We start from the raw sequence: 60,948 nt of genomic DNA, 5'->3' as shown, positions 1-60,948 counted from the left end.
TGGTGAGGCCACACCTGGAATACTGCATACAGTTTTGGTTTCCATATTTAAGAAAAGATATACTTGCTCTCGAGGCAGTTCAGAGAAGGTTCACTCGGTTGATTCCGGAGATGAGGGGGTTGACTTATGAGGAAAGGTTGAGTAGGTTGGGCCTCTACTCATTGGAATTCAGAAGAATGAGAGGCGATCTTATCGAAACATATAAGATTGTGAGGGGGCTTGATCGGGTGGATGCGGGGAAGATGTTTCCACTGATGGGTGAGACTAGAACTAGGGGGCATAATCTTAGAATAATGGGCTGCCGTTTCAAAACTGAGATGAGGAGAAACTTCTTCACTCAGAGGGCAGTAAATCTATGGAATTTGCTACCTCAGAGAGCTGTGGAAGCTGCGACATTAAATAAATTTAAAACGGAGATAGACAGTTTCCTAGCTGATAAGGGAATTAGGGGTTACGGGGAGTGGGCAGGGAAGTGGACATGAGTCTAGGTTCGGATCAGCCATGATCCTATTGAATGGCGGAGCAGGCCCGAGGGGCCGTATGGCCTACTCCTGCTCCTACTGCTTATATTCTTATGTTCTTATGAACAGGACAAAATCCAACTCAAGTTCCAGAAAGTGACAGTAAAGGGAAAAAATTTAATTCACATATCAGAAAATGACAGGTACAGGAAAAAAACACAACGAACATACCAGAAAATGTCAGGTACAGGACAAAGCCCCACTCACATACCTGGAACTGATAGGTACAGGAAACATCCCCACTCACGTAACAGTAACTGACAGGTACAGGACAAAACCCCACTCACATACCAGAAACTGACAGGTATAGGACAAAACCCCACTCACATCCCAGAAGCTGACAGGCAAATGGATATCCACACTCACATACCAGAAACTGACAGGTTCAGGAAAAAAAACCATTCACATACCAGAAACTGACAGGTACTGGAAAAAACACCACTAAAATAGCAGAAAATGACAGGTACAGAACAAAGCCCCACTCACATACCTGGAACTGATAGGTACAGGAAACAACCCCACTCACATACCAGAAATTGACAGGTACATGATATATCCACTCTCACATACCAGAAACTGACAGTTACAGGACAAAAGCCCACTAACATACCAGAAACAGACAGGTACAGGACAAAATCCAAATCACAAATCAGAAACTGACAAGTAAAGGACAAAATCCCACTCACGTATCAGAATCTGACAGCTACAGGAAAAATGAACACCAACATAAACAAACTGCCAGGTACAGGATAAAGCCCCATTCACTTACCAGGTACTGATAGGTACAGAACAAAACCCCATTCAGGTACCAGAATCTGACAGCTACAGGAAAAAAAGAACACAAACATTAAGAAACAGACAGTTACTGGACAAAAACCCGCTCACGTACCAGAAACTGACAGGTACAGGACAGAACCCCACTCATGTAATGTATATACCTTTAAGGGGGGAACTACTTTTTACAGCTCATGTATACTGTAGTACCGGCAGTGACCACACCTGTATATAGCACTGAGTAGAAATCTGTATAGTCAGTTCCAGAGTGAGCCACGTTGAGTAAACACCAGTTGTACCGTTCTCCTGCAGTCTGTGTCTTAGTACTGAGGGACACAACATTGGTGATGAGGCAAATTCGATCCTACCTGCAACTCTGCATCACCTCCCAGGGATTCGTTCCTGGAGACCAGTAGATTGGAGGTCAAGGCCAGAGACGCGGGCGTCGACCACGGGCAACCGCCCAGTCATCCAGCAGAGACACAAGAATTGCGGGGGAGGCTGTTGAGAGCCAGGCTTGGCTTTCCAGTCGCGGTGTTCCAGTGAAACGGCAACAGGTAGTGCGCAGACCCTTCCCAGACAGTGGCGGGCTAGAGCCCAACCGAGCGGCACAGCAAAGGGCCGAGCAGCGTCGACGGGAGAGGGAGCGAGATGCGCAGAAACCCGCGAGGCACTGCCATTGCCACGAGGACCGCCGAGAGCGGCGTTGGCAGCAACGCAGGAGAAGCGCGTGAAACCTACAGGGTGCCGCCATTGCCATGAGGACCGCCGAGAGCGGCGTTGGCAGCAGCGGGGGAGGAAGGAAAGTGCGGGAGATGCCATTTTAAGCCATTGTAAACCACACCCAAAATTCCGAAGAGTGGCAGTATCACCGCATTTGTCAATGAAGTCGAAGATTGGACTACATATGTCGAACGAATAGAGGTATACTGCAAGGCAAATGAGGTGTCAGATGAGAAGAAAGCGCCGGTGTTGTTAAATTTAATGGGTGCAAAGACGTATGGCTTATTACGAAATCTAGTAACCCCAGCGAAGCCAGTGGAAAAGAGTTTTGGAGACATAGTGACGATACTACAGGAACATTTAAACCCCACACCGCTGCTGATAGCAGAAAGATTCAAGTTTCACAAACGGAACCAGCATAAGGATGAAAGCAATGCTGAATATTTAACAGAACTGCGCAAACTATCGAAACACTGCCAGTTTGGAACGGGACTGGCAGATACCTTAAGGGACAAGTTTGTGTGTGGGCTTCAAAGTGAAGGAACCCAGAAACGGCTTTTATCTGAAAAGGACCTTACGGTGGACAAGGCTTTCTGCATTGCAGTATCATATGAAGCAGCAGCACGGGGCGCTGCAGAGATACAACAGAGACCGCAAGAATATGGCACAAACGAAATGTCATACAGAACAGAGAAGTGCTATCGCTGCGGCAGAACAACACACGACCACGATGATTGCTGGTTCAAAGACAAAATGCGCAGACAGTGTGGAAAAGTAGGTCACATAGCACGAGTCTGCAGTTCGGGAAAGAAAACCAGCAATAAGAAATCTCCAATAGAAAAGTACAAGAAGGTACATAAGGTGACGGAGAAAAGTTCAGATGAACAAAAGAGTGATACTGACTCCGAAAACAGGGAGCTGACTTGTCTGAAACTACATAATGTGATCAAAACGGATGATCACTGAACCATTTGAGTCACTCTCAAGATAGCAGGAGTCCAGGTATAAATGGAATTGGACACAGGATCAGCACTAACAGTCATAAACTGACGGGACTATGAGCGGCAATTCTCACACATACCCTTGAGAGACACAAAAATTATTTTGAAGACGCACATGGGGCAAAAAGTCTACCCCAAAGGAAAAATAAGGGTGACCATTATATATAACGGTAAGGAAACAGCAAAACTAGACCTGTATGTATTGCAAGATGGAGGACCACCATTACTGGGACATGAATGGATCCGGAAAATACAGCTGGATTGGCATTCCATAAAAGCACTGACTGTGGCTGCCAAAAAGGATGACGACATCACACCTGGGCGACTGTCAAAGATCCTAACCGATGCACAAGAAGTGTTCCAGCAAGGACTCGGAACACTAAAAGGCATGACAGCAACAATTAAAGTCGAAGAAAACGCAAGCCCAAATTTTTTTAAGGCCAGACCGGTAACTTATGCGATCCGCCCAGCCGTCAAAGCAGAGCTGGAGAGTTTGGAACGTTCAGGAGTACTGTCCAAGGTAGACTGGAGCGAGTGGGCTACACCCATCGTCCCTGTGATGGAAAAGTCGTTGAGCAGCACGCCTGGGGAACCAAGGAAGGTTCGCATCTGTGGGGACTTTAAGGTAACAGTGAACCCAGTCCTTCACACCGTGCAATATCCACTTCCGCAGATTGAAGATATTTTCGCCTCGCTATCTGGAGGGAAACGCTTCACTAAGATTGATCTGGCCCAGGCGTATCTGCAAATGGAGGTAGAAGAAGCATCAAAAAAATACCTCACAATCAACACCCGTAAAGGTCTCTACCAACACAACCGGCTGGTATTCGGGGTAGCATCAGCTCCGGCTATTTGGCAAAAGGCAATGGAACAAGTCCTGCAAGGGATCCCAGGGACCCAGTGTTATTTGGACGACATCCTGATCACGGGCGAAAATGACAGTGATCACCTCGCCAACCTGGAGCAGGTGCTCACTAGATTGAAGGAATATGGGCTCCGAGCTAACCGCCCCAAATGCGAGTTTTTAAAAAAACAGACCTCGTATTGTGGCCACGTTACCGATAAAGAGGGGTTACATAAGTCCCCAGAAAAGATTGAGGCAGTAGTCAAGGCTCCAGCACCAGAAAACGTGTCACAACTGAGGTCATTCCTCGGGCTGGTAAACTACTACCATAAGTTCTTGCCAATTTTGTCTACAATACTACACCCACTGAACACCCTACTGCAAACTGGAGTGCCATGGAAGTGGAGTGACGAATGTAAACGAGCTTTCCAGAAGAGCAAAACACTAATCACATCGAAAGAGGTATTGGCCCATTTCAACCCAGCACTACCAATTCAGTTGGCGTGTGATGCATCACCCTACGGCATTGGAGCGGTGCTGTTGCACAAATTCTCGGATGACTCAGAGAGGCCAATAGCCTTTGCGTCACGATCACTAACCTCAGCCGAGCGTAACTATGCCCAGATTGACAGGGAGGTTCTCAGCCTAGTGTGGGGAGTGAAAAAGTTCAATCACTATCTGCACGGGGAGAAATTCACCTTGCTGACTGACCACCAGCCACTTGTCTCCATTTTTAATCTGAAGAACGGCGTTCCGGTGATGACTGCGCAACAACTACAAAGATGGTCACTCTTTCTAGGGGCGCACCACTATGAGATTGAATATAAGGGCACGAAACAGCATAGAAATGCTGATGGGCTATCACGCCTGCCACTGCCTACTGCGGAGGAAGCACCAGCAGTGGATCCTGTCAAAATATTTCATTCGACTATAGTTGAATACCTACCGATAACTAACGCTCGTATAGAAAAGGAGACCCGAAATGATCCGACACTGTCTCGGTTATATGATTTGACGGTGAAGGGATGGCCAACACATGGCGACTCACTGTTGCCAGCATTCTCATTCAGAAGAGAACAGCTGTCAGTGTGCCGGGGGGAACTTGATGTGTGGATCCCGAGTGGTAATTCCACCCAAGTTAAGGGAGAGAGTGCTCAATGAGCTTCACGAAGGCCATCTGGGAGGGGTGAAAATGAAAAGCCTTGCTAGGGCTTATGTGTGGTGGCTGGGGATCGATCAACAAATCGAGGACCTAACAAAGAGCTGCTCAGGATGCCAGAAGGTCCAAAATGCACCACCACATGCCCCTCTACACCCATGGGAGTGGCCCTCCTCTCCATTGCAATGGGTGCATATTGATTTTGCTTTTCCATTCATGGACTCAATGTTTTTAATAGCCGTGGATGCGCACTCGAAATGGACTGAGGTCATCTAAATGTCCTCCACCACCACGGAGAAAACTATTGCAGTCCTACGGACCATTTTTGCCAGGAACGGCTTGCCAGAACAGATTTGCTCTGATAACGGACCACAGTTTGTGTCCGAAGAATTCCGGAGGTTTATGAAGAAGAATGGGGTAAGGCATTACACATCCGCCCCGTATCATCCAGCCACAAATGGATTGGCTGAGAGGTTCGTACAAACCTTTAAGAAGGCAATAAAGGCTATGTACAATGACAACATTCCGCTGCAGCATAAGGTGGACAATTTCCTGTTCGCCTACCAGAATGCGACACATGCAGTCACCAACCAGGCCCTGGCCATGATGTTCTTTAACCGAAGGTTAAGATCTCGCCTGGAATTGCTCAGACCAAACGTACGAAGAGATGTTGAGAGTAAGCAATTCCAGCACATCCATGAGAAGCCAACAAGGAGCTTCAATGTAGGGCAACCAGTCTTGGCCCGCGACTACCGAACAGAAAAATGGCTGCCAGGAACGATATGCACACGGCAGGGCCCACTAATGTACACAGTGGATGTTGGGGAGAACATCGTGACACGCCATGCTGATCAGATCCTAGAGTCACAGGAACAATCAACCCCATGCCTCGCCCATACATACCTGGTGAGGAACCCGACGTACAGGTCGCATCTACCCCAGAAAGAGTAGCATCGGAAGCTGATGACCCAACTGACGACAGGGTGCCAGAATCTCCTCCGCACCAAGAGCGAGACACTCGGGAAAGGCACTATCCAGAAAGGATCAGGAAGCCTCCCCAAAGACTGAATATATAAATGGACTATTTTCAGCTAACGTTGTATGTTAAAAGTGTTAAATTCACAGAATCACAGAAACCTCACGGTGCAGATAGAGGCCATTTCGGCCCATCGAGCCTGCACCGACACATATCCCACCCGATCCCCGTAACCCCTACACCAACACATATCCCACCCTATCCCCGTAACCCCACGTATTTAATCCCCTTAACACTAAGGGTCAATTTATCATAGCCAATCAACCTAACCCGCACATCTTTGTAATTAGTTTGATATTTAATTGTTAAATGAGTGTTATGGTACTGTTAATCTAAAAGGGGAGGAATTGTAATGTATATACCTTTAAGGGGGGAACTATCTTTTACAGCTCATGTATAGTGTAGTGCCGGCAGTGACCACACCTGTATATAGCACTGAGTAGTAATCTGTACAGTCAGTTCCAGAGTGAGCCATGTTGAGTAAACACCGGTTTTACCATTCCTCTGCAGTCTGTGTCTTACTACTGATGGACACAACAACTCACATACCAGAAACTGACAGGTACAGGGCTAATCCGACTCACATATCAGATATGAGACAGTTACAGGACAAAATTCCATGCACATTTCAGAAACTGAGAGGTACAGGAAAGAAACCGAAACACATATCTGAAACTGAGAGATGCAGCACAAAACCCACTCACAAACCAAAAACTGATTGGTACAGCACAAAACCCCACTCACAAATCAGAAAATGACAGCTATAGTACAAAACCCCACTCACATACCAGAAGCTGACAGGTACAGGATAAAATTCCTCTCACATACCAGAAGCTGACAGCTAAGGGACAAAACACCACTCACATACCAGAAACTGACAGGTACAGGAAAAAAACACACTTACATACCAGAAACTAACAGGAACAGGACAAAATCCAACTGACATTCTATAAAGTGACAGGTACAGAACAAAACACCACTTACAGACAAGGTAGTGACACCAATTATAGACAAGAAAGTCTATACAGGGCAAAATCACACTCACATCCCAGAAGCTGACAGGTACAGGAGAAAACCTCACTCACATAACAGAAACTGACAGGCAAATGCACTTCCACACTCACATAACAGAAACTGACAGGTACAGGACAAAACCCCACTGATATACCAGAAACTGACAGGTCCAGGAAGAAAACCCAATCATATATCAGAAACTGACAGGTGCAGGAAAAAAACACCACCAACATACCAGAGAATGACAGGTAGAGGACAAAGCCCCACTCGCATACTCGCGGGTGCTGAAGGTTTTCCTGGAGAATGTGATCAGGGATGCGGTCACCTACACTGAGCACGCCAAGCGCAAGACGGTCACTGCCATGGATGTGGTGTACGCTCTGAAAGGGCAGGGCTGCACTCTCTATGGATTCGGCGTCTGAACAACTCGACCCTTTCCACCAAACACAACACAAAGGCTCTTTTAAGATCCACCCACCACCTCACAGAGAGAGCAGTGACCTGGGAGCGAGGGTAGACAGTTGATTTACATTGTGATCGGTGTAATTCTATATTTTACTCCAAGTTCTATATCTTGGTGTGTGGATGTTTTAAATCAACATAGGCACGATGGGCTGAATGATCTTTATTCACAGAATCGTAGACATTTACGGTACAGAAGGATTCAGCACAATAAATATCTATGCTGCCGAATCCCACTTTCCAGATCTTGGTCCCTAGCTTTTCAGGTTATGACACTTCAAGTGCGTAACATATAGTTTTTAAATATGATGAGGGTTTCTGCCTCTACCACACTTTCAGGCAAAACGTTCTAGACCCCCAATAACCTATGGGTGAAAAAAGTTCTGCTCAACTCTCCTCTACTTCTACCAATTATTTTAAATCTTTACCCCCTGGTGATTGATCTTTCTGCTAAGGGAAATAGGTCTTTCCTGTCCACTCTATGTAGGCCCTTCATATACACATCAATCAAGTCTCCTCTCGGCCTGCTAATGTGCAGAATCGTTCTGTGATTCTATAAAAGGACGATATCCAGAATGAATAATTCGACTATATTAATGCTGCGACTTCCTCTGAAAAGAGCCGTTGCTTTGTTTTGTGCTTTTAGAGTGCGTTGTGAAATTTATTTGCTATTGTCCCTTCCGACACCCCGTGCTTGGCCAGCTCCCGGGCAGCACCAGGCTCCCGGCGTTCTGGATGTGTGGACACAATCCGCACTCTCCAAAGTATTGGAGTTTGGTGCCATCTCCTGGCCGCCATCCAGTGGTGCAAAAGGAAAACCATTCATCAGTAACTATTTTAAACTGCAGAGAAATAACCTGAACATCTTGTTTCCGTTCAGTCTAAAATGATTGCAAAGTGTTTTACACGTCCTGACTAAAGCTCCAAAGGCCTATGGCGAATGATCTGTAAATACAGCGTCTAACATTTTAAAATTAGGGCGATGATGGGGTTTACTCCGGGTGCTCCAGTTTCCTCCCACAGTCCAAAGATGTGTGGGTTAGGTTGATTGGCTATGATAAATTGACCCTTAGTGTTAGGGGGATTAAATACGTGGGGTTACAGGGATAGGGTGGGATATGTGTTGGTGTAGGGGTTACGGGGATCGGGTGGGATATGTGTCGGTGCAGGCTCGATGGGCCAAATTGGCCTCTATCTGCACTGTGGGGTTTCTGTGATTCTGTGTGTGATTGTATCGTGGTGTGGCTCGCTGCCCTCCCTCGTAAGTTCATTGAAGTACGAATCGAGGCATCGCAACCAGGCTCCATTTAACACAGTTTAGGTCACCCTATCGCAGCTTATAGTAGATGCATTGCTGGTTATCTTCCAAAATTCTATAGGCTCTGGAACAGTTCCCATGGATTGGAGGGTAGCTAATGTAACCCCACTATTTAAAAAATGTGGTAGAGAGAAAACGGGGAATTACAGACCGGTAAGCCTGACATCGGTAGTGGGGAAATGCTAGAATCCATTATAAAAGATGTAATAGCAGAGCACATGGAAAACAGTGACAGGATCGGACAAAGTCAACATGGATTTACAAAAGGTAAATCATGCTTGACTAATCTACTGGAATTTCTTGAGGATGTAACTGCTAGAATAGATAAATGAGAACCAGTGGATGTGGTGTATTTGGACTTTCAGAAGGCTTTCGATAAGTTCCCGCATAAGAGATTAGCGTGCATAGTTAAAGCACATGGGATTGGGGGTAAGGTACTGTCTTGGATAGAGAACTGGTGGGCAGACAGGAAGCAAAGTGTTGGAATAAACGGGTCCTTTTCCGAGTGGCAGGCAGTGACTAGTGGGGTACTGCAGGGATCGGTGCTAGGACCCCAGCTATTCACAATATATATAAATGATCTAGACGAGGGAACTAGATGTAATATCTCCAAGTTTGCAGATGACACAAAGGTGTGAGGAGGATGCAGTGAAACTCCAGTATGATTTGGACAGGTTGGGTGATTGGGCAGATGCATGGCAAATGCAGTATAATGTGGATAAATGCGAGGTTATCCATTTTGGTATCAAAAACAGGAAGGCAGATTATTATCTGAATGGCAATAGATTGGGAGAAGGGGAAGTGCAACGAGACCTGGGGGTCATTGTGCACCAGTCGCTGAAGGTAAGCATTCAGGTGCAGCAGGTGTTTAAGAAGACAAATGGTATGCTGGCTTTCATAGCGAGAGGATTCGAGTACATGAGCAAGGATGTCTTGCTGCAGTTGTACAGGGCCTTGGTGAGACCAAACCTTGAGTATTGTGTGCAGTTTTGGTCGCCTTATCTGAGGATGTTCTTGCCATGGAGAGAGTGCAGTGGAGATTCACCAGATTGATACCTGGGATGGCAGGAATGACTTATAAAGAGAGATTGGGTCGAGTAGGTTTATACTCGCTAGAATTTAAAAGAATGAGAGGGATTCTCATTGGAACTTATAAAATTCTAACAGGACTAGACAGACTAGATGCAGGAAGGATGTTCCCGATGGTGGGGGAGTCCAGAACCAGGGGTCACAATCTAAGGATAAGGGGTAAGCCATTTAGGACTGAGATGAGGAGGAATTTCTTCTCCCAGAGAGTGGTGAACCTGTGGAATTCTCTACCACAGAAGGCAGTTGAGGCCAATTCATTAAATATAATCAAGAAGGAGTTAGATATATTTCTTAAGGTTAAAGGGATCAAGGGGTATGGGGAGAAAGCAGGGACAGGGTACTGAATTTGGATGATCAGCCATGATCTCATTAAATGGCGGAACAGGCTCGAGGGGCCGAATGGCCTACCCCTGCTCCTATCTTCTATGTTTCTATGTTTCCCTTTGTTCTCAGACCCGTTCATTTACAGCGCTTGCCGACGAATTAAGAGCTTGTTCTACGGGTAAGACTCAGATTCCAGTCACATCATTCTCTCTCAAGCATTTTCAAATTTTAAAAATAACTGTTGGGGGTTTATTAACCCGAGACTTCTTGCAGTGTAACAGCCCAGAATGGGAGTTCTAACAGAGATCGGAACGGGGGCAGTTTGAACACTGTCCCTCTTCTCTTTTCACAGGGCTCCCGCTTCTGTTTTCACTCCCGCCTGTGCAAAGGATCCATCGATAATTATTGAAACATCACTTTTACAAAGATTGAGCTGGAATGTGTCCGCTTACAGAATCAATGGGGGTTGATTCCCGCCCGTTACATTCTGAAATTAAACAGGCTGATTATCACAGCCCGGACTGTGCAAGGGAAATATGGAATAAGACAAACGGGAATAAAACGTGCTTGGAAATCTTTGGCTAATGGTGAATTTATTAATATAATCCTCAGTTTAAAAATTATTGGCAGGGATTTTGAGATTTAAAAAATCGTTGGAGGTCTGACTGCTGAGGCAGTTATTTCCACCCTCTTTGCATTGGTGGGAAAACCAGACTGTGATTGGTCACCGGAAAACACCAATGAAATTCTCCACAGGCCGACCAATCACAAGTTAGGTCCCTGCATTCCTCCCGGAGGTATAAGGGCGGCAGATGTGGGAGGAGATTTTCATTCTTTCTCTGACCGTATTGATTGTGGAAATGTCTGGAAGAGGAAAAACCAGCGGTAAAGCTCGGGCCAAAGCCAAGTCTCGCTCATCCCGGGCCGGACTGCAGTTTCCTGTGGGCCGTGTTCACAGGCACCTGCGAAAGGGCAACTACGCTCAGCGTGTGGGTGCCGGAGCCCCGGTCTACATGGCTGCTGTGCTCGAGTATCTGACCGCTGAAATTCTGGAGCTGGCCGGCAACGCGGCCCGGGACAACAACAAGACCCGCATCATCCCCAGACACCTGCAGCTGGCCATCCGCAATGACGAGGAGCTCAACAAGTTGCTGGGAAAGGTGACCATCGCTCAGGGCGGGGTGCTGCCTAATATCCAGGCGGTGCTGCTGCCCAAGAAAACCAGCACCGCCGCTCCAAGAGCAAGTAAAGCGCACAAGATTCAATCTAATAACCCAAAGGCTCTTTTCAGAGCCACCCACATTACCTTTGAAAGGGTTGGTTACTGTTCTGTTCCATGGGCCACAATTATACCAGATCTGAATTAACATGTTAAATATTAAAATCTACTTTGAAATTCATTTGCCACAGTTTTGCCCATTAAATTACTATCCACCACTCACCTGACAATCAAACGCTGCCACATAGTAACAGAGTGACAGATACAATTGCTATCCTGTATGAACGAATACTCCCTCACTCACATGCAGTACCAGTGAGTGGTAGTGCTTTTCCTATACTCACCTATCAATCCCACACTGACACAGTACCAGAGAGTGACAGATACAGTATCCCATATTCAGCAGTGAATCCCACATTGGCACATAGTACCAGAATGACAGAGGAAGTGTCTATCCCACACTCAATGATCAACCACACTGTTCACACTAGAATCGGGTGAGCGCGTCCATCTGCATTTAATGGTTCGATAGCAAAATACTGCGGATGGCAGCTGTCTCCCATTCTGCCAGCGCATTTCACACCTAATCTAGAGCTGTCTTTTGTCTCCACTAGTCCTATCACCATCTCGTCTCGTTTTGAATACATCGTAACGTCTCTTCTCTTGTTGTCTCCCAGCCCGGCATCTTAATCTATTTTATTCCCTGTACCTCTTTAGTCTTGATAAAGGGTTTTGACCTGAAACGTTGACTCTAATTTCTCTCCACGGATGTTGCCTGGCCTGCTGAGTTTTTCCAGCATTTAATGGTTGTTTGGAGTTTTCAGCTGGACCAATAAACTACTTGGCAATGGTTTTAAGCGGAACATAAACAGGGTACTGAAGTATCTGCCGAAATCAAAATGGTTTCTGCTGAATCATTGTCTCTTGTTGCAGCACTCGCTGTCGGCCAGGAGATGGCACCAACCTCTAATAGTTTGGAGAGTGCGGATTGTGTCCACACATCCAGACCGCCGTGAGTCTGGTGCTGTCCGGGGAACTGGCCAAGCTCGGAGTGGCCAAGAACGCCAGCTCCAAGGAAAACTCCACAATTTACTGACAAAAAAATCACAACGGCTCGTTTAAGAGCCACCCACATCCTCTCTGAAGGAGCCGCCTGTTTAATGCACTGATTTCGTCAGTTTATTCATTCCGGCCAACGTCCTATCAATCTGGTGATGACATTATCAGACAAATAGGGAAACTGCCGCATTTTAAAATCTGTCTCTGTCGAATTTATTAATTATAAAAAAAGTATTTATTTTTTTAAATTTAGCGGATTGTTTCAAGATTAATTTATAAATTCTTCAATTGAGGCCAATCGTTATTTTTGTTAAGGTAATGAGATGTCAATCAAGCGACCAATCCGAAGTAGCCTCAGGTTACAGCGGGCTCCGAGAGTTAGAACTGGAGACATTACAGTCCATCCAATGACTTTTCTTAAATCCTTGAATTCCACAATCCCCGACAGTATCTATGCCGGAAGCAAACTTCAGAAGGAGAATAATCTCACAAGTTGGCCTCTTGTCATAGAAGCTCGGTTTAACCTATTGTGAGGTGGAAAGCTCCGGTTCCCCGTCACACCATCTGTCTGATATATAAAAGCTGAATGGAAACAGAACACTGAGCGTATTGCAGGCAGCAGGAGAAAGATCACATTTCAAAAATCGGTTATTTACTTTCGATGCTTTGAGTTCTCCAGAACAGTGCTGCTGGTGATCGAGAGATACATTGCAGCTCTCTCAGATACATCAGGATCCGGGCACTGAGATATTGTGTTAACTGCACAGGCCCTCAACTCGGTTTCAATAGATTGAAAACAATTCTTTGTACAGCCCAGGTACCTCTGGTTATGTTCCAGAAAGCCATTCTGAATTTTATAGGTAGCCCCATTGGAATGGGAAATGAAACCCTGGACTGTGCAATGGGGTGGTCCAATTCCTGGTCCAGTGCTGGGTTTGGGTTGTGTCTGGATGCTGATAACTTACTGTAGAACCGTCCTACACACCTGGTGTGGAGAATCTGAGTGCCGCTGTGCTGCAGTGAGGTCAGACAATGGCACTGTTTGTATCGCGGTTTCCCCTCGCCAGATAATTTACCTGATTGCAAACAAACACATTAATTATAACTCTATTTTTATATTCTCCTGGAACCTGTCGTTATCTTATAACTAATATTAATCTCGTATTATTATTCTCATAGCAAAATACTTCAATGCGCCCGCATGAATAGGATCTTTCCTCCACCCGGAATGCAAGGAACAGTGCAGGCAGCTCCTTCTCACACAGAGTAAGTACATTATCACTCACAGAGCGCAGAAACACAGAACTGGCCTCAGTCCTATTATCACAGGCAGCAGGAACTGTTACCGCCGAATTGGAGCCTGAACGGACCCAGTGATATACAGGGTCGACCTATACCCAACTTCGACTTATAGAGCAATAAACTCAGACTACTGCGGACCTTGCTGGAATGTGCGAGTACACTTTTATTTACAGAGCACTCTGGGAGAAGTGCTATACACCCCCTTGGTGCAATCGCCAGCTTCTCCGCTTTACAATAGCAGCCGCGCTCCTTTTATACAATTTAAAAACAGGAAAGATACCATATTACATTAATTCCTTGGCCAGTCTGGTACTTTAGCATCCTTTAACTTTGGCCAATCCGATACCTTAGCAACCCTTAATCACACTCTGTCAAAAACAAGTTGATTATATTATTATACCGTTAGCAAACAACTTAATTATATTACTGTTCTGCACAAGTGACATCACACGTTTGGTGTAAGCAGATCAAGTCAGCTGTCTGTTATGCCAGTGTCTGCAAAATGTCAATGAATGTCAAGTATTTCAGCAGGCACTACGGTGCCATTTTAAAATTTCCTCCAACAGGAACAGTCCCACTTTGATCCGAATTTCCAGAGTTACATTATGAATCTCACAGTCGTTATCTGAGGAATGTTGTCCTTATCTGAGGAAGGATGGCCTTATCTGAGGAAGGATGTTCTTGCCATGGAGGGAGTGCAGTGAAGATTCACCAGACTGATACCTGGGATGGCAGGAATGACGTATGAGGAGAGATTGGGTCGATTAGGCTTATATTCTGTAGAATTTAGATGAATGAGAGGGGATCTCATTGAAACTTATAAAATTCTAACAGGACTAGACAGAATAGATGCAGGAAGGATGTTCACGATGGCAGGGGAGTCCAGACCCAGCGGTCACAGTCTAACGATAAGGGGTAAGCCATTTAGGACTGAGATGAGGAGGAATTTCTTCACCCAGAGAGTGGTGAACCTGTGGAATTCACTACCACAGAAGACAGGTGAGGCCAATTCATTAAATATATCCAAGAAGGAGTTAGATATATTTCTTAAGGCTAAGGGGATCAAGGGATATGGGGAGAAAGCAGGGACAGGGTACTGAATTTGGATGATCAGCCATGATCGCATTGAATGGCGGAGCAGGCTCGAGGGGCTGAATGGCCTAATCCTGCTCCTATCTTCTATGTTTCTATGTCACTTGCAGCAGCAGAATAAGATGTTATTTCAAAGCCCAAACACATTGCAATGATTGGCAGATCCATTTTCACTCCCTTACTCACACACACGAACAGATAGACACTGATATGGAGTCAATGCTCGCTGCTGGCAGTACACGGACTATCAAACCCAACAACTGCCATACAAGACCAGAGAATCAGAGATAATGGACTGAACCAAATCCTGAGACAGTCACTTATGATCACAAACTAGCATTAGCTTACACAGGTGGAGATGGAATGCAATCCAATATTCACACAGAGCAAGAATAGTACAGTACAATAGACTGTCAATTATATAATAATTCTCAAACTCACAAATATTACCAGTCTAACAGATACAGAATCAATCCCACACTCTCAAACAGTAGCAAAAACTGACAGCAACAGAATAAAACCCACATTCACAAAGCAGAGACTGACAGGTACATAGTAAATTACAGAATCAGACCAGAAACAGACAGACAAAACATTACACCTATATACTGGAAAATGAGTTAGAGGATAATCCACACACACATCCCAGAGACGGATATTGCTAGGCGAAATCCCACATTCATATACCAGGTTGACAGCTATAGACAAAATCAATACACATTTAAAAGAGACTGACAGATACAGAGTGAAACTCACACTCGCATCCCAGAGAGTGACAGGTACAGGGGGAAACTTGCACTCACATCCCAGAGACTGTTACCCACAACCACAAGCAAAGACTAGCAGAAACTCCACACTTCCATAACAGAAACAGGCAGTAACTGATTAAAACCCTTACTCATATAACAAAAACTGACAGGTACAGCATAAAACCCCACTCAGGTACTAGAAACTGACATTTACAGAGATAATACCACAATCACATACAAGAGACAGAAAGTAACAGAGTGATATCCACACCCGCACAACAGAAGGTGACAGATGCAGAATAACATCCCGGAGATTGACAGGTACAGAGTAAAGCCCACACTCACACTCCAGACTCTGAATGATAAAGAGGAAAATAAAACTTAGGCACCGGAGTTTAACAGATACAGATTAATGCCACTACTCACAAACAAGTGACTTACAGATACAGAGTGAAACTCACACTCACATACCAGAGACTGTCAGGAACAGAGTGAAACTCACACTCACATACCAGAGACTGTCAGATACAGAGTGAAACTCACACTCACATACCAGAGACTGTCAGATACAGAGTGAAACTCACACTCACATACCAGAGACTGTCAGATACAGAGTGAAACTCACACTCACATACCAGAGACTGTCAGATACAGAGTGAAACTCACACTCACATACCAGAGACTGTCAGCTATAAGAAGATAAGAAATAGTAGCAGGAATAGATTATAAAGCCCCTCAAGCCTGCTCTGACATTCAATAAGATCATTGCTGAACTTCGACCACAACTCCAATATCCCACCCTATCCCTATATCCCTTGATTCCCTTAGTGCCCAAAAATCTATGATCTCAGTCTTGAATACACTCATCGACTGAGCATCCACAGCCCCATGCAGTAGAGAATTCCAAAGATTCACGATACTCTGAGTGGATACATTTATCATCCACCAGTCCTAATTTTCCGACACCTTATTGTGAGACTATGAACCCTAGTTCAAGACTCTCCTACCAGGGGAAACAGCCTCGCAGCATCTACCCCTGTCAAGCCCGCTAAGAATTTGAAATTTTTCGATGAAATCACCTCTCATTCTTCTAAACTCCAGAGAATATCAGCCCATTATACTCAATCTCTCCTCATAGGACAGCCCTCTCATCCCAGGAATCAATCTCTTGAACATTTGATGCACCCCCTCTGAAGCATATATATCCTGACTCAGATAAGGAGTCCAAAATGTGCAAAGTACTCCAGTATAATGATATAACCAAAGGCCTATATAATTGCAGCAACACATACTTACACTTTACTGCAACCCCTTTGCAATAAATGCTAACATACGTTACCTTCAAATTGATAATTTTACCTGCATGACCACATTCTGCGATTGGTGTAAAAGGACACTCAAATCCCTTTGAATATTGAGAGAGGTAAACCCACACTCACATCCCAGAGACATTGAGGTAAAGAATAAAACACACACACATGTGGCAGAAACTGAACATTACAGTCAAAAACCCACACTCACATCCCAGAGATATAAGAATTAGAAGCAACAGTAGTTCATACAGCTCCTCGAGCCTCACAGATACAGAATAAAGCCACTCTCACACACCAGAGACTGTCAGGCACAGAATGAACACCCACTTTTCCATGCCAGAAACTGACAGGTAAAGATTAAAACCTGGCACTCTGAAAGCAGAAAGTGACAGGTAGATTAAAACTCACACACACACACCAAAGACTAACATATACAGAGTAAAAACTGCACACACATCCCAGATTATGGCATATACAGAGTAAAACCCCCACACACATCCCAGAGTATAACATTTACAGAGTAAAACCCACACTCACATCCCAGAGACAGACAGATACAGAATAAAGTGCTCACTCATACACCAAAGACTGAGATACAAAGTAAGTCCCACATTCACATACCAGAGACTAACAGATACAGAGTAAAACTCACACTCACATCCCAGAAACTAACAGGTACTGATTGAAATCCACACATACAACAAAAACTAAAAAGTACATAAGACAACCCACTGGCACATACAAGAAGCCATAATGTACAGAATAAATCTGATCCTCACGAACCAGACACTGACAGGTACAAAGAAAATCACACACAGATACCAGAAACTGACAGAGACAGAATAATCTCACACTCACTCACCTGTGACTGACTGATACAGAAGAAACCCACACTCACATACCAGAATCTGACAGGTACATAAAAAACACACATTTGCATAAAAGAAAAAGAAGATAGTGAAAAAGACACTCACATAGCAGAGACTGACAGATAAAGACAAAAACCCACACTCTCAATCCAGAAACTTTCAGATTCAGAGTGAATATACTTGGCCTGCTACCTTCAGGGATCTGTAGACATGCATTCCAAGGTCCCTTTGTTTCTCTACACTGCTCAGTGTCCTACCATTTAATGTGTATTCCCTTTCCTTTTTACCCCTCCCCAAATGCATTACCTCACACTTCTCCGGATTGAATTGCATTTGCCACTGTTCTGCCCACCTGACCAATTTATTGGTGCCTTCCTGCAGTCCACAGCTTCCTTCTTCAGTATCAACCACACAGCCGACTTTAGTATCAACTGCAAACTTCGTAATCATACCCCCAAGACAAGATCGTTGATATATACCACAAAAAGCAAGGGACCTAGTGCTGAGCCCAGCAGTATGACTCCCACACTCACACACAGTACCAGAGACTGACAGATACTGAATTAATCTAACTCTCACATACAGAATCATAGACTGACAAAGAGAAAATGAATCACACACTAACTCAGAGAATCAGAGACAGACAGGCACATAATTAATCCCACACTCATATACAGTACCAGAAAATGATAGGGACAAAATGAATCTCAATCTGATACAGAGTATTAAAGACTGACTGATACAGAATGAATCTCACTCTCAATCTAATACCAGAGAATGACAGACACAGAATGTATCTCACTGTGATATCGAGTATTTGACACTGACTAATTCAGAATCAATCCACACTGATACAGATTATCAGAGACTGACAGGTGCAGATAAATCTCACGCTCACATACTGTATCAGAGATGGTCAGATACACATAATTAATCTCACACTCACTTACATTACTAGATAGTGAGAGACAGAATTAAACTGACATTCACATGCAGTATCAGAGATGACAGATACACAGAATGAATCTCACACTCTGAAACAGTACCAAATAGTGACAGAGACAACATTAATCGAACTCACACATACAGTATCAGAGACTGAAAGGTACAGAATAAATCCTAAACTCACATGCCATAGCAGGAACTAACAGATATAGAATAAATCTCAGTCTCACATACATTATTAGAGATTGTCAGAGAAAGAAAATTAATCTCACACTGACACAACATATCAGACGGTGACAGACACAGGATTAATACACACTCGTACACAGTACCAGCAAATGAAAGAGACAAAGTTAAGCCCAAATTAAATAATGATTGGTGCAGAATGAATCTCACTCTCACATACAGTACCAGAGATTGACAGATATATAACTACACTAACATTGACATATAGAACAGAGACTGACAGACAGAGATGGAGTCTCACAGTAACACAGAGCATCAGAGGGCCTGGCAGATACAGAATGAGTACACAATCACAGGCAGTACAATTAATTTGCAGAGAGGTTCATTCCCACACTCACATACAGTACCAGATACTAGCAGAGATGGAAATAATCTCAAACTAACATCAAGTACCAGAGACTGATAGATGCAGTACGAATCCTACTTTCATAAACCGAGTGAGTAGCATATTCATGCAGAAACCTTTGCTGAAATACAGTACGAGAGACAGACTGATTCAGAGCTAATTCAACACTAATGTACAGTACCAGAGACTGACAGATACAGAATAACTCCGACACTCACAATCAGTACCAGAGACTGACAGATGCAGAATGAATTTCATACTCGCACACCGCCCCAGTGATATATAATTACTCTAACACGCACATACAGAACAGAGACTCATAGACAGAGAATGAATCTTATAGTAACAGAGAATCAGAGGGCTTGGTGATGCGCTATCAATTACTCATAAAAGACTGAGAGTTAAGAGAGTAACTAAAGGCTTTTATTAGCAAAGAACAGAGCATGCCTCTCGTGGTTGACTGGGTTCCAAGAAGGCAGGGGGCTGCAGGTCAATCACCTTTATACCTGGGCCTGTGTGGGTGGAGCCAGCCGAGACATGTTGAGGCATACATAGGCACAACAGTGTGTATCAACAACAACAACAGTGGTTTACCACATTCACCCCTTGTTTAAAATTGAGTCCGGCGGGGTGAAGTGTACTAAAGGTTCGTGTAAGTAAGTCTATCAGGTGGCCTTGTATGCCGCCCTGATCGTCGTGGTGGCGGCAGTGATGGTGCAGCATCCAACGTTGAGTCTGGCGTCTCATTGAGTGGTTGGGTGATCAATGATGGGTCCTGGGGCTGCGGCATGCCGTCTAGCGCGGTTGGGTTGTGGGTAGTGGTGGATGGCAATGGTAGTGTTTCAGGGGCACCCAAAGGTGCGAGATCTCGTGTAGGGGCTGTGTCCTCCCGCCCATCCGGGTCCGCTACGTAAGCGTACTGGGGGTCGGCGTGGGTAGTGGTGGATGGCGAGGGGGGTGTTTCGGGAGCACCCGAAGGTGCGAGGTCTCGTATGGCGACTGTGTCCTCCCGCCCGTCCAGGTACACCACGTAAGCATACTGAGGGTTGGCATGGAGGAGGCTCACCCTCTCGACCAGGGTGTCCGTCTTATGGGACCTCACGTGCTTCCGCAGTAGGACGGGTCCTGGAGAAGTCAGCCATGTCGGTAACGAGGTCCCCGATGTGGACTTCCTGGGGAAGGAGAACATTCTCTCGTGAGGGGTAGCATTGGTGGCTGTACAGAGCAGTGACCGAATGGAATGGAGCGCCGCAGGGAGGACTTCCTGCCAGCGAGAGGTCGGGAGGCCCTTAGATTTCAAGTTTAAAAGGACTGCCTTCCAGACCGTCGCATTCTCCCTTTCCACCTGGCCATTCCCCCGGGGGTTGTAGCTGGTGGTCCTGCTTGTAGCGATACCTCTCGAGAGCAGGTACTGCTGGAGTTCGTCGCTCATAAAGGATGAGCCCCTGTCGCTATGAATATAGCTAGGGAAACCGAACAAGGCGAAGAGGTCATTCAGACATTTAATGACAATGGTACTGGTCATGTCTGAGCAAGGGGTGGCAAACGGGAAATGGGAGTACTCATCAATTATGTTGAGGAAGTACACATTGCGGTCGGAGGAGGGGAGGGGCCCTTTAAAATCGACGCTCAGCCGTTCAAAGGGGCGCGTGGCTTTGATCAGGCTTGCTCTGTCTGGCCTATAAAAATGCGGTTTGCACTCGGCACAGATTTGGCAGTTCATGGTCATGGTCCTGACCTCCTCGATGGAGTAGGGCAGGTTACGGGATTTGATGAAGTGAAAAAACCTTTTGACCCCCGGGTGGCAGAGGTCATTGTGGAGGGTCTTCAGTCTATCGACCTGCGCATTGGCGCATGTACCACGTGATAGGGCATCTGGGGGCTCATTGAGTTTCCCGGGCCGGTACAAGATATCGTAATTGTAGGTGGAGAGTTCGATTCTCCACCTCAAGATCTTGTCGTTCTTGATTTTGTCCCTCTGCTTATTATTCAACATAAAAGCTACTGAACGCTGGTCAGTGAGCAGGGTAAATCGTTTTCCGGCCAGGTAATGCCTCCAATGTCGCACAGCTTCCACAATGGCCTGGGCTTCCTTTTCGACAGAGGAGTGTTGAATCTCGGGGCCCTGGAGGGTCCTTGAGAAAAAGGCCACGGGTCTCCCCGCCTGGTTAAGGGTTGCAGCTAGGGCAAAGTCGGAAGCGTCACTCTCCACTTGGAAAGGGATGGGCTCATCCGCTGCGTGCATTGTGGCCTTCGCAATATCTCCTTTTATGAGAGTGAAGGCTGCACAGGCCTCTGCTGTCAGGGGGAAGGAGGTGGACTTGATGAGGGGTCTGGCTTTGTCCGCATAGTTCGGCACCCACTGAGCACAGTACGAGAAAAACCCTAGGCATCTCTTGAGTGCTTTTTGGCAGTGGGGGAGGGGGAGCTCCATAAGGGGGCGCATCCTGTCGGGGTCGGGGCCGATGACTCCGTTCTCCACTACACAGCCAAGAATGGCAAGGCGCTTGGTACGAAACATACATTTGTCCTTGTTGTATGTTAGGTTCAGCCGCTGGGCTGTACGGAGGAATTTCTCTAGATTAACATCATGGTCCTGCTGGTCGTGGCCGCAGATGGTGACGTTGCCTAGATAGGGGAAAGTGGCCTGGAGCGCGTTCTGGTCGACCATCCGGTCCATCTCCCGTTGGAAGACTGAAACCCCGTTGGTGACGCCAAAGGGAACTCTGAGGAAGTGGTAGAGACGACCGTCAGCTTCAAAAGCTGTGTACTGGCAGTCCTCAGCCCTGATGGGGAGCTGGTAGTATGCCGACTTCAGATCAATCGTCGAGAACACCCGGTATTGTGCTATCTGATTGACCATGTCAGATATGCGGGGGAGTGGGTATGCATCTAGCTGGGTGTAGCGATTGATCGTCTGGCTGTAGTCAATAACTAGGCGCTGTTTTTCGCCAGTCTTCACTACCACCACTTGTGCTCGCCATGGGCTGGTGCTACTTTCAATCATCCCTTCCTTCAGGAGTCTTGCTACCTCGGATTTAATGAAGCTCCTATCCCCGGCACTGTAACGCCTGCTTTTGGTAGCGATGGGCTTACAGTCGCGGGTGAGGTTAGCGAACAAGGAGGGGGGGGACTTTAAGGGTGGAGAGGCTGCAAATGGTGCGCGGCGGGCGATTTAAAAGCTGCTGGCTGCAGACTGTGAGTTGGGGGAGGGGTCCGTCGTACGCTAATGTGACACTCTTAAGGTTGCACTGAAAATCCAACCCCAGTAGAACGGCAGCGCAAAGATGGGGCAGGACCAGGAGTTTAAAATTTTTGTTTTCTGTGCCCCTTACTGAAAGGGTCACTACACAGTAGCCACCGACGTCCGCTGACTGGGCTTTGGAAGCCAAAGAGATCCGATGTCGCGTCGGCAGGACCGGGAGAGAGTAACTCCGCACCGTGTCGGGGTGGATAAAGCTTTCCGTGCTCCCGCTGTCAAAAAGGCAGGTAGTGGCGCGGCCGTTTACCTTAATGTCCATCATGGACCTGGAGAGTTGATGAGGGAGAGATTGGTCCAGCGTCACGGAGGCCAGCGTATGGTCGAGCGAGTCGATGTAGTCGTCAGATGAGGCGGTGGTTGAGTCCGGGTCCCCCGTGGTTGAAGTTGGAGACGTCCGAGATGGCGGACAAAATGGCGGCGCCCATGGTCCCGATCCCCACGCGGCTGGGGGAGCCCAAGATGGCGGACAAGATGGCCGCCCCCACGGTTCGCACGCGGCGCTGCTGGCGTTAGCGGTTTTACCTTTGCAGGCGCTGACATAGTGTCCTTTCTTCCTGCAGCTGGAGCAGGTAGCGTTTCTCGCCGGGCAGCGTGCTCTGGGGTGTTTTGCCTGGCCACAAAAATAACATTTCTGTGCCTTGGACATCGCAGCAGCAGTTGAAGGTGGCGGTCCCATTCCCCCGGGGGGTCCCATGACCCAAGGTTGTGGCGTCCACGTTGCGGAGCGGTTCGGGGAGAAGGCGTCCATATTCCTGTGGGCAGCATCGAGCGAGAGCGCGAGGGACACTGCCGTTCTCAGGTCCATTTCTCCCTTTTCCAACAGTCTCTGCCGGGAGTAGTCAGACCTTAGACCCGCAACGAAAGCATCTCGGATCAGTCCCTCCGTGTGTGCTGCGGCTGATGCTTCTTTGCAGTCGCAGTCTCGGCCGAGTATCCGTAGTGCCCGTAGGAAGGCCTCCACCAATTCCCCGGGCTGCTGTCTGCGGGATCTTAAGAGGTGCCGGGCATAGACCGTATTTACCAGGCGTGCGTATTGCCCTTTTAGCAGACCGATAGCCGCCGCGTAGGTCGTCGCGTCCTGGATTATTGTATAAACTTGGTGGCTCACCTTTGAGGCCAGGATTTCCAACTTGTTTTTGTCCAGGGTCACAGTTGAGGCTTGCAGGTAGGCCTCAAAGCAACACAGCCAATGCGCGAATTTGGTAGCCGAACCCACCTCTTGGGGGTCTAGGTCCAGGCATGTTGGTCTGAGGGCTCGCAGCAGCTCCTGCTGTTCAGCGTTTGGTGCAGCAGCCTGCTGTTCAGTGTTTGGTGCAGCAGCCTGCTTTTCAGCAAATGTCGACATTTTGTTTTTGCTAATGAAATTGATGCGCTATCAATTACTCATAAAAGACTGAGAGTTAAGAGAGTAACTAAAGGCTTTTATTAGCAAAGAACAGAGCATGCCTCTCGTGGTTGACTGGGTTCCAAGAAGGCAGGGGGCTGCAGGTCAATCACCTTTATACCTGGGCCTGTGTGGGTGGAGCCAGCCGAGACATGTTGAGGCATGCATAGGTATAACAGTGTGTATCAACAACAACAACAACAACAACAACAGTGGTTTACCACATTTGGCAGATACAGAATGAGTACACAGTCACAGGCAGTATAATTGATTTACAGAGAGTTTCAGTCCCACACTCACATACAGTACCAGATACTAGCAGAGATGGAAAGAATCTCAAACTAACATCAAGTACCAGAGACTGATTGGTGCAGTACGAATTCCACTTTCATAAACCGAATGTATAGCATATTCATGCAGAATCCTTTGCTGAAATATAGTGCGAGAGGCGGACTGATTCAGAACTAATCTGACACTAACATACAGTACCAGAGACTAACAGTTACAGAATGAATCTCAGACTCACACATCCCAGTGACAGACAGATACTGAATTAATATCACACACACATACACAACCAGAGAATGAAAGATTCAGAATGAATCCCAACACTGACACACGGTACCAGAGTCTGACGGATACAGATGGAATCCCACACTGACACATGTAACAGATGTAAGAAGTCACACAACACCAGGTTATAGTCCCACAGTTTTATTTGAAATCACAAGCTTTCGGAGCGCTGCTCCTTCATCACGTGAAGTGGAGAGATGCATAAAGACACAGCTTATATAGTCAGAGAATAATGCCAGATGATTATAGGTAATCTTTCTAACTGCCATTTATCACACCTCGGCAGAGAGATAATCACAGCAAACAAAGGTGTGAATGGTGTCCAAACAGGTCAGTCAGGGCAACATTACATCAAAGAACAATGAGGTGGGATCACAAGAGGTCAAATGTTGCAGATGCTGGGGTCTGTATGAAAAACAAAAAACATAGAAAGAAACATTTTTTTTTGCTGGAAATCACAGCAGGTCCAGCCGCATCTGTGTAGAGAGAATAAGCCAATGACGACTCGAGTCTGGATGACCCTACATCAGGTGGGGTGACATGTAGTGTGACATGAACCCAAGAACCCGGTTGAGGCCATCCTCATGAGTGCGGAACTTGGCTATCAGTTTCTGCTCTACGATTTTGCGTTGTCGTGTGTCTCGAAGGCCACCTTGGAGAATGCTTACCCGAAGATCGGAGGCTGAATGTCCTTGACTGCTGAAGTGTTCCCCGACTGGGAGGGAACACTCCTGCATGGCGATTGTTGCGCGGTGTCCGTTCATCCGTTGTCGCAGTGTCTGCATGGTCTCGCCGATGTACCATGCTCCGGGGCATCCTTTCCTGCAACGTATGAGGTAGACAACGTTGGCCGAGTCACATGAGTATGTACCATGTACCTGGTGGGTGGTGTCCTCACGTGTGATGATGGTATCTGTGTTGATGATCTGGCATGTCTTGCAGAGGTTGCCGTGGCAGGGTTGTGTGGTGTCGTGGTCGCTGTTCTCCTGAAAGCTGGATAATTTGCTGCAAACGATGGTCTGTTTGAGGTTAGGCAGCTGTTTGAAGGCGAGTAGTGGAGGCGTGGGGATGGCCTTAGTGAGGTGTTCGTTGTCATCGATGACATGTTGAAGGCTGCGAAGAACATGGCGTAGTTTCTCCGCTCCGGGGAAGTACTGGACGACGAAGGGTACTCTGTTGTTTGTGTCCCGTGTTTGTCTTCTGAGGAGGTCTATACGATTTTTTGCTGTGGCCCATCAGAACTGTCGATCGACGACTCGAGCGTCATATCCCGTTCTTACGAGGGCATCTTTCAGCGTCTGTAGGTGTCCATCGCGTTCCTCCTCGTCTGAGCAGATCCTGTGTATTCGCAGGGCTTGTCCATAGGGGATGGCTTCTTTAACGTGGTTAGGGTGGAAGCTGGAGAAGTGGAGCATCCTGAGGTTGTCCGTGGGCTTGCGGTAGAGTGAAGTGCTGAGGTGTCGGTCTTTGATGGAGATTCGTGTGTCCAAGAATGAGACCGATTTTGAGCAGTAGACCATGGTGAGTTTGAATAACCAGAGACTGATACAGAACTATTCACACACACAGTACTAGGGACAGGCATTACTGAACTAAAGTGGCGCAGACCACCCCGCAAGGCTTGAATATAGAGCAGAGGTTGGACATTTAAATTGCAGACCCGTGCAGCAGAAGTGCTTGGGGCTTCTTTAATGGTCTGGGAAATGGAGAATGGGAAGATGATGATTCCTCTGCACTTGCAATGACCTTTCTGACTGCAGGGGGCGTGCTTGTGACAGAGATTCAATCTGATTGGCTGCTTTATATATCCAATCAGAGAAATGCAGAACAATGGAAAATGACATTACTCTTCAGCAGCCAATCACAACCATTTCCTTCACCCATCCCTCATTAGCATGGGGCGGTGGAGGCAGCCTATTTAAGCCGGCCCGGAGTGGGATTGCGTTATTTTGTGTCTGAAATCGAGTTTGAGAATGGTTGATGAAAAGAAAACAGTGGCCAAGAAGGGCGCCAAGAAAACCGTCACTAAACCGGCAGCGAAGGGCGGCAAGAAGCACAGAAAGTCGAGGAAGGAGAGTTACTCCATCTACATCTACAAAGTGATGAAGCAGGTTCACCCCGACGCCGGCATCTCCTACAAGGCTATGGGCATCATGAACTCGTTTGTGAATGATATTTTCGAGCGCATCGCAGGTGAGGCTTCTCGCCTGGCCCATTAGAACAAGCGGCGCACCATCAGTTCCCGGGAGAGCCAGACCGCCGTGCGCCTGCTGCTGCCCGGGAAGCTGGCCAAGCACGCCGTGTCGGAAGGGACAAAGGCGGTGACCAAATACACCAGCTCCAAGTAAAACTCCACGCTGTCCTGAAAGAACAAATCCAAAACACAGCGGCTCTTTTAAGAGCCACCCACAACCTCTCTGAAAGAGCTACACAATCGCATCTCCCTTTAGAATCAATTTACTGCAATTATTTCCTGAACAAGTATCATTGAGAACGTTTAAAGTTCCACCTGTGGATTTAGTTTTGAATTCTCAAATAAGCAGTTTTAATGTCTTGTTCGACATTAGCGTCACTGTAGAATTTCTCGCCCTCAGTAAATTGCAAACACGATCCCTGGTCGCTCTTTCCCTTTGTTCTCAGACCCGTTCATTTACAGCGCCTGCCGACGATTAACAGCTTGTTCTAGGGGTAAGACTCAGATTCCAGTCACGTCGTTCTCTTTCAAGGCGTTTTCAAGTTTTAAAAAAAATGTTGGGGGTTTATTAACCCGAGACTTCTTACAGTGTAACAGCCCAGAATGGGAGTTCTAACAGAGACCGGAATGGGGGCAGTTTGAACACTGTCCCTCTTTTCTTTTCACAGGGCTCCCGGTTCTGTTATCACTCCCGCCTGTGCAAAGGATCGATCGATAATTATTGAAACCTCACTGTTAGAAAGATTGAGCTGGAATGTGTCCGCTTACAGAATCAATGGGCATTGATTCCCGCCCGTTACATTCTGAAATTGAACACGCAAATAATCCTGATTGTCACAGCCTGGAATGTGCAAGGGAAATATGGAATAAGACAAACGGGAATAGAACGTGCCTGGAAATCTTTGGCTAATGGTGAATTTATTAACATATTCTTCAATTTAAAAAATATTGGCGGGGATTTTGAAATTTAAAAAATCATTGGAGATCTGACTATTGAGGCAGTTATTTCCACCCTCTTTTCATTGGTGGGAAAAGCAGACTGTGATTGGTCACCGGAGAACACAAATGAAATTCACCACAGAGCGACCAATCACAAGTTCGGTCCCTGCATTCCTCCAGAAGGTATAAGAAGGGCAGATGTGGGAGGAGATTTTCATTTTTTCTCTGACCGTATTGATTGTGGAAATGTCTGGAAGAGGAAAAACCAGCGGTAAAGCTCGGGCCAAAGCCAAGTCTCGCTCATCCCGGGCAGGACAGCAGTTCCCTGTGGGCCGTGTTCACAGGCACCTGCGAAAGGGCAACTATGCTAAGCATGTGGGTGCCGGAGCCCCGGTCTACATGGCGGCTGTGCTCGAGTATCTGACCGCTGAAATCCTGGAGCTGGCCGGCAACGCGGCCCGCGACAACAAGAAGACCTGCATCATCCCCAGACACCTGCAGCTGGCCATCCGCAACGACGAGGAGCTCAACAAGTTGCTAGGAAAGGTGACCATTGCTCAGGGCGGGGTGCTGCCTAATATCCAGGCAGTGCTGCTGCCCAAGAAAACCAGCACTGCCAGCTCCAAGAGCAAGTAACCCGGACAAGATTCAATCTAATAACCCAAAGGCTCTTTTCAGAGCCACCCACATTATCTTTGAAAGGGTTGTTTACTGTTCGGTTCTATGGGTCACAATTATACCAGATGTGATTTAACATGTTACATCTTAAAATCTACTTTGAAATTCACAGATTTGTCGATTGTTATCTATCCACCACTCACTTGACAATCAAACGCTGCCAAACCATAACAGAGAAACAGATACAATTGGTATCCTGTATGAACAAATATTCCCTCACTCACAAGCAGTACTAGTGAGTGAGTGGCAGTGCATTTCCTATACTCACCTGTCAATCCCGCACTAACACTGCAAGCGAGTGACAGATACAGTATCTATCTTCCCATATACAGCAGTGAATTTCACCTTGCCACATAGTTCCAGAGTGATAGAGGAAGTGTCTATCCCACACTCAATGATCAACCACACTGTTCAACCTAGAATCGGGTGAGCGCATCCATCTGCTTTTAATGGTTTTTTGGAGTTTTCAGCTTGACCAATAAACTACTTGGCAATGGTTTTAAGCGGAACATAAACACGGTGCTGAGTTATCTGTCGAAAACAAAATGGTTTCTGCTGAATCATTGTTTCTTGTTAGAGCACTCGCTTTCAGCCAGTAGATGGCAAAGACGTCTTACAGTTTGGAGAGTGAGGATTGTGTCCACACATCCAGACCGCCATGAGTCTGGTGCTGCCCGGGGAGCTGGCCAAGCACGGGGTGGCCAAGAATGCCAGCTCCAAGTAAAACTCCACAATTTACTGACAGAAATATAGAAATCACAACGGGTCCTTTAAGAGCCACCCACAGCCTCTCTGCAGGAGCCGCCTGTTTAATGCACTGATTTCGTCAGTTTATTCATTCCGGCTAAAGTCCTGTCAATCTGGTGAGGAAATTATCAGAAAATTAGTGAAACTGCCCCAATTTAATGTCTGTCTCGGTTGAATTGAATAATTATAAGTAAAATCTTTCTTTTTTGAATTTGGTGGAATGTTTCAAACTTAATTTTAAGACTGATTAATTGAGGCCAATAGTTTATTTTGTTAAGGAAATGGGATTCCAATCAAGCGACCAATCCGAAGTAGCCTCAGGTTACAGCGGGCTCCGACAGTTGGAACTGGAGTCATTACAGTCCATCCAAGTACTTTACTTAAACCCTTGAATTTCACAATCCCCGACAGTATCTGTGCAGGAAGCAAACGTCAGAAGGAGAATAATCTCACAAGTTGGCCTCTTGTCACAGCAGCTCGGTTTAACCTAGTGTGAGGTGGAAAGCTCCGGTTCCCCGTCACACCATCTGTCTGATATATAAAAGCTGAATGGAAACAGAACACTGAGCGCATGGACACCCAGGAAGACTAAAAGAGCTTTTCACTATGAGGGGAGAATACAGGGTCCGGCCCAAAGAGTCTCTTGTAACCCCATAATCCTTATAATTCTGAAGCTATTCCTCACCCCAATATATCCCCGCTCCCGGTCCTGGGGCGCTGCTCTCTCTCTGAGGAGGTGTGGGGTTCTAAGAAGAGCCTTTGTTTTGTGCCCTGGATGTTGTCACTAAGCACTTTACGGTGGCGCTTGGCTCCGCCTTTTCCCAGTCCTTTCCCTCCTTTACCTCTTCCAGTTATGACGATTCCTCACAGGAATATAAACTGAATGATAAATATATCTGGACGGCGAGAGTTTATGAAGCCAGCCCGGATCTGGTTGAGTAAAGCAAAGTGGGAGAGAGGCTGGGAGGAGACAGAATCAGAGTGACAGACAGAGCAGAGACAGCGTCCTCTGAGCTTCAGCTCCGCCTCCAGCTTTCAGGCTTCAGCATTGAAATATTTGCCTGCTCCTCCCCCTCTCCCCGCACAGTGTTTAAACCGACAGGAAGGGCCCATGCGAGCTGCCCTCCCCCAGCTCTGCCGATGATCGCTGAATACATCAGGGAGCGGAGATATCACGGGCCCGAGTAAGGGAGCAAACAGCAGCCTCCTCACAGCAGCACATCGCATTGGGACTGTGTCCACAGATGGGCTTTGAGTTGGGGCAAGTTCATCGGAAATAACAACAGAAAATGCTGGAAAAACTCAGCAGGTCAGGCAACATCCGTGGATAGAAATTTGAGTTGACGTTTCGGGTCGAATCCCTTTTTCAAAACTGGAAAGAAAAGAAAATAGATCGAAGGCAGGGCTGCGATCGATAAAAGAAGTAAAAGAGACAATAAAATGTATTCGAAACCAGACGAGATGGTAATAGGCCGGTGGAGACAAAAGGCAGCTGAGATTAGATGTGAATTGTACAGGCAGGTAAGAGACAGCTGCCAGGTGGGAGAGAGAAACAAAAGGAAAGGGGGGGGTGGGAAAGAAAGGCTCAAAAGAAAGGGGTGGAAAAAATTATGAGTAAAAAAGTAATAGGGGCCGAGGTTATGATCTGAAATTGTTGAATTCGATATTGAGCCCAGAAGGCGGCAAAGTGCCTAATCGGAAGATGAGGTGCTGTTCCTCGAGTTTACATTGAGCTTCTGTGGAACAATACAGGAGGCCAAGGACGGTGTGGTCCGAGTGGGAATGGAGCGGTGAATTAAAGTGACAGGCGACTGGAAGCTCGGGGTCACCCTTACGGACTGAATGGAGGTGTTCTGCAAAGCGGTCACCCAATCTGCGTTTGGTCTCCCCAGTGTAGAGGAGACCGCATCGTGAGCAGAGAATACAGTATACTAGATTGCAAGAAGTACAAGTAAATCACTGTTTCACCTGGAAGGGGTGTTTGGGGCCCTGGATAGTGGGAAGGGGGGAGGTATAGGGGCAGGTGTTACACCTCCTGTGCTTGCACGGTAAGGTGCCAGGCGAAGGAGAAGGGCTGTTTGGGGTGATAGAGGAGTGGACTAGGGTGTCTCGGAGGGAGCAGCCCTACGGAATGCTGAAAGGGGAGGAGAGGGGAAGATATGTTTGGTGGTGGGATCACTTTGGAGGTAGCGGAAATGGCGGAGGATGATCCGTTGAATGTGGAGGCTGGTGGGGTGAAAGGTGAGGACAAGGGGAACCCTATCGTGGTTCTGGGAGGGAGGGGCAGGGTTGAGGGCAGAAGTGCGGGAGATAGAACGGACATGGTCGAGGGCCGTGTCAACCACGGTAGAGGGGAATCCTCGGTTGCGGAAAAAGGAAGACATGTCGGAAGCACTGGTGTGGAAGGTGGCATCATCGGTGCAGATACGGCGTAGATGGAGAAACTGGGAGAATGGAATAGAGTCCTTACAGGAGGCGGGGTGGGAGGAAGTGCAGTCCAGGTAGCTGTGGGAGTCAGTGGGCTTGTAGTGAATATTGGTCGATAACCTATTCCCAGAGATGGAGACGGAGAAGTCGAGGAAGGGAATGGACGTGTCAGAGATGGACCATGTGAAGGTGAGGGAAGGGTGGAAATTGGAGGCAAAGTGAATGAAATTGTCTAGTTCGGGGCGAGAGCAGGAAACAGCACCGATACAGTCATCAATGTATCGGAAAAAGAGGTGAGGGAGGGGACCTGAGTAGGACTGAAACAAAAATTATTCGACATATCCCACGAAAAGGCAGGCATAGCTAGGACCCATGCGGGTACCCATAGCAACACCTTTGATTTGGAGGAAATGAGTGGAGTTAAAGGAGAAGTTGTTCAATGTGAGAACAAGTTCAGCCAGGCTGAGGAGGGTGGTGTTGGATGGGGACTGGACGGGCCTCTGTTCAAGGAAGAAGCGGGGTGCCCTCAGGCCATCCTGGTGGGGGATGGAGGTGTAGAGGGATTGTACGTCCATTGTGAAAAGGAAGCAGCTGGGGCCAGGAAACTGGAAACTGTTAAAGTGGTGGAGGGCGTCCGAGGAGTCGCGGATGTAGGTGGGAAGAGACTGGTCAAGGGGAAAAAAGATAGAGTCGAGACAGGGAGATATAAGTTCCGTGGTGCAAGAACAGGCTGAAACGATGGGTCTACCAGGGCAGTCCTGTTTGTGGATCTTGGGAAGGAGGTAGAAGCGGGCTGTGCGGGGTTGGGGAACTATGAGGTTGGTGGCAGCGGGGGGAAGATCTCCAGAGGAGATGAGGTCAGTGACAGTGGTTTGATGTTCAGCAGTGGGGTCATGGTCCAGGTGGAGGTAGGAGGAGGTGTCGGCGAGTTGGAAGCTGGGGATTGTCTGTAAGAGATAGATTGGAACAGGAACTAGTTCCTTAACATGGAGTGAGTGGGGGCAGGGAGAAGCCATTCTTGGGCTGTGTGTGTACAGTGTAAGGTAACATAGAAAGTATATCACCTCGCACTTTCAAATCATTGCTGTTTTCTCCAAATCAGCAGTGAATGTTCCTGATTCAGATTGAATCTCACCGTGCCTGTTGTTATTGAACAGTGGATCGGAGCCTGAGAGTGAGGATGTGAGGAGTTTCAGAAAGTGCATCTATTGCAGGCACCAGGTGAGAAGTGTGAAATAACACATTTCAAAAATCGGTGATTCTGTTTCGGTGCGTTGAGTTCTCCAGAACCGTGTTGCTGGTGATTGGGAGATACATAGTCGCTACATCAGGTACATCAGGATCCGTGCTCTGAGACATTCTGTTAATTACACAGGCCCTCAACTCGGTTTCAATGGAATGATAGAGCCATAATCATAGATTCATAACGGCACAGAAGGAAGCCATTCGGCCCATCGAGCCTGTGCCATCTCTCTGCAGAGCAATCCAGTCAGTCCCATTCCCCCGCTCTATCCCTGTAGCCCTGCAAGTTTATTTCCCTCAAGTGCCTATCCAGTTTCCCCTTGAAAACATTGAGTGTGTCCGCTTCCACCACTTCCGTCGGCAGCAAGTTCCAGGTCCTCAACACTCGCTGCGTAAAAGTGTTTTTCCTCACACCACCGCCCCCGCCCCATCTCTTGCCCAAAACCTCAAATCTGTGTCCCCAAGTCCTGGTACCATCAACCAGTGGGAACAGCCTTTCCCCATCTAGCCAATCCAAACCCGCTATAATCTTGTACACCTCTATCAAATCACCCCTCAACCTCCTTTGCTCTAATGAAAAAAATCCAGCATCTCCAACCTTTGCTTGTTGCTAAGATCCCCATTCCGCAGAACTTTTTGATAAATCTCCTCTGCACCCTCTCAAGGGCCTTCACATTCTTCCTAAAGTGTGGTGACCAGAACTGGACGCAATTCTCCAGTTGTGGCCTAACCAGCGCTTTATAATGATTCAGCATAACTTCTCTACATTTGTACTCAATACCTCTATTTATGAAACCCAAGATCCCATATCCTTTGCTAACCACTATCTCAATATGTCCTGCCACCTTCAGGGACCTATGCCCATTAACTCCCAGGTCCCTCTGTCCCTGCACATTCTTTACAATTGTGCCAATACGTGTATATTGCCTCTCCCTGTTTCCTCTGCCAAAATGCATCACCTCACACTTCTCTGTTTAAATTCCATCTGCCACTTGTCTGTCCATTCTGCCAATCTTTCTATGTCCTCTTGCAGTCGATTGGTATCATCCTCACTCTGTGGCATACCCCCACATGAGGTGTGAATTGGAAATTTAGAAATTCTACTTTGTATTCCAATTTCCAGGTCATTTATTATAAATATAAAGAATGCAGTGGCCCCAGCACTGACAGTTGGTGAACACTACTGTCTACCATCCTACTGTCTGAATAACAGCCATTTACCACAACTCGCTGTTTTCTGTCCATAGACTGAAAACAATTGCTTGTACAGACCAGGTACCTGTGGTTATATTGCGGAATTTGATAGGTCGTACAATGGGACTGGGAGATATAAACCTGGACTGTGTTAATATGTTTGTCCCATTCATGGTCCAATGCTGGGGTTGGCTTGTGTCTGGATGCTGATAACTTACTATAGAACCGTCCTATACACCTGCTGTGGAGAATCGGAGTCCAGCTGTATTGCAGTGAGATCAGACCATGACACAATTTGTATTGCAGTTTCCTCTCCCCAGATACTTTACTTTGTTATCATAAACAAACACATTAATTATTAATTTATTTTTATTTTCTACCCACAACTGTCCATATCGTACAACTAATTCTGTTCTCGTATGCGTGGGTTTCCTCCGGGTGCTCCGGTTTCCTCCCACAGTCCAAAGATGTGCGCGTTAGGTTGATTGGCTATGATAAAAATTGGCCCTTAGTGTTAGGGGGGATTAAATACGTGGGGTTACGGGGATAGGGTTTGTGTGTGATGGTTGTCGGTGTAGGGACTGGGTGCTAGGGTTTGGATGATCAGCCATGATCTCGTTGAATAGCGGAGCAGGCTCGAGGGGCCGAATGGCCTACTCCTGCTCCTATCTTCTATGTTTCTATGTTTCTATATTATAATTCTCGGAGCAAAATACTTCACTGAGCCAGAATAAATGTGATCTTTCCTCTACACGGAACAGGAGGATCAGTGCAGGCAGCTCCTTCTCACACACAGTGAGTACATTATCACACACAGAAAGACAGATTGAGATTGAATCACAATCACTTACTGTAACTGAGATTGACTGACAGATACAGATGAAGACCCACACTCAAATACCAGAGATAGACAGTTACTGATTAAAATCCATACTAGACACAGACAGATAGACAGAAACTGAAGCTCACATAGCAGATACAGACAGGTAGAGAATGAAATCCACAGTCGCTCACCAGAAACTGACAGGTACAGATAACATCCAATGAGAAGCTGATGGGTACAGGACAAAATTGCACTTACATACCAGAAACTGACAGACACAGGACAAAACCTCACTCACATACCAGAAACTGACTGGTATAGGACAAAATCCCGCTCACATAACAAAAACTGACAGGTACAGGTCAAAATCCCCCTCACATTACCAAAACTGACAGGTACAGTGGAAAATTCACTCACATACCAGAAACTGACAGGTACTGGACAAACAACCATGCACATACCAGAAACTGACTGGTACAGGAAAAAACCCCACTCCCATATCAGAAATGGACAGGTGCAGTACAAAATCCCACTCACATAAAAGATAATGGCAGCTACATTACTAAATCTCACCCACATATCAGAAACTGTCAGATACAGAACAAAACCCCAATCATATATCAGAAACTGATATTTACAAGACAAATCCTCCCTCACATTTCAAAATCTGGCAGTTACAGGTGTTCTGGACATTATGTGACATTCTGGACATTTTTACATGCAGTACCACCCTCTGGTGGTGGTTATTGTGTTAGCAGTGTGTTTGTATGAAACAGAGGTCATTTGACCTTTGTTCCTTTCTTCCTGTGAGAGGTCATTTCAACTTCGTACCTTTCTTCCTGGAATTCTACTTCCTGGATTACACAGGAAGAACCTGGCAGTAATGGAGGATTCCATAAGGGATTCACAATCCAATGTAATCTGATTTCATATGTTAGGCCAAGCGCAATATCTGTGAGTATCTTTGTTTGTTAGCATAATAGCAACGTTGTCAGAGTAGTATTTTGATAAAACTATGTTTATAAAAGGTTAATATTTGATAGTTATAGAAGTTAGTCCAAATGTTAGTTAGTTATACAATTAGTCTATTCTACTGTTGTAAATATGTTTATATCTTATGTAATATCGAATGTATAGTAATCAGTTTATGTCCAAAACATACTTTATCTTTGTTTACAGTTTCACAAATTTGTTCAAGTAAAGCTTCAAAACAGCAAACGGCTTCACGAAGAATTATTTTTGAATAAGTGTTTAACTTGCTGGATAACTAGATAGGAGCACTTCTAGCACGGCCAGTACAGTGAAAAGATAGCAATACAGCTAGCTGTGAAGAGCGGAGCAGGAGGAACCCAGAGTAAGCCTTAACCTCGTAGAGCATATCTACCTCACATCAACATGTCAGAAGATAATAACGAAAATGCTTTGCAGCAAGTAGAAGACCTTAAACAGGCAGACAAAACTGTAGAACGTGACAATCGGTCTATAAGCTCCGGTTACTACAGATCGCAAGTTGGTTCACTGTCATCGGGTGGTTCTAGAGTAAGCATAGCCATCGCCAAAGCAAGGGCTAAGCTAGTAGCAGCTCAAGCCAGAGCTGCGCATGCGGACAGTGAAATAGAAATAAAAGTAAGACAGGCCCGTCTCCAAGCTGAATCACAAGCCGAACAGGCCCAACACCAAGCTGACCTGGCCCGTTACCAGGTTGAACGACAAGCTGAACACGCTCGACTCCAAGCCACATTAGACGCTCTGCAGCAACAAAAAGAGATAGATGTGGCATTAGCCGAGACACAAGTATTCGAGGCAATTTTGGAGGGAGCTGTTCCTGAGACAGCTTACAAACCTTTAATTCTCGTTCCGTGGCAGAGTCCACGACAGTGCACCATAGATTACGTGAGCGACCATGCCGACATACAGTTTACAGAAGAAAGGGATGGAGGCCCGCACATCTCTACAGACACATGCACTTCGTATAACATGCCACAAGTTGCCAACCAAGGTCAAAGCAGATGGCGTGCCTCAAGCCGCAGAGTCTCCCCCAGCAGAACAGAAGACACCGGTGCAGAGGAATAGGACGCCGAATAGAGAAAGTCAGAGGCAAATCCCCTCTCGGTTCCTTGAGACCCCCAACAGAGCCCCTAGCCAAGGCAACCCTGGCATAGGTCCCAGCACCTGCGACCTTGCCAAATACCTTGCACGAACCCAGCTGGTGACTTCGGGGTTAATCAAGTTTGATGACAGGCCGGAGAATTATCGGGTTTGGAAGTCCTGCTTCCACGATGCCATATCGGGCTTAGACATGTCAGCAGGAGAAGAGCTCGACATCCTTATCAAATGTCTCGGCAAAGAGTCCGCCGGACAGGCCTGCAGGATAAAAGCGGCCAATGTGGGACAGCTGTCAGAGGGGTTGGAGAAGGCTTGGGCGAGGCTGGAAGAAAGCTACGGCTCGCCCGAAGCCATTGAAAGGGCTCTCTTTGACAGGTTGGAGAACTTTCCGAGGTTGACGAGTAAGGAACCCCAGAAGCTCCGCGACCTTGGAGATCTGCTGTCGGAACTCAAAGCCGCAAAGCAGGACGGCTACCTACCCGGTCTATCGTACTTAGACACTTGCAGAGGGGTAAGTCCCATCATTGGGAAGCTTCCATTTAACCTGCAGGAGAAGTGGATAACGTTTGGATCAAAGTTCAAGCTAAAGCACAATGTGGCATTCCCACCATTCTCTGCATTCGTTAAATTCATCTGTAAAGAAGCCAAAGCCAGGAACTGTAAGATTCGAAATTTTTCATTATATAATCACACGAGACAACAGGATTAATAACACAGCTTTATTGACCAAATGAAGCTTGTACAGATAAAACCTTTGATAAAAGGGCACACAAAATGGCCGCCGGACCTCGTGATCAGTTTCTTGGACCATTTGATTTCTGTTACTGCAAGCCAGACAGGCTTGTGGATTGAGAACAGTAAGCCTGCAAAAGCCAGTATCGGGAAACCGAAACTCAGGGAAATGGGCATACATATTCAGTTGGATTCTAAGTACAAGACAGTTTCAGGCAACAGGATGGGGCCCATCAAGTTATGGGCGGACAATGCATGAACACGTAAACCCATTTAATGTACAAAGGAAAAACCGTTTAACAGCCATAAAGGGAAATCTCCAGACCGATCAATATGCGAACCGAGTTACGGTGACAAAGTAAAAGACATTATCAGCCAGGAAGGCCAGTTAAAGCTATCACCGGCTCCCGTTACAAGACAAAGCGCCCCTGCAGAGATTTCTGCCCGCCAAAATATTACAAAGACTGGACTATGATCTGGCGGGAGATAAGGCTGGCCCAAAAGGGTATAACTATGGATTTTGAAAAGTCCATCAGCGCCTCTTCTACCTCGGTAGCTTCGGAATTCAATCAGGATGTTTCGGACGGACATTTCGGAAAAGGACAACGTGGTCGGTGTTCAGCCAGACAAGGCTCGGCCATGACGAGAAGACGACGAGGGTGGCCCGGGTACCGTTGTTGGGAGATCATCGACGACCCAGTCCGAAGAAGAAGACACCCTCAGGAAAACCGACTATCCAGGCCGGAGGGAATGAACATTCCGGGCCTAGCACTCCCATGCCTCAACATCCCATTCTCGGGGTGTTTTCCTCACTGGACTCTCCCATGAGCATCCAGTTATTCAATATCACATCGGTGGCAGAAACTGCTCCATGAATCCAAATCCACAACAGACTTAGTGGATTTCAGCCATGACGAGCGCTCACCAAGGCTGTGTCCACTGCCTCATCGCCTGAGAAAGAGAGAAAAACAAGCTGCGCCAAAAGTTTCCAAATCCACATGACGACGGAAAGCTGTGCCAAAAGGCTGCGAACCCCTCCTTTTTGCGAATTTGAAAGTGGTGAGCATGATCCCGAGTTCCTCAAGTCGAAACTTAGTTTAGGTATAAGGGGAGGGAGAGGGTAAGGGTAATCGTAATGTGTTTCCCCTTTTTCGATGTGCCGTGTGTTTCCCATTTCCATGGAATCAAGTTTATAGATATGTGCATGCTTGTAGTCGCTTTGATTTGTGCTTATGATATGTATTTTGTAATGCTGCAATCTGTTTAATAATAAAAGCATCCATTTTGTGCTATTCAAACTGGTCTATTGAGTCTTTCTCTGCACTACAGTTCCCTGCACCTAAGTCCAAGGTCTAGAACCGTAGGGAAGAGTGGGTCGAACCACTCAAGGGTAATTATTGCACGAAGCCTGGTAGGAGACCAGAACGAGCAAGAGAAACCCCCTACAGAAATGGCGACCGCGGCGGGACCTTGGCAGCAGGAATGTAGCGTGTTAGATCAAGGTTTAAATAAACGAAATGTGATGGATGAGAGGATAGCGGATTATGTTTTTGGGAAGGTAAACCTTACAAAACAATGGATATCTGACCTATTAAGGGATAGGCGCCCGCTAGACGCAGCCATCAAGTGGACAGAAAGCAAAGAGCACAAAAGATCTGTAGAAAAGGTGGTCTGGCTGATGTGTTGCAAGAAACAAGTCCAGCTTTTGGACCAGGTCGTTGTAGCACAGACAGCCCAGATCAAAGGGCTGCTTACAGAAGTAGAGGAAAAGGTTGCGGGAGGTCAGAAACGGATTCAATTGCTCAACGCGCTGAATCAGGAACGCCAATCCGCAGCCCACCGCCATGAGACCCGGATAGAGTATTTGGAATGTCAGGTCATTGAGGCCAAGGCCAGTGAAAGTAGAATGAGAGAGAGATGTTTCCGCCTAGCCAAGCAGGTGGCGACACAGGAGGAAAGTATCTTGGGGGCCAGGGCCCATGAGATGGCCATGCAGGATAGGTCAGAGAACACCGACCATAGCGCTTGCCATCGGGAGCTAGAGGACCTGAGAATGGCCCTAGCCAAGGCAAACGGATTGGTGTGTCTCATAAACCCACCAGCGAGCCAGCTACTGTTAGCCAAGGAATCCAAAAGAGCGATTCCACAAGAGACAGTTAGGGTACCAAACCCCGAGCCCTCAGCACCTCCTGCCTATGATGAGTCTTGGACTCCGGGGAAGGAAACGGAGGAGTCGGACACAGGGGTTCTTGAGGTAGAGCAGCACCAGGTAGTAGGGTCGGGACCGGCGCCGATGTGTCCCACGCAACACCAGAGGCTCGGTCCAAACGAAGATGATGGCACGGAGGGACCCCCTGTGAATCAGATCATAATGCCCCATAGCGCACGACAGCTAAGGGAAATGATCAGTGACATCCCAAAACTCTCCGAGTCAGGAGATCCCTCAGTGCATTTTCGGGACGTGGAGCAAACCGCAGCAGTTAATGACTGCGACGGGGCCGAAATGTCCAAAATGCTGCTGTTCTCCCTGGACAGCTCACTCCTCCAATGTCTCCCTGACGAGAGCAAGAGAGGGTGAAAAATGTACGAGGAGATACGGAATGAGATCCTGGAGATTATAGGGGAGGGTGATGGAAGTCCGGTCCTCCAATTGGAAAGGACGATACAGCTAGCGGGAGAACCCCCACGGGTTTTCGCCGGAAGGTTGTGGCCAGTGTACCGGCGCAGCTGCCCGGGAGGACCGGACCGGGACACGCTAAATGATGACCAAAGGGCTCATTGGCTCCGGTGTCTGGTCGCCAATTGCTTGCCGTCGGTGAGGGAGCAGGCCAAGGCATGGTTTGACCCCACTAACCCCCGCTCCACGGAGGAAGTAGTACTTGATCAGCTCACGATAGGTTACAGGAACAACAAGAGTAGGAGTGTGCTTTCCTCAAAGGGAAAGGTGCATGAGGCGAGGCCTGCAGCTCCTGCTAAAAAGGAATGGCATCAGGAGGGGAATCGCGCCCCCCAAGCCAAGAGCAGTTGTTACGGGTGTGGAAAGGAGGGTCATTGGCGCTGGGACTGTAGAAATCCGTGGAAGGATAATAGAGGGAAATTTCCTGCAGTCCAAGCCCAAGCCCAGACCCCTGCCCCAGCACCAGCCCAAAACCAAACCGTAGCTCCTGCCCTAGCACCAACACAAAGCCAAACCGTAGCCCCTGCCCCAGCACCAGGAGCTGGTGCAGTTGTGGATCCCGCCGCGATTGAGTCGATTTTACAGACAATGCGGTCTCTAATGACCTCGCAGGGGAAGGTGGCAGTTGTCAACAACCCTGTTGCTCCCCCAGCCCCAACCGCAGTGCCCCAATGACTGAAGGCCGCGCAGCCCGTCTACCTGTGTCCGCTCCGTTATGACGCGTGGAGAAGACCCGTTGTGGAGATGGAGGTGGAGAAGGAAAAGGGTAGTTACCTGTTGGATACGGGAGCATCATGCACCGTGATCCACACAGCTAAGCCTTTTGCCTCACCTCTATCTACCCAGGCTCCATTCTCAATAGCGGGTTTCACAGGCAGAGAACAGGCTGGTGTGTATTCCATCCCGCTCTCCATTCATTTGGGAGCACTCCACACCACATGGACGTGCATCCTATTGAAGTGGAATGAGGGGGGTGGGAAAGGCATCCTCGGGGCTGATTTCTTGGTGGAACACGGGATCCTCGTGGACCTTAGAAATCACTGTCTCTGGGGAACCGAGAATGGATTAGGTAAGGTAGTTGTGATCCCAGGGAAGGGAGAAAAAGGGACCCTGTGCACCATGAAGCTGTCAGGGGGTTACGACTTCGAGCTTCTGGTCATGGACGTCCCAATGGACTTGCAAGCATTTGTGTCGGACAATCTGACCGTGTTTGCCACCCACAAGCACGACTGTGGGAGGGTCACCGGGTTTGAGGTCAGCATAGACGGGGACCCCATGATCCGGCCCCAAAAGCAGTATAACTTCCCCAAGGAGGCGGAACCCGACATGGAGACAGCAATATCTTCCTTGGTGCAGCAGGGCGTATTGAGACAAATAGCCACTCACGTGAACTCCCCATTATGGCCGGTAAAGAAGCCGGACAATTCATGGAGGGCCACGGTGGACTATAGAGTCCTCAACAGTAACATCCCAGCCTGCGCGCCCACGGTAGCAGCAGTTGCCGACCTAATAGGGAGTATTCCAGCCTCCGCGACCACGTTCACAGTGTTGGATATCTCAAACGGTTTTTGGTCCATTCCGTTGCGGCGGGAGGATCAGTACAAGTTTGCCTTTACTTTTAAAGGGCAACAGTACACTTGGAACTGCTTGCCGCAGGGTTTTCACAACAGCCCCAGCATTTTCCATCAATGCATGGCGGGAAGTTTAAAAGAATTTAGCCAGCCCAATCAGATACTGCACTATGTGGACGACATACTCCTGTTCATGGACTCAAGGGAGGAGCACGGCCCACTATTAGCCGAATTATTGGAACTGCTGGAAAGGAAGGGTTTCAAGGTAAACCCAAAGAAAGCACAGATCGGCCAGCAAGAGGTGAAATTCCTGGGTCTGGCCATCCGCGCTGGAGAAAGGGCCATAGATAAGGCTAGACGGGAATCGGTGCAAGATCTACCGATCCCTAACACAGTAACGGGTGTAAGGTCCTTTTTGGGGTTGACCGGGTACTGCAGGGATTTCATCGAGGACTATGCAGCCACAGCAGCCCCGCTACTCCGACTCTTACACAAGGGAGTCGAGTGGTCTTGGGATGAGGGGTGTCAGGCAGCATTCGAGAAGTTGAAAAGGGATCTGCAGACCGCGCCAGCTTTAGGGGCCATAGATGGGGGAGAGGAGTTCTTCCTGGAAGTAGCCGCTAGTGGGGACAGCCTGAGCACCGTGCTGCTCCAGGAGCGACACGGCAAGCTGAGACCAGTGGTCTATTCCTCCAGGGTACTCACGGATGTGGAGAGGAGTTTTTCCAATTGAGAACGGCATCTCCAGGCCACGCATTGGGCTGTGAACAGATCAGTGATCTTCACAGGAACCTCTCCCATCACCCTCCTCACCCATCACACCCCCACAATGATGCTTCTGGATGGAAGGATTAAGGATGGGACTGTAAACAGCGCCCGGATTGCGCGCTGGACCCTCCTCCTTTCCCAGATGGATCTCAAAGTTAAAGGTCTCTGCGAGCCGAAGCTCGCAGCCAACATGGTATATCCCGGAACAGCCCATCAGTGTTCCGTCGAAGGGGTATGGGAGGTTAACATAGGTTTACGGGCCGGGATACACCCCACAGGCCGCGAGATCTATGTAGACGGTTCCAGCACGGTATCTGCTGGCGAACGACTCACAGGGTGTGGAGTTTATGACCCTGCGGCAAACATTGCCTTGGCAATTAAGCTCCCCAGCACTATGAGCGCACAGCAAGCTGAACTTTCTGCGGTGGCATACTTGGTCACCCACCCCGAAATCTTCCCGACCCTTACACTATTTGCTCGGACAGCATGTTCACGTGCAATTCGTGTATGGAATACCTCGCCATCTGGTCCCACCGCAGATATACCTCCGCGGACGGACGGCCTTTAACAGTTAAGCCCTTGCTGGAAAAGATCCTGGCAGCTGTGGGGGAGGAAGGGGAGGTGTTCATCCATAAGGTGAAGGCTCATTCCACCACAGAACCCCGCAGTCAGGGCAACCAGCAGGCGGATGCGCTAGCCAGGGAGGGTGCCCGCAACGGCATTCTCTGGGACCCTTATGGACCCGGACCCGTGGCGGCGATTCAAGGCGGGGAGGGGACTCCAGGGAACACAGGGGTGACACCGCCCCTAGACCTAAAAACCGTCCAAACCCTGGATCCCGCCCTCAAAACGGTCCTAAAAGCCATTGTTGAGGGCAAGCAGGTAGAGAGTCCGTACAGTATGGCAGCCCTCTCAGTCAAGGAAGGCATGCTGTTCCGAGAGGAGCAGTGGGTTGTGCCGCAGCAGCACTGGAGGGAATTCCTTCAACTGGCCCATGAGGGTCCAGGGGCAGGACACCCCGGGCCTGAGGTTACTTGGCAATGGGTAGAGCAGGCGGGATGGTGGCCGGGACTTAGAGACGATGTCCGCGAGTTCTGTGCGAGCTGTCTTGTGTGCGCTGCAAACAACCCAGACCCCCAGAAAAGGAAGGTGCCCATGGGACACATCAGGAGGGTAGACGGACCGTGGCAGTCGATTCAGGTCGACTACATAGGGCCCCTGCCCGCCGCCCAGGGCGGGTATAAGTATTGCCTTGTTCTGGTGGACGTGTTCACCAAATGGGTAGAAGCTTTCCCGTGCAGAACAGCTACGGCACTGGGTACTGCCAAGATCTTGATCCGGGAAGTGTTCTCACGGTGGGGACTCCCCCATTTTGTTGAGTCTGATCAAGGGAGTCAGTTCACCGGTCAAGTGATGCAGAACACCCTCATGCTCTTGGGCATTGAAGGGAAGTGGCACGTAGCTGAAAATACCCAGTCATCCGGGATTGTTGAGCGCATGAACCGGACCCTCAAGGAAAAGCTGAGGAAAGAGACAATGGGCTCGCCCCAGAAATGGGCAGAGGTCCTGCCTTTAGTCCTCATGGGGATCCGAGCCAGCCAGTCCAAAAGTACGGGATACTCCCCGCACGAATTAATGACTGGGAGGATCATGTGAACACCCACCCATGTACTAGCCCCGGTGCTCACTGAGGGCCAACTCCAAGAGGTGAAACGAGACAAGTTCATCCAGACCCTTTTGGAGCGCCTGAAACAGATTTATGGGCAGGCGGCTGGGAACATAGGGAGACAGCATCGGGGCAATCGACTGTTGCTGGAACCTCGTAAGCAACAAGAGTGGGAAGTCGGAGACCAGGTCATGGTTAGGAACTATGCCCGGGTGGGGAGTTTTGAACCACTGTACATGGGGCCTTACAGCATTGTTGACAAGGCCAGCCCCATGGTTTATGCAGTGAAGGTGCCCCGACGTACAAAATGGTTTCACATTAACCAGTGCAAACTGTTTAAGGCGGGTGCACAAGGGCCAACAACAGTGGCCAGGTCTGAGGACGAAAATCCCCAGCCTGCGACAGAGTCACAGACCACACAGGCTGGAACAGTGGCCTGCATGAAGGGAGGAGTCACCCCATTGGAGTGGGAGGTCTCCCCCCTGATTTGGGATTCGGACGGGGAGGAGGCCGAACAGCTCGACCCCACCCTTGACCCGATCATGGAGGAGGATGAGTCAGAGGACGAAGATTCCGCCCTCGACTCAAGCTCAGGGGAGGTAGGGATTGGGGGAGGAGACTCACTACCTGTAGGGACAGGTGAGGTAGAGTCGGATACCACAAATCCCGGCCCCGGGGGGGCGGAGCCAGAGGGAAGGGAGCCGGAGCCGGCAGCTGTGGTGGGACCACAGGCTGTGACGGTGAAAGTCCCAACCCCCGGTCCGTCAGCCCTGGGAGCCTCACCCAAGGCAGCCCCTCGTAAGTCGACTCGAAAGCCCCAGCCAAGAAAGCAATGGTTCAACTCTCCCTATCTTCCCCAACCTCGATACAGAGCAGCCTGAGAGAGGCACGATTCCCATTCAGCAGAGACAGGCTGCGGGGGATCAAAGCCAAAGGTCAGTGCAGCCCCGCCACAGGAAGCGGCGTGCTGCAGCCCTCACAGGAATTAGGTAGGCCGCCCGAAGGAGGGTGGCGCTGTATATAGGTTTAGGTGATGATGTCAAGTATAAGTCATTTTAATGTCAGTTTAAGATGGGAAAAGTTTGAAATGACGGAATGTTTAAAGAATAGTTTTCAAAGTCTGCCCAGTATGTGTGGTTGTTTGGAAGCCGGGTCAAGGGACCCGCGCGTCCGTTTAATTAAGCCAGCACCTGTTGGGAGCCTGGCTACATCATCTTGTCGATTACAGGAACCAGGGATACAATGGAAAGGATTCTCGTAGGGATCACGGTGATCGGGTGCGGGCTGGCCTACCGGGGCCACACCAAGGACGTCATCGTGTTCGGGTGTTCCGGGGACACAGCCCCCATCACGACGGATGGGACGGGGAAGCGAGAGGTTGAGGAAACCGCCACCTACTTCCACCAAGGGAGATGGCCAGGATGGCTGGGGACAAATTCTACGGAATACTCCAGCAATTTCGGTTTCGCCTACCAAGAGACTTCATTAATGTGCCCTCGGGTGAGGATCCTTGCACCCAGAGTCAGCGTTACCGTGGGAAAGAAGATCTGTTTGGTGTGTAATGGGAACGTACCACTAAGTCGATGGTGGTGGTTACGAAAACTGGGAAAGGACATGAAAAACTCTACTATCGAGTGGGAGCGACTGGGTAACAATACCCATCGGACAATTACGGGGACTCACGGACAGTTCCGTGTGTGTTGGGACAAATGGTGGGAACCAGATGAAGGAATATATGTCTGTATGTGGGGTTCGAATCGCGTCTGCCCCAAGGGCGTATCCATCTTTTTCCAGAGGCAGTGGCAGGACGAAGGAAAGGGGATGAGATGGGATGTCAGCACTCGGGCGTGCGGAGCCCCATACTCCCCGATTCCAGTAAACGCCACTGAACTCATCACCCACCCACGCAAGCCTCTGCCCACAATCCCGGTAGCACTAGCCCAGAAGGAAGGGTGCCCTTCCACCACAAAGGGACCCTGGAACGGGTTAGTATTGGTACCCACCGGTCAGGTGCTGTACCAAGGGGTACACTACGCGGTGGCCTCAGTGATTTTAAACCTCACTGAGGTACGATTGCCGGAGTGGTGTCCCAGAGAGACGGAACAGTTGTATCAGGTACTGTTAACCCGAATGTTCAGACAATTTTACGAGTTTCACTTTGCCGACATCAACAAGGCCAAATTATACACCACACCACAGGAAGTTTTGGATCGGGTAGGGAGGCAAAGAAGGGGTACTGTAAATGACATCTTCACTGCTTTTAACACCGGAACGTCTGTTGTCAACGCTCTAGACAATGTGGAGCTGCAGACACAGATCAATGGTTTAAAAACCCAGTTGAGGAACATACTGACAAGCGAAAATAAGGTAGTGGGTTCTGAGCTGCATGAAGACCAAGCCATGACACTACACTTAAAGGAAATAATTGCTGAGCTGGAGAAGCACGCTAGGACGGTAAATGCGCTCATTAAGGAGGATCGGAATGCGTCCGATCAGGCTGCGCAGAACGAGGCTTGTGTGCTATACGGGGCGTGGTTACTGGGCGAGGGCCGCAGTAATCTGGAGGATTTAAAACAAGGTTTGGTCCCGTCCTGGATCAGCAACAAGCACTTGCAAGCGCGCCACCCTTTCGAGAACACATTAAGTCCGTGCCAGCTCAGACTAGCCGCGGAGGCGTACCCAGTCCCAGTGGACTGCGGACGCTCGAATCACACTATCATGGGAATCATAATAAGGATGCCGGTGTTGGGTCCCGCAGCAAGGCCCGCCCCGGTATACAGGGTGGAGAACATTGGAGTCATTCAGGGGGGTGCGCACATTCGTTACGCAGTGGTCCCGCCTTATGTCATCAGATGGGAGCGTACGATGACAGGCACCGACCTCTCGGGGTGTCGTAGCCGGGGAGCACACATCATCCTGTGCCCCCAGCATTTGAATGCCTTTTTGAAACCACAGTGCGGGTTCATAGCCGCTAGCGCGAAGCCGATAAATTGCACCATGGAGGCAATGGCAAAGGACCATGTGGCCCCGCAGGTGGCATACATCGGAGGTGGGACATACTGTGTCACCACTGCAGCACCTCACTACCACCATGGACAGCACGAGGGGTGTCCGGTCAGTGACAGCAGTTTCTGTTTCAAACCCAGGGCTGAAGTTCAAGTGGCACAACAACGGATTGTCCCCATTCCTGCACCCTCCACCGTTCATCTCACTGTAGAAGAGAATTTCACGGACTTGCAGCGATTCATCACGCATTTTGGTTATGTCATTCCCCCTCTCCCCGAACACCTCACCAAGATTTTAAAAGCCGTTATAGTTTCACAGAAGCATTTCTGCACACTGGAGCAGAAGACAATAGAGATAGGGAAAGACATATTGGACATAGTCACCCCACTATGGTGGGACCTGTTCACCAATATAGAAAGCCCGGCCTGGATTAGAATAGCATCCCACATCCTAGTAGTGTGTCAGGTTTTAATTGTAATATTTTTATTGTTCGTGCATTGCAAGAGAGGCAAATGCCTCCAGAGGCACGAGAACACAGGAAAATGGAGAGAATGCTATGTACGAGTGGGGGAGGAGGACACCCCTGTGTAAACAGCTAGCGTTAAAAGTTAGAAAGCGTCCCTCCATTTTTAGATTTTCAGATACTGCAGGGTTTAAGTTTGTGAATATTGTAATGTTATAGCCGTTTGGTGAAGTTTGTTTTTTTGATTAATAAAAGGTGTATGCAGGTGGTGCAAGGAGCATTGGGCCCTTCACATCTGAAAGATTTAGTGTGTTATAGTTTAAGGTAATACTGCCTCTGATTGTCCAATTGTACACAAGGTAATTTTCTGAAATGGGAACTGCATGTGTCATGGGGGTCATGGATAGTTAATTACCGGGAATGTTTGGATGTGAGGGATCGGGAAGAAAAAAATTTGCTCACCAAGGATTATTGATACTGTAAGCAAGCTATCAGTATCACAGGGGGGACTGTAAGATTCGAAATTTTTCATTATATAATCACACGAGACAACAGGATTAATAACACAGCTTTATTGACCAAAAGAAGCTTGTACAGATAAAACCTTTGATAAAAGGGCACACAAAATGGCCGCCGGACCTCGTGATCAGTTTCTTGGACCATTTGATTTCTGTTACTGCAAGCCAGACAGGCTTGTGGATTGAGAACAGTAAGCCCGCGAAAGCCAGCATCGGGAAACCGAAACTCAGGGAAATGGGCATACATATTCAATTGGATTCTAAGTACAAGACAGTTTCAGGCAACAGGATGGGGCCCATCAAGTTATGGGCGGACAATGCATGAACACTTAAACGGTTTTTCCTTTGTACATTAAATGGGTTTAACAGCCATCAAGGGAAATCTCCAGACCGATCAATATGCGAACCGAGTTACGGTGACAAAGTAAAAGACATTATCGGCCAGGAAGGCCAGTTAAAGCTATCACCGGCTCCCGTTACAAGACAAAGTGCCCCTGCAGAGATTTCTGCCCGCCAAAATATTACAAAGACTGGACTATGATCTGGCGGGAGATAAGGCTGGCCCAAAAGGGTATAACTATGGATTTTGAAAAGCCCATCAGCGCCTCTTCTACCTCGGTAGCTTCGGAATTCGATCAGGACGTTTCGGACGGACATTTCGGAAAAGGACAACGTGATCGGTGTTCAGCCAGACAAGGCTCGGCCACGACGAGAAGACGATGAGGGTGGCCCGGGTACCGTTGTCGGGAGATCATCGACAACCCAGGCCGAAGAAGAAGACACCCTCAGGAAAACCGACGATCCAGGCCGGAGGGAATGGACATTCTGGGCCTAGCACTCCCGTGCCTCAACATCCCATTCTCGGGGTGTTTTCCTCACTGGACTCTCCCATGAGCATTCAATATCACATCGGTGGCAGAAACTGCTCCATGAATCCAAATCCACAACAGACTTAGTGGATTTCAGCCATGACGAGCGCTCACCAAGGCTGTGTCCACTGCCTCATCGCCTGAGAAAGAGAGAAAAACAAGCTGCGCCAGAAGTTTCCAAATCCACGTGACGACGGAAAGCTGTGCCAAAAGGCTGCGAACCACTTTTTTCGTGAGTTTGAAAGTGGTGAGCATGATCCCGAGTTCCTCAAGTCGAAACTTAGTTTAGGTATAAGGGGAGGGAGAGGGTAAGGGTAATCGTAATGTGTTTCCCCTTTTTCGATGTGCCGTGTGTTTCCCATTTCCATGGAATCAAGTTTATAGATATGTGCATGCTTGTAGTCCCTTTGATTTGTGCTTATGATATGTATTTTGTAATGCTGCAAGCTGTTTAATAATAAAAGCATCCATTTCGTGCTATTCAACCTGGTCTATTGAGTCTTTCTCTGCACTACAGTTCCCTGCACCTAAGTCCAAGGTCTAGAACCGTAGGGAAGAGTGGGTCAACCCACTCAAGGGTAATTATTGCACGAAGCGTGGTAGGAGACCAGAACGAGCAAGAGAAACCCCCTACAGAACGACCCCAGCTTCAGCTTCTTCTCCGCCCACCCAGTGCTTGCCAGAAGAGACAAGTTCGACAGACATGGAAAGACACCAATATCTGTCCACAAAATGCAAGTGTCCTCAACTGAGCACACAAAGATTCAGAAGAAACCTGAGGATATGATCAAACAATGCCCTATCCACAACAAGCCCCATCCTTTAAAGAAGTGCAGAGGCTTCAGGGAGATGTCCCTGGAAGAGCGGAAACAATATCTTAAAGAGAACTATATGTTTCAAGTGCTGCTCTTCCATGAGCCATCTCGCCAAGAACTGCAAGGTAGATGCAAAATGCACTGAATATGAAAGTGATCAGCACGTTTCAGCACTACACCCAGGCCCAGCTCCTTGGAAGTCAGAGACGCCTCTGATGTAAGAAAAAGGAGACTTACCATCAAGTAACTTTAAAGTAAGCTTTAAGTAACTTATAAACACACTATATACACAAGAGAGGTCTTTACCATGCCTCTGGTAGAAGCCTCTTACAATACTGAACAGACCAGTATTTATACCAGTCCAACAGGAAGTGACATGACAGGAAGTGAGGTATGTACACAGTTCATAGTTCATAGTTCACAGGAAGTGATGACATAACTTCCCGGAAGTTATCATTTTTATCACATTCTTCCCTCCTGCAGGATTAGGAGGCTGTGGTCTACCTTTTGGTCTGCAGCCGCCGAACAAGGAAGAGTCGCACCCGTTTGGATTCCCATCGTAGAGGGTCGCTGGTCCGCTTACATGCGGTTGGCCATTGGTCAGAGTCTGTGTGGCCTGGATTGCCCTGTGAAGGGTCGGGGAGATCATGGCTTCGAGTACGAGCCCCAATAGGTTCAAAGTTGGACTGCCTCTGTTCAGAGGGAGGTGCAGAGCTGGTCTGTGGTGGATCAGTACTTTCATGCACGGTACTGGGAGGGTCGCAACCTTGAGTACGGGTTTCTACCGGCACCAAGCTAGTTGGTGTCCGATCAGGATCCTGGAGAGGGGTACCCGATAGGTCCCAAGAGTTTCCTGGTGAAATGCCATCACCCGATGTCCCACTAGGTCCTGGTGGGCAGGGAGCCAGATCCCCTAATGATACGGTAGATTCTCGGCCGTCGGAATATCGTATGTTTGCATAGGTGGGGTTGGCATCGGTTAGTTCGACCTCGTCTACAAGAGGGTCATATTTAGACGTCTGAACATATCTTCGGAGTAATACAGGTCCAGGAGTAGTTAGCCATGATGGGAGTGATGTCCCATGAGATGAGCGACGCTGGAATCCAAAGAACCACTCATGAGGTGTAGTATTTGTGGCTGTAGAAAGCAGGGACCGTATAGAGTGCAATGCATCCGGAAGCACTGTTTCCCATTGCTGGTCTGGTAGGCCCCGAGATCTTAAAGCGAGACGTAAGGAATTCCAGATGATACCGTTATACCTCTCTACCTGCCCATTTCCGATGGGATGGTATGGTGTTGTTTTGCTTGTAGCAATTCCCCGTTCTGAGAGGTAGTCCTTGAGTTCCCTTGACATAAAGGATGGACCCCGATCTGAGTGAATATAAGCCGGCATGCCACAGAGAGAAAATACCTGCTCAAGGCAGCAGATTACTGTGGACGCCAGCATATTGGAGCAGGGGAAGGCAAATGGAAAATGTGAATATTCGTCGATCATGGTGAGCAAATATGTGTTCCGAGTTGAAGAGGGCACTGGGCCCTTAAAATCGATGCTAAGTCGTTGCATCGGTTGGGTTGCATGTATGAGTATACCATCTGAGGGGCGGAAGAACTGAGGTTTTAATTCCGCACAAAGCCGGCATTCTGAGCATATTTTCTTTACATCTCCAGTGGAAAAAGGGAGATTCCGTGATCATACGAAATGTAGCATGCGCGTAACGCCAGGATGACACAAACCATTGTGGACATCCATGACATAGTGGAGCAGAATGCCCGTGTGAGGGTGTCCGGGGCCACATTCTCCTTGCCAGGCCAATAGAGAATGGTATAACCAAAAGAGGCCAGTTCCATCCTCCAAAGTTGTATTTTATTATTCTTAATTTTGGTTCGTTTTCGATTATCGAGCATGAAGGCGACTGATCGTTGGTCCGTGATCAATGTAAAGTGCTGGCGAGCTAGAAAATGGTTCCACTTCCGTACTGCCTCTATGATGGCTGTGGCTTCTTTCTCAACCGGAGGATAATGTAGCTCGGCACCTTGTAAGGTCCTGGACATAAATGCTACAGGACGACCTTCCTGATTCAGAGTAGCCGAGATCGCCACCTCCGAGGCATCACATTCAACCACGAAAGGGAGATTCTCATCAATGGAGTGAAGAGCCGCTTTCTCCAACTGTTTTTTGAGAAGGTTAAAGGCTGCAACAGCCGCTGTTCCCAGTGGAAATGATCTAGCATGCAGCAAGGGTTGGATTTTGTCCGAAAAATGAGGAATCCATTTAGCGTAGTATGCAAACAGACCGAGAGTCTGACGTAAAGAAGTCGGATTCTTAGGTGATGGGAGCTCTTGGAGCGGGCGAAGTCTTTCTGGGTCTGGCTTAATGATACCATTGCCTACGCAGTAGCCAAGGATGTTGATGGTTGGTTGCGACTCAACAGATTTGGATTCATTCAGGGTCAAATTACGGCGATGGAGGGCATCCCGAAATTTTTGGAGGTTGGAGTCGTGTTCCTGTTGATCGTGACCTGCAATGGTAATGTTATCAAGATAGGGAAAAGTGTCCCTTAGGTTTTCCTGCTTAACCAGGCCATCCATTGCCCGTTGAAAGACAGCCACTCCATTAGTAACCCCGAATGGGAGGCGACGAAATTGGTACAGCCATCCATTGGCCTCAAAGGCTGTGTACTGCTTATCTGAGACCTTCAAGGGTAACTGATGATAGGCACTTTTTAAAATCGTAAGTTGAGAACACTTTGTATTCGGCCAGTTTATTAACCATATCATCAATGCGTGGCAATGGGTAGGCGTCCAAGTCGGTATATTGATTGATGGTTTGCGAATAATCGATGCATAGTCGCTGTTTGTGAGGTTTTAGAGGGTTCTTGACAATGACGACTTGAGCCCGCCAGGGCGACGAACATGGTTCAATGATATCCTCTGCTAGAAGTCGAGAGATTTCAGCCACAATAAAAGATTGGTCTTCCTGATTAAAGCGCCGCGATTTCGTTATTATCGGTTGGCATTGAGGCGGAATACTGGCAAATAATGAGGGTTCATCAAGTGAAGCTGCTGATAATGCACAAAATGGTAATTTAGACGGTATATTAGAAATAGTAAGTCCGGGTTTGGATCCACCAAACTCAATGGTGAGTTTCTTATGCTGTTTTTGGAAGTCCAGCCCTAAGAGGAGATCACGACATAAGTCCTTGAGCACCGAAAGTCGGGTGGAGGGATACATACGAACATGAAGTGTCATATCAACAACACAAAAGCCGAAGATTCTGTTATTAAGTGATGACTGGGCCATCGCAATTGCCTGGTCTGATGGGAAGACATGTAGTTTCAATTTCACAACAATCTGTTCCTTAATGAAACTATCAGTACTTCCTGAGTCAATTAAGGCATCTAAGGTATGCCCTTTAATTGAAATTTTTGTGGCTGCATGAGACAGGTTCTGTGGGCAAGCAGCTGTAATTGGTGTCGTTGCACAGAGAGTGGCTAAAACTCTCAGTGTGCTTCTTCGGGAGAGAGCTCGAGAGGAAGCTTGATAGGTCCTAGCTGGAGCATCTTGATAGGCCCTAATTGGGGCAGTTCGGTAGGCCTTAGCTGGATTGGCCCTCGTAGAGGCCCTTGATAGGCAAACTTTAGCAAAGTGTCCTTTTTTCCCGCAATAACTGCAGATTGCATTGCGAGCAGGGCAGGTTTTCCTAGGGTGAAAAGCATCTCCACAAAAGAAGCATTCCTTCCTAGATTGCCAAGAGGCTGCTAAAGTGGGGTCGTCCTCCTCTTCTTCATCAGAATTATCAGAATTAGATTCCCCCATGATAGGGTTCACCTGAGACCGCTTGAATTGTCTGGTTGCAGCTACAGCAGCAGATCGAGATCTGGGCAGCTGATAGAGGTCTGCATTTCTCTTTGCCAAATCCAGTGAACAAGCTAGGTCAAAAGCTTTTTGTAGCTCAAGTGTTTTACTTTCTAGTAGACGCTGGCATATAAATGGAGAGGCAATCCCGCAGATGAAAGCATCACGAATCATTTCTTGGCGGTACAGCTCAGCTGAGGCTGTCTGAAAGCTACAATCTACGCTGAGCCTGCGAAGTTCTTGCAGGAATTCGTCAATTGATTCCCCTGGCCCTTGTCGGGCTGTGGCCAGTAGATGTCTAGCATAGACCTAATTTGGGGTCTTCGCATACAGTTTCTTAAGTGCCCGAATCACCTCTTCGTAATTATCCCAGTCATCAACATATTCGAACACTTTTGGGGTCACATAATTGACAAGTATCTTCAATTTAGCAGGAGCATCCACTTTACATTCATCCAGAAAATTCTCAAAAGTACGATACCAATGCTTCCATACCCTGCCAGCTGCTGGTGTATTCGGGTCCAAGTCCAGACGAATAGGTCTAAGGATTTTCTCCATGATGGGTGGTTCCCTGGATCCTTAACTTCCGAGTTTGTCTGAAGGTCTAGTATTTGTCAGTGTAAATTTAAGTTACTTAAATTGATGTAAGAAAAAGGAGACTTACCATCAAGTAACTTTAAAGTAAGCTTTAAGTAACTTATAAACACACTATATACACAAGAGAGGTCTTTACCATGCCTCTGGTAGAAGCCTCTTACAATACTGAACAGACCAGTATTTATACCAGTCCAACAGGAAGTGACATGACAGGAAGTGAGGTATGTACACAGTTCATAGTTCATAGTTCACAGGAAGTGATGCCATAACTTCCCGGAAGTTATCATTTTTATCACAGCCTCCTCCCGCTTCAGAGCACGGCGGGGAGAGAGAGGGAGCTGCTGGTCCGGAGATTACATCCAGGTGCACCGAGGTGTGTGGAGAAGGAGTGAAACATAGAAACATAGAAGATAGGAACAGCAGTCGGCCATTCGAGCCTGCTCCGCCATTCAACGAGATCATGGCTGATCATCCAAACCCTAGCATCCGGTCCCTACACCGACATCCATCCCACCCAAGCCCTATCCCCGTAACCCCGTAACCCCACGTATTTAATCCCCCCTAACACTAAGGGCCAATTTTTATCATGTCCAATCAACCTAACCCGCACATCTTTGGACTGTGGGAGGAAACCGGAGCACCCGGAGAAAACCCACGCAAACACGGGGAGAATGTGCAAACTCCACACAGACAGTCACCTGAGGCCGGATTTGAACCCGGGTCCCTGGCACTGTGAGGCAACACTGCTCACCACTATGCCACCACGCAAGAGCATGCTCCAAGATTTGCCTCGTTAATGTGTACCATTCAGGATGTCACCAGGAATCTGAAAGGATGTATGCCATACTAGATAAACAAAGCAATCGTTCTCTAGCAAGATCCGAGTTCTTCAACATCTTCAAGGTCAAAGGAAGTCCGTCGCCTTACACGCTGAAGACGTGTGCTGGACTTTCAGAGACAGCCAGCAGGAGGGCCTGCGGTTACGTTGTTGAGTCAGCCAACGGGAAGATTAGTCTCCCCCTTCCTACACTCATCGAATGTAATCAAGTCCCCGACAACCGTTCTGAGATTCCCACTCCGAATGCAGCTCGTCATCACCGTCATCTGAGACGCATTGCAGACGAGATCCCACCTCTTGATCCAGATGCAAGCATACTTCTGTTGTTGGGAAGAGACATCCTGAGGGTACATAAGATAAGGGAACAGATCAATGGTCCACATGACGCCCCTTTCGGCCAAAGGCTGGACCTTGGCTGGGTCGTTGTTGGAGATGTGTGCCTCAAGGGTGCTCACAAGCCATCTCAGGTGAGCACACTCAAGACTTCCATCTTGGAGAATGGTCGTCCAAGCTACCCTACCCCATGCAGTATTCAGATCCGCGTGGTGTTTGACTCCAGTGCACCATATCAGGGAGTCTCACCAAGTGACGTACTCCTCACAGGGCCCGATCTTAACAACAGCCTCTTGGGAGTGCTCATGGGATTCAGGAAAGAGCCCGTCACCATCACTGCCGATATCCAGCACATGTTTCATTGCTTCATGGTGAGAGAAGACCACAGAGACTTCCTCCGCTTCCTGTGGTATCGGGACAATGACCGCAATAGAGACATTGTGGACTACAGAATGCGTGTCCATGTCTTTGGGAATAGCCCATCCCCTGCCGTCGCCATATATGGACTAAGGAGGGCTGGCAAGGAAGAAGACGATGACTTTGGCAGTGATGTGAGAGGGTTCATTGAATGAGAGTTCTTTGTCAATGACGCACTGAAGTCATTCCCGACCGAAGCAGAGGCCATCAGTACCCTCGGATGAGCCCAGGAACTACTTGCACTATCCAACCTCAGGCTGCATAAGATAGCCTCTAACAGACCAGCAGTGATGGAGGCATTCCCCCCTGAAGATCGTGCTAAGGACGTCAAGGACCTAGACCTCTTCACTGATGACCTCCCCTTACAGCGTAGCCTAGGGGTGTCGTGGAACATAGCAACAGACACGTTCACGTTCCAAGTCTTATACGGCAAGAAACCCTTCACACGTAGAGGAGTGCTCTTTACAGTCAACCGCCTATACGACCCTCTCGGCATCTTAGCCCCTGTCACCATACAAGGCAGACTGCTCCCCAGGGAACTCTCCACACACGCTGAAGAGTGGGATTCACCTCTCCCTGAAGAGATGGAAGCAGAGTGGGACAGATGGAGAGACTCACTCCAAGAATTACAGGAGATCCGAATACCTCGCTGCTATTCATCTTTCTCTCCCTTAAATGACCAATTCAAAGAGCTTTGTGTCTTTGCAGGCGCATCCGCGAAGGCCATTGCAAGTGTGGTTTATCTGAAGGTCATCACTCAAGAAGGACAAAGCAAAATCGGCTTTGTCTTTGATAGAGGCAAGTTGGCGCCCCAGCCAGACCTCACCATACCCAGATTGGAACTGTGCATAGCAGATCGCAACCTACTCCCTCACAGAAGTCTACGGAAGCTGCATCCTATCATCGACACCAATGGACCGCCTCTGATGTGGTTCTTCTTTTGTCGCCAGAGGACTCCAGTAACAAGTAGAGTTTGGACAATGTGGAGTCATTAATGGCCCCAGACGGGGAGTGTTCTGGACATTATGTGACATTCTGGACATTTTTACATGCAGTAGCACCCTCTGGTGGTGGTTATTGTGTTAGCAGTGTGTTTGTATGAAACAGAGAGGTAATTTGACCTTTGTTCCTTTCTTCCTGTGTAATCCAGGAAGTAGAATTCCAGGAAGAACCTGGCAGTAATGGAGGATTCCATACGGGATTCACAATCCAATGTAATCTGATTTCATATGTTAGGCCAAGCACAATATCTGTGAGTATCTTTGTTTGTTAGCATAATAGCAACATTGTCAGAGTAGTATTTTGATAAAACTATGTTTATAAAAGGTTAATATTTGATAGTTATAGAAGTTAGTCCAAATGTTAGTTAGTTATACAATTAGTCTATTCTACTGTTGTAAATATGTTTATATCTTATGTAATATCGAATGTATAGTACTCAGTTTATGTAATAAACTTACTTTATCTTTGTTTACAGTTTCACAAATTTGTTCAAGTAAAGCTTCAAAACAGCAAACGGCTTCACGAAGAATTATTTTTGAATAAGTGTTTAACTTGCTGGATAACTAGATAGGAGCACGTCTAGCGCGGCCAGTACAACAGGACAAAACCACACTCGCATATCAGAAGTTGTCAGGAACAGGTCAAAACCACATTCACAGATGAGAAACTGACAGGAAAAGGTCAAAACCCCACTCACACATCAGAAACTGCCATATACAGGACAAAACATCACTCACATACCGGAAAATGACAGGTACAGGACAATACCCCTCTCACAGATCAGAAACTGACAGCTACAGGAAAAAAGAACAATAACAAAAGAAACTGCCATATACAGGACAAAACCCCACTCATGTACCAGAACCTGACAGGTACAGGGCAAAATCCACTCACATACCAGAAACTGACAGGTACAGGACAAAACCCCACTTACATACCAGAAACTGACAGGTACAGGACAAAAACCCACTCACATCCCACATACTGACAGGTACAGGACAAAACCCCACTCACGTACCAGAGGCTGACAGGTACAGGACAAAACCCCACTCACATACCAGAAACTGACAGGTACAGGGCCAATTCAGACACACATATCAGATACCGACAGGAACAGGACAAAATCCCACACACATTGCAAAAACTGAGAGGCACAGGACAACAACCACACTCACATATCAGAAACTGAGAGATACAGCACAAAACCCACTCACAAACCTGAAACTGATTGGCACAGTAGAAAACCCCACCCTGAAACCAGAAAGACAGGTACAGGACAAAACCTGACTCACATATCAGATACTGACATTTACAGGACAAAGACCGACTCACATGTCAGAAACTGAGAGGTACAGGGTATAACCCCACTCGCATACCAGAAACAGACAGGTACAGGACAAAACCCAAATCACGGATCAGAAACTGACAAGTAAAAGACAAAATCCCACTCACGTATCAGAATCTGACATCTATAGGAAAAATGAACACTAACATAAAGAAACTGCTAGGTACAGGATAAAGCCCCATTCACTTACCAGGAACTAATAGGTACAAAACAAAACCCCATTCAGGTACCAGAAACTGACAGCTACAGGATAAAAAGAACACAAACATAAAGAAACTGACAGGTACTGGACAAAACCCCGCTCATGTACCAGAAACTGACAGGTACAGGACAAAACCCCACTCACATACCCGAAACTGACAGGTACAGGGCCAATCCGACTCACATAGCTGATATGAGACAGTTACAGGACAAAATTCCATGCACATTTCAGAAACTGAGTGGTACAGGAAAATAACCCAAACACATATCTGAAACTGAGAGATACAGCACAAAATCCACTCACAAACCTGAAACTGATTGGTACAGTACAAAACCCCACTCACAAACCATAAACAGACAGGGAGAGGACAAAACCCAACTCACATATCAGATACTGACATTTACTGGAAAAAGATCCACTCACAAACCTGAAACTGATTGGTACAGTACAAAACCCCACTCACAAACCAGAAACAGACAGGGAGAGGACAAAACCCGACTCACATATCAGATACTGACATTTACTGGACAAAGACTCACTCACATATCAGAAACTGAGAGGTACAGGACAAAAGCCCTCTCAAATACCAGAAACTGACAGGTACAGGATATAACCCCATTCACATACCAGAGACTGATAGGTACATGAGAAATCCCAACTCATATGCCAGAAGCTGACATGTACAGGACAAAACCGCACTCACAGATCAGAAACTGACAGCTATAGTATAAAAACCCCACTCACATAACAGAACCTGACAGGTACAGGATAAAATTCCTCTCACATACCAGAAGCTGACAGCAAAGGGACAAAACACCACTCACATACCAGAAACTGACAGGTACAGGAAAAAAACATACTTACATAGCAGAAACTAACAGGAACAGGAAAGAATCCAACTCACATTCTATAAAGTGACAGGTACAGAACAAACCACCACTTACAGACACCACTTACAGACAAGGTAGTGACACCAAATATAGAAAAGAAAGTGACAGGTACAGGGCAAAATCATACTCACATCCCAGAAGCTGACAGGTACAGGAGAAAACCTCACTCACATAACAGAAGCTGACAGGTACAGGACAAAACCCCACTGATATACCAGAAACTGACAGGTCCAGGAAAAAAACCCAATCATATATCAGAAACTGACAGGTGAAGGAAAAAAAAACACCACCAACATACCAGAGAATGACAGGTACAGGACAAAGCCCCACTCATATTCCCGCGGGTGCTGAAGGTTTTCCTGGAGAATGTGATCAGGGATGCGGTCACCTACACTGAGCACGCCAAGCGCAAGACGGTCACTGCCATGGACGTGGTGTACGCTCTGAAACGGCAGGGCCGCACTCTCTATGGATTCGGCGGCTGAACAACTCGACCCTTTCCACCAAACACAACACAAAGGCTCTTTTAAGAGCCACCGACCACCTCACAGAGAGAGCAGTGACCTGGGAGCGAGTGTAGACAGTTGATTTACATCGTGATCGGTGTAGATCTATATTTTACTCCAAGTTCTATATCTTGGTGTGTGGATGTTTTAAATCAACATAGGCACGATGGGCTGAATGATCTTTATTCACAGAATCGTAGACATTTACGGTACAGAAGGATTCTGCACAAAAAATATCTATGCTGCCGAATCCCACTTTCCAGATCTTGGTCCTTAGCTTTTCAATTTATGACACTTCAAGGGCGTAACATATAGTTTTTAAATATGATGAGGGTTTCTGCCTCTACCTCACTTTCAGGCAGAACGTTCCAGACCCTCAACAACCTATGGGTGAAAAAAGTTCTGCTCAACTCTCCTCTACTTCTTCTGCCAATTATTTTAAATCTTTACCCCCTGGTGATTGATCCCTCTGCTAAGGGAAATAGGTCTTTCCTGTCCACTCTATGTAGGCCCTTCATATACACATCAATCAAGTCTCCTCTCGGCCTGCTAATGTGCGGAATCGTTCTGTGATTCTATAAAAGGACGATATCCCGAATGAATAATTCGTCTATATTAATGCTGCGACTTCCTCTGAAAAGAGCCATTGCTTTGTTTTGTGCTTTTACAGTGCGTTGTGAAATTTATTTGCTATTGTCCCTTCCGACACCCCGTGCTTGGCCAGCTCCAGGGCAGCACCAGGCTCACGGCGGTCTGGATGTGTGGACACAATCCGCACTCTCCAAACTATTGGAGTTTGGTGCCATCTCCTGGTCGCCAGCCAGTGGTGCAACAGGAAAACCATTCCTCAGAAACTATTTTAAACTGGAGAGAAATAACCTGAACATCTTGTTTCCGTTCAG

At 47.6% G+C, this 60,948-nt stretch overlaps 1 protein-coding gene and 1 pseudogene across 1 annotated transcript; both read left to right on the top strand.

The window, feature by feature from the left end:
* The first annotated feature begins 9,438 nt into the window (after nucleotides 1–9,438).
* LOC147098370 (histone H2A type 2-C-like) lies at nucleotides 9,439–11,720 on the top strand. Its single transcript, XM_085970020.1, has one exon. It carries the CDS (start codon nucleotides 11,078–11,080, stop codon nucleotides 11,630–11,632), a length of 555 nt encoding a protein of 184 aa, XP_085826146.1. The 5' UTR covers nucleotides 9,439–11,077; the 3' UTR covers nucleotides 11,633–11,720.
* Nucleotides 11,721–26,436: 14,716 nt separating this feature from the next.
* Nucleotides 26,437–27,079, top strand: LOC147098369 (histone H2B-like; annotated as a pseudogene).
* The last annotated feature ends 33,869 nt before the right edge of the window (nucleotides 27,080–60,948 follow it).

This window comes from Somniosus microcephalus, chromosome 29 (genome assembly GCF_052327205.1).
Source record: "Somniosus microcephalus isolate GS21.2 chromosome 29, FLI_Smic_1.0, whole genome shotgun sequence".
Taxonomy (NCBI): domain Eukaryota; kingdom Metazoa; phylum Chordata; class Chondrichthyes; order Squaliformes; family Somniosidae; genus Somniosus; species Somniosus microcephalus.
The sequence above is the reverse complement of the archived record's forward strand: the minus strand, read 5'-3'. Positions and strand labels throughout refer to the sequence as shown.

Coding starts and splice junctions, on each gene's coding strand:
- LOC147098370 (XM_085970020.1), top strand. CDS start 11,078: ATGTGGGAGGAGATTTTCATTCTTTCTCTGACCGTATTGATTGTGGAA.